General features: G+C 39.1%; 2 protein-coding genes and 1 pseudogene across 2 annotated transcripts; 1 reads left to right on the top strand and 2 right to left on the bottom strand.

Moving 5' to 3' along the window:
* The first annotated feature begins 26,506 nt into the window (after window positions 1–26,506).
* On the top strand, window positions 26,507–27,942 carry LOC107607317 (uncharacterized). The gene is made up of 2 exons (XM_016309285.1): window positions 26,507–27,127; window positions 27,232–27,942. The coding sequence occupies exons 1-2, from the start codon at window positions 26,507–26,509 to the stop codon at window positions 27,940–27,942; spliced, it is 1,332 nt and encodes a 443-aa protein (XP_016164771.1).
* A 3,942-nt stretch (window positions 27,943–31,884) lies between these two features.
* Window positions 31,885–32,523, bottom strand: LOC148552828 (uncharacterized; annotated as a pseudogene).
* A 1,527-nt stretch (window positions 32,524–34,050) lies between these two features.
* Window positions 34,051–47,297, bottom strand: LOC107609231 (putative glucan 1,3-beta-glucosidase A). Its single transcript, XM_021105906.2, has 8 exons — window positions 46,986–47,297; window positions 46,758–46,877; window positions 46,239–46,424; window positions 44,097–44,255; window positions 37,604–37,773; window positions 36,559–36,714; window positions 36,116–36,468; window positions 34,051–34,590 (listed from the first exon to the last, which is right to left on the bottom strand). Exons 1-8 carry the CDS (start codon window positions 47,175–47,177, stop codon window positions 34,409–34,411), a joined length of 1,518 nt encoding a protein of 505 aa, XP_020961565.2. The 5' UTR covers window positions 47,178–47,297; the 3' UTR covers window positions 34,051–34,408.
* Between the last annotated feature and the right edge of the window lie 24,792 nt (window positions 47,298–72,089).

Raw genomic sequence — 72,089 nt, 5'->3', positions numbered from 1 at the left:
TCTCCCATGTAATTCACCTCTTCTATTGCTGGGTTCTCAGAATCATAAGCTTCTTCTTCAGAGGAAGCTTCCTTAGTACTGCCTGTTGCTGCTTACATTCCAGACAGACTCTGAGAAATCATATTAACTTGTTGGGTTAATATTTTATTCTGAGCCAATATGGCATTCAGAGTATCAATCTCAAGAATTCCTTTCTTCTGATTTGTCCCATTATTCACAGGATTCCTTTCAGAAGTATACATGAATTGGTTATTTGCAACCATTTCAATGAGTTCCTGAGCTTCTGCAGGTGTCTTCTTCAGATGAAGAGATCCTCCAGCAGAGCTATCCAATGACATCTTGGATAGTTCAGACAGACCATCATAGAAGATTCCTATGATGCTCCATTCTGAAAGCATGTCAGAAGGGCACCTTCTGATCAATTGCTTGTATCTTCCCCAAGCTTCATAGAGGGATTCTCCTTCCTTTTGTCTGAAGGTTTGGACTTCCACTCTAAGCTTGCTCAATTTTTGAGGTGGAAAAAACTTTGCCAAGAAGGCATTAACTAGCTTTTCCCAAGAGTTCAGGCTTTCTTTAGGTTGTGAATCCAACCATGTCCTAGCTCTGTCTCTTACAGCAAAAGGAAAAAGCATAAGTCTGTAGACTTCAGGGTCAACCCCATTGGTCTTGACAGTGTCACAGATTTGCAAGAATTCAGCTAAGAACTGATGAGGATCTTCCAATGGAAGTCCATGAAACTTGCAATTCTGTTGCATTAAAGAAACTAATTGAGGCTTAAGCTCAAAGTTGTTTGCTCCAATGGCAGGGATTGAGATGCTTCTCCCATAGAAGTCGGGAGTAGGTGCAGTAAAGTCACCAAGCACCTTCCTTGCATTGTTGGCATTATTGTTGTTTTCGGCTGCCATGGTTTCTTCTTCTTTGAAGAGCTCTGTTAGGCCCTCTAGAGAGAGTTGTGTTTTGGTTTCTCTTAGCTTTCTCTTCAAGGTCCTTTCAGGTTCAGGATCAGCTTCAACAAGAATGCTTTTATCTTTGCTCCTGCTCATATGAAAGAGAAGAGTACAAGAAAGTATGGAATCCTCTATGTCACAGTATAGAGATTCCTTGAAGTGTCAGAAGAAAATAAGAATAGAAGGAAGAGGTGGAGAAGAGGGAATTCGAACTTATCAAGAGGGATAGAGTTCAAATTGCACCTTGAGGAGGAGTGTTAGTCCCTTAAATAGAAAGATGTGAGAAGAGGGGAAGAATTTTCAAAAATAAATAAAAAAGATTTTGAAATAATAAAAAAGAAATTTTGAAAATTTGATTGATATTTTCGAAAATTAAGATTGGGAAAGAAATAAAGTGATTTTTGAAAAAGATTTTGAAATTAGAAATTAAAAAGATATGATTGAAAATTAATTTTGAAAAAGATGTGATTGAAAAGATATGACTGAAAATCAATTTAGAAAAAGAAAGTTTTTAAAATTAAAGTTGATTACTTGACTAACAAGAAATTAAAAGATATGATTCTAAAATTTAAAGTTTGATCCTTTCTTAATAGGCAAGTAACAACTTGAAAATTTTGAAGTAAATCTTTAATTATAGCAAGGATTTTTGAAAATAGTAAAATTAAATATAAAATGGAAAGAAATGGATTTTGAAAGAGATATGATTGAAAAGATATGATTTGAAAAAGATTTGATTTTGAAAAATTATGAAAACTTGAAAAAAATGTGAATTAAAAACAAAATCTTCCCTCTAGTGTCATCCTAGCGTTAAACACCCAGAATGGTGCCCATTCTGGTGTTTAACGCCCAAATCTCTACCTTTTTGGGCGTTAAACGCCCAAATCTCTTCACTGGGCGTTTTGAACGCCCAGCTTTTTTTCTATTTGATTCCTCTGCTGAATGTTCTGAATCTTCAATTCTCTGTATTATTGACTTGAAAAGACATAGTTTTAAAAAATATTTTTGAATTTTTGATGATGGGAATCAATAAAAAATGCAACTAAGATCAAATAAACAATGCATGCAAGACACCAAACTTAAAAGTTTGTATACTAAGGACTATAACAATGTAAAAATGCATGTAAGAAACAACAAAACATACAAAACAAGAGAATTTGAAGATCAAAAAGCAATGAAATCATCAAGAACAACTTGAAGATCAATAAAGAACAATATGTATAAATTTTTGAAAATTAGAAGGATAAAGACATGAAATTGACACCAAACTTAAAATTAGACAATAGACTCAAACAAGAAACATAAAATATTTTTGGTTTTATGATTTTAAAATTTTGTTTTTTGTATTTTTTTTTCGAAAATTATATAGAAAAGAAAATAAAGAGAATCAAAACTTTTAATGAGAATTCCAGGAATCATGCAATGTTAGTCTAAAGCTTCAGTCTAAAAAGGATTAGACATGTTTGGCCAAGCTTCAGCAGGACATTACATTCAATAGCTAAATTGATGAGAATCAATCAGCTTTTGTGATGGTGGGAACATCACCTTGAAACTCTAGAATTCATTCTTAAAAATTCTGAAGAAAAGATACCTAATCTAAGCAACAAGATGAACCGTCAGTTGTCCAAACTCGAACAATCCCCGACAACGGCACCAAAAACTTGGTGTTGTTGCCGGACCAAACTTGGCACGGTTGTTGCCGAAAACAAATGTGAAATTGTTGTTCGTTCATTCGTTCAATCCCCGGCAACGGCGCCAAAAACTTGGTGCGCGAAATTGTGATCATCAACAATGGCGCCAAAGACTTGGAGCTCTCAAATGTGAATCACACTTTGTCACAATTCCGCACAACTAACCAGCAAGTGCACTGGGTCGTCCAAGTAATAAACCTTACGTGAGTAAGGGTCGATCCCACGGAGACTGTCGGCTTGAAGCAAGCTATGGTCATCTTGTAAATCTTAGTCAGGCGGATTCAAATGGTTATGGAGTTTAAGGTGATGAAAATAAACATATAATAAAGATAGAGATACTTATGTAATTCATTGGTGGATTTTAGATAAGCGTATGAAGATGCTTTGTTTCCCTTGAACTTCTGCTTTCCTATTGCCTTCTTCCAATCATTCATACTCCTTTCCATGGCAAGCTTTATGTTGGGTATCACCGTTGTCAATGGCTACATCCTGTCCTCTCAGTGAAAATGGTCCTGAAGTTCTGTCACAACATCGGCTAAACAGTTGTCGGTTCTCGATCATGTCGGAATAGGATCCATTGATCCTTTTGCGTCTGTCACACGCCCCACAATCGCGAGTTTGAAGCTCGTCACAGTCATCCCTTCCCAGATCCTACTTGGAATACCACAGACAAGGTTTAAACTTTCCGGATCTCAGGAATGGCCGCCAATAATTCTAGCCTATACCACGAAGGTTCCAATCTTAGATTAGAAACCCAAGAGATACGCATTCAAGCTTGTTTGCATGTAGAACGGAAGTGGTTGTCAGTCACGCGTTCATAGGTGAGAATGATGATGAGTGTCACGGATCATCACATTCATCAAGTTGAAGAACGAATGAATATCTTGGAGAAGAAATAGACTTGAGTTGAATAGAAAAATAATAGTACTTTGTATTAATTCATGAAGAACAGCAGAGCTCCGCACCTTAATCTATGGTGTGTAGAAACTCCACCATTGAGAATACATAAGAACAAGGTCTAGGCATCGCCGTGAGGCCAGCCTCCCAAACGTCATCAATTGTATTAGTCAAAAGATCCAAAGTATGAGTAAAAGATAGATGAAAATACAATAGCAAAAGGTCCTATTTATAGAGAACTAGTAGCCTAGGGTTTACAGAAATAGGTAATTAATGCAGAAATCTTCTTCCGGACCCACTTGGTGTGTGCTTGGGCTGAGCATTGAAGCTTTCATGTGTAGAGACTTTTCTTGGAGTTAAACGCCAGCTTTTGTGCCAGTTTGGGCGTTTAACTCCAGCTTTTGTGCCAGTTTTGGAGTTAAACACCAGAATTCTTGAGCTGACTTAGAATGCCTGTTTGGCCCATCAAATCTCAGGTAAAGTATAGACTATTATATATTTCTGGAAAGCCCATTATTCTACTTTCCAACGCAATTGAGAGCACACTAATTGGGCTTCTGTAGCTCCAGAAAATCTACTTTGAGTGCAGGGAGGTCAGAATCCAACAGCATCTGCAGTCCTTTTTCAGCCTCTGAATCAGATTTTTGCTCAAGTCCCTTAATTTCAGCCAGAAAATACCTGAAATTACAGAAAAACACACAAACTCATAGTAAAATCCAGAAGAGTAATTTTTATTTAAAAACTAATAAAAATATAATAAAAACTAATTAAAATATACTAAAAATATACTAAAAACAATGCCAAAAAGCGTATAAATTATCCGCTCATCAGCTATCCCTTCTGCAGTTGGGAATTTCATGCATAGATGTGGAGTTGAGACTATTGCACCGAGTTGATTTAGTGTTGTCCGACCTATTAGGGCATTGTAGGCTGAACTCACGTCGACCACGATGTAGTCTATCTTGACTGATCTGGATTGGTTTCCTTTTCCGAAGGTTGTGTGTAGTGGAACATATCCCAGTGGTTGCACTGGAAGGTCTCCCAGTCCGAACAGGCTGTTTGGATATGCTCTAAGTTCTTTATCTTCCAAGCCGAGCTTGTCGAAGGCAGTTTTGAATAAGATGTCGGCAGAGCTCCCTTGGTCTATCAGTGTGCGGTGGAGATTTGCATTTGCCAGTATAATGGTGATGACCATGGGATCGTCGTGTCCTAAGATGATACCGGATGCATCTTCTTTGGTAAACGTAATTGTAGGGATGTCGGGTGCTTCCTCCTTTCCTTCGACATGATATACTTCTTTGAGATATCTTTTGTGAGATGATTTGGAGATTCTTCCTCCTGCAAACCCTCCGTGTATCATATGAACATGTCTTTCTGGTGTACGAGGTGATCGCTCGGTTCATCCAACCTCCTCGTCTCTTCTCCTTTTTCTTTGCTCATCGTCCTGGGTGGCCAGAAACCGATCTAGTTTTCCTTCTCTCACTAATTTTTCTATGACATTTTTTAAGTCAAAGCATTCATTGGTGGAATGCCCTCGGACTCAATGGTATTCACAATATTCATTCTGGTTTCCTCCTCCTCTTTTGCTTTTGAGTGGTCGAACTGGGGGTATTTTTTCTGTGTGGCAGACTTCTTTGTAAATATCCACCAGGGACACCCGAAGAGGGGTGTAATGATGATATTTTTTAATTTTTTTCCCTTGCCGATCTTCCTTCTTTTTGGACTCTTTATCTTTGTCTCGATAGGTGAATCCGGATTTTGAGGTTTCTCCTAGTCGAGAATTTTCTTCCATGTTGATGTATTTCTCCGCTCGTTCTTGCACTTCATCCAGAGATGTGCGGTATTTCTTTGATATAGATTGGCTAAAAGGTCCCTCTCGTAGGCCATTGATAAGGCCCATGATGGCGGCCTCTGTTGGTAGGCTTTGTGTGTCTAGGCATGTTTTGTTGAATCTTTCCATGTAGTTGCAAAGACTTTCCCAATCTCCTTGCTTGATTCCTAGTAGACTGGGGGCATGCTTAGCCTTATCTTTTTGGATGGAGAATCTGGCCAGGAACTTTTTGGCTAAGTCATCAAAGCTTGAGATGGACTTCGAAGGTAGGTTGTCGAACCATCTAATTGCTGTTTTTGTGAGAGTTGTTGGAAAAGCTTTGCAGCAAACTGCGTCTGAGGCGTCGGTGAGGTACATTCTACTTCTGAAATTACTGAGGTGATGGTTGGGATCTATAGTGCCATCGTATAAAGTCATATCCGGAAGTTTGAAGTCCTTAGGGATTTTGGTCTTCATGATCTCCCTAGTGAATGGATCTTGATCCTTGCAAGAGTTGTCCTCCGGGGCGGACCGAGTAGCTTTGGCTTTGAGATTGGCTTCGAGTTTTAGAAGTTTATCTTCTAACTCTCGGCGTCTCCTTACCTCTCTTTGTAGATCCTTCCCAACTTCTCGTTGATGCTGGGTTTCTTTTTCAAGTTGCTTTAATCGATCTTGAAGTGCTTCTATCACTCCCGGATTTGATGACTTTTTGTCCCCGTTAGATTCTAAGGCATCTTTCAGTGTAGTGTCCGCATTTTTATGCGGGGTTCTATCTTCTAGATCTGAATCGTGGTCGTTGTCATGATCGTCCGCCATGGTGACGGCATGACTTCCAGGTCCCCGGCAACGGCGCCAATGTTTCGAGGGTTACCTAAAACTGTAGGTCGATCTCGGACGAGATCTTCTGCACTGGCCGGAGCTGTCGTGTCCGACTTGTTGGACTGGCTGCACTGCTGATCCTTCATCACTGGAGGGTGGGGGTACTTGCAAGAGACTCCGATGCTTAAGTTAGCATGGGTATTAAGCAGGTTTTTAGTAGAATCAGAGTATGAGTTATACATGGGTGCTCCAGTGTATTTATAATGGTTGTGGGCTGACCTTCTTAGGTAAGATAAGTTAGTTATTTTATCTTATCTTATCTTATCTTTGGGTGAGGTCAGCTTATCTTCAAGGGAACCGCCCTTATCTCTATAGGCTTGGGCTACCTTTGGATTTGGGTTGTGTTCCTCCATTTGGGCTTCCCTGTCGATTTGGCCGAGCTCTTTGAGAAGAGGTCGGATAGTCGGACCTAAAGAGGTCGGTTGCCTTGTCGCTAAGCATCCCGTGTTGGACAGCTCGACCCAGGGTATGAACACAAGCCTTCCAAGATTTCAAAAGGTTCCTGGGACAACCACCCATCCTAACTCAGCCACGGGAAGGAGAACCGCTTATACTGTACCTCGCAGTAGGAAGTCGGGCAGTAGCCTCAGCACTGATACGAGAAGACGACAGTGGGCAACGACCTGTATACTTCATCAGCAAGGCACTACAAGGATCCGAACTGAACTACCAAAAAATAGAAAAATTTTCTTATGCTCTCATATTAACATCTCGTCGACTTCGTCCGTATTTCCAAGCCCACATTATTAGGGTTCAGACTAACCAGCCAATAAAAGGCATTCTGCAAAAAACAGATCTAGCAGGAAGAAATTTACAATGGGCAGTCAAGTTGTCCGAATTCGACCTTCAATATGAAGCTCGGACAGCCATCAAATCACAATATTTGGCCGACTTCATTGCAGAATTTACAGACACCCTGGAAATCCCTACAAAATGGAATCTCAATGTAGATGGTTCCTCAAACAAAACTGGAAGTGGCGCGGGTGTGATAATTGAAAGTGACCAGGGAACCCAAATCGAACTTTCCCTCAAATTTGGGTTCCCTGCCTCAAACAACCAAGCTGAGTATGAGGCACTACTAGCTGGTTTGAAGCTGGCTAAGGAGGTTGGAGTTCAAAAGCTTATCATCTTCAGCGACTGACAGGTAGTCACTTCACAAATAGTAGGGAGTTACCAAGCCAAGGATCCCACCATGAAAAAGTACTTAGACAAAACTAAGGAACAGCTCGGACAGCTCGGGGAATATGAGATCCGCTATATACCCCGAGAACAGAATGTCCGAGCTGATGCACTCTCAAATCTAGCCAACACCAAAACAGGGGGCAACAATAGAAGGCTCATCCAGGAAATGCTGCAGAACCCCTCAATCTCGGAAGAAGAAAAAGTCCTAGCCATAACAGGTCTGGATCAAGGATGGATGACTCCCATAATTAACTACCTCAAAACAGAAACACTCCCCACAGATAAAAAGGAGGCAAAGATGTTAAAACGGGAGGCACAATACTACACCATTATAAATAATACTCTATACAAAAGAGGGATTTCGACACCACTATTGAAATGCGTGCCGACTTCTAATACAAAAGAAGTTTTAGAAGAAGTACACAGTGGCATCTGTGGTAACCACCTCGGAGCACAGGCACCCACCAAAAAAGTACTCCAAGCTAGATTCTATTGGCCAACCTTACAAAAAGAAGCAACAGAATTCGTGAAGACATGTCTACCATGTCAGAAACATGCCAACTTTCACATCGCCCCGCTAGAGGAGCTCATCAGCGTAACCTTACCCTGGCCATTCACAAAATGGGGACTCGATCTTCTCGGACCCTTCCCCCAAGGATCAGGGCAAGTCAAATCCCTCATTGTGGGGGTAGACTATTTCACAAAATGGATCGAGGCGGAACCCCTAGCTAACGCCACTGCTCAAAGAAGTCAAAAATTCCTATATAGAAACATTGTCACAAGGTTTGGGGTTCCATACTCTATAACCACAGACAATGGCACTCAGTTTACAGATGCAGGCCTTAGAAAATTGGTGGCCGATCTGAACATAAAACACCAATTCACATCCGTAGAACATCCCCAGGCCAATGGACAAGCAGAAGCTGCTAACAAAGTCATATTAGCCGGGCTAAAACGGAGATTATAGGATGCAAAGGGAGCCTGGGCTGAAGAGCTCCCACAATTCCTATGGACATATCGGACGACCCCACACTCCACTACAAAGGAATCACCCTTCCGATTAGCTTACGGAATGGAGGCAATGATCCCAGTAGAGGTCAAAGAAGGGTCTCCAAGAGTGATCTACTACAATGAAGAAGCTAACTCCCAACTTCAAAGGGAATAACTCGACCTACTTCCAGAAATCCGAGAAAGAGCTCGGATCAGGGAAGAGGCATTAAAATGTCGAATGGCTTTAAGATACAATCGAAAGGTAGTGCCGCGAGGTTTTACCGAGAATGACCTCATCCTAATCCAAAATGATATCAAAACAACTCGACCTGGAGAAGGAAAGTTGGCAGAAAATTAGAAAGGACCCTACCGAGTCATAGAAGTACTTAGAAAGGGCTACTACAGACTGTCCGAACTCGAAGGGCGAGAGCTTCCTAGGTCATGGCACGCCTGCAACCTAAGAAGGTACTATAGTTAGGGGTGATAAAGGATCTTAGGATAAGGCGCACTCTTTTTTCTGAAAAAGTTTTTTAATGAGGTGCCAAGCCAAGATCTACAAATTGCCCAACTTAGAGGGATAAAACTCACACATGTATATATCTGCATTTTCTTTTGAATAAAAGTTTTTTAGATTTTCTACAAATTTTCAAGACGTATTAATCTGAAACGCTAAAAATTCATCGCCCAATTATAAAGCTACAGATTGGCAGAAAGTGAAAATCAAATTCACTGCACGATCACGATAAAGACCAACAAAGATGAAAACCAAATTCATCAAAAGGTCGACCAAACGGGGATCAAACTCAATTTCTACAAAATCGACAAAGATGAAAACAGAATAATGCAAGAAGTTATCGAAAGTGATCCATAGAAAAAACCTGACGAGGTCTTAATAAAATGGATTGCTAAAAATAACTTAAAGACCGGCCGACGTAAAGAAGTCGGACCAGTCGACCAAAATAACCAAAGTTATAAAAAGTAGATCCCTGGAAAGAGGTATGGCCAGCCCTAAAAAAGAGAATTACTAAAAATAACCTAGAAGGGCCCGACATGATGAAGTCGGCCCAGAACAACAAGTTACAAAAAGTAATCCCTAAAAGAGACCTGATGTTCCGAGGGTTACCTGAAACTGTAGGTCGATCTCGGACGAGATCTTCTGTACTGGTCGGAGATGACGTGTCTGGCTGGTGGGTGGCGGCCGGAGCTGTTGTGTCTGACTTGTTGGACTGGCTAAGCTGCTGATCCTTTGTCACCGAAGGGTGGTGGTACCTGCAAGGGACTCCGATGCTTAAGTTAGCAAGGGTATTAACAGGTTTTTTGTAGAATCAAAGTATGAGTTATACCTGGGTGCTCCAGTGTATTTATAGTGGTAAGAAGTGACCTTCTTAGATAAGATAAGTTAATTATCTTATCTTATATTATCTTATCTTTAGGTGAGGTCAGCTTATCTTCAACGGAACCGCCCTTCTCTCTGTAGGCTTGAGCCGCCTTTGGATTTGGGCTGTGTTCCTTGAGTTGGGCCCTTTTTTGGGCTTTCCTGTCGATTTGGCCGACCTCTTTTGGAGAGAGGTCAGATAGTCTGACCTGAAGAGGTCCGTCGCTTTATCTCCAATCATCCCAAGTCGGATAGCTCGACTCAGGGTATGAACAGTGCCCCTGCTTGAGCTCGGTCTTTTTGTTGAGGTCGAGTCCTTGACTTCGGTCCTTTTCTAGTGAAACCGAACTCAAGCATTTTGTCGATTCCTTTCTTTGTAGAGCCTTTTAAAATGCGAAACATTTTTCCTTTAAAAGCGCGCGATTTTATATCAACGCTTTGGGAACGTGCGAGGGTTTAATGCCCTCATTAATTGACTTCAAATGCCCCGTTTCCTTTGGTTTGAATTTTGCCATCAGAAACGGTTTCTCTTCTTCGTTTCCCTTCGTAACCTCTCCCTTTGCTCTCTCATTTTCTGTTTTTCCCTAGATTTTCACAGTTTCTTCCTGCGACGCCTACTCTACTAGCGCTTTCTGTGGAAAAAAGGAGTGATTCTGGGTTTCTCCCTTCGTCCTCTTCCGGCGAATTTTTTCCGTTCGAGGGTTGACTCTGTCGCTTCTTGCTCCTCAGCTTCCTTTCGAGGTTTTCTCCTATTTTCCAGGTTCGATTTTTTTTTCTCCTCTGTCATTTTTATGTCTGATTTTGAGAAAGTTTGATTTTTGCTTGGAGAAAGCTTGGATCTTGCTGCTTTTACTGCGCCTGATTGTTGCATATTTTGGAGTTTCTTCGTCTTTTGTATGAATTTCTTCGCCTTTCTTGTTGCTTGATGCTTTTAAGGTTTTTGCATGTTGTCGCCGTTTCTGCTTGTGCTTTGGATGATGGTTTTTGCTTAATTCACAAAAAGGGTTGTGTCTTTGACGATTCTCTGCTTGGCATATTTGATGTTGGATATGCTCTTCGCTAATAGACTGTAGAAAAATTTTAGATGACTTTTGTGTTTCTACTTTCCTTGTCTGCTTATTTGAAACCTTCTTTCTCGTTTGATGAGTGCCGGGACATAAGATGTAGAAATTTCCTGAAACCTTGCTTTGTTACTGCCTCCAAAGGATGCCCCAGGACTTTGGTTTGAGTCTTGGGGTTTTCCTTTTCTGCTTGTTTTCCTGTATCATATTAGTCGAGTCGTTTTGCCCCTTGTCCGAGATGCTTTTTAGTAATCCAATCTTCTTTTCTTATTGTAGGATTAGTCGGCCTCATGTCTTCTCGCAATAACATTGTAGAGATGTCTTCCAAAGTTCCCGAGGGGATGTCCGATTGGCTGGACTCCCTTGTCCTAATATGTGTCTCTGTCGTGGATGCTGAATTTTGTGTAGAGCTGAGGAAACGTCATAGGATCTGTGGTAACAGTGCTCGGGAGAGGGATTATGAGCTTGTAGCTCCTGACTCTGATGAGAGGGCTTGTTTTCCTACTTTCGTCGAGGGGGAGCGTCCCTTCTTCTACGCCTATGAATATTTCTTCAGCCAGTTGGACGTTATTTTTCCTTTTACTGCTTTCGAGACCGACTTGTTGTGGTCATGTAACATTGATCCATCCCAGCTTCATCCGAATTCATGGGGTTTTATCAAGATATTTCAACTTCTTTGCCAAGATTTAGGCATAACACCTTCTCAAACTCTTTTCCTCTATCTTTTTGTCTCGGCCAAGCCCGGGGGTTCTTCCAAAAAGAAAGCTTCCTGGGTTTCTTTCAGATCGGCCCAGGGGCATAAAGTTTTTGCCATGTATGATGAGTCTTTTAAAGATTTTAAGAATTATTTCTTCCGAGTCCGTGCTGTTGAGGGGGTCCGCCCCTTTTTTTCTTGATGAGAATGACGAGCCTGCTTTTCCTCTAGAGTGGAAAAAGAATGTGAGAGTGCCACGTTATACATGGGAGATGCTTAATGAGGTTGAGCGGGCTTTTGTGGTTGTTCTTGAAGATTTGTAGGGGGAACCACCCCATCTGGATACAAAAAGATTCTTGAGTGATCCATCTTTGGTTCGAACTGCTTTGGGTACTGTCTGACTTGTTTCTATATTTGTTTCTGAGTTTTTCTTCTCCTATGTTATAACTCGTCATTGTGGTTGATTCTGTATTTTCAGAGATTTCGAAAAATAATGATTCCATGAAGGCCTACAAGAAGGCGAAGAAGGTTGCTGCTGCTCAAAACATCTCGGCCAAGGCGGCCGGGGAGGGATCTTCTCAGGTTCAAGTGAAGCCGCCTGTGCCGGGTTCTCCTGGGCCGAGGAAGGTGATCCCCACTCCTCGGGTTCGTCTGGCTGAGCCTCTTCAATCTTCTGCCGCTGCTTCTGGTGCTCCTCCTAACAAGAAGCAAAAAATAATTGAGCCTTTCAACCTTGATGCCCCTAATTTTGATGCGATCGACTTCGTAGATCAGCAAACTGGTCCCTTTGGTGCCCTTCCTATGGATGATGTGTCGCTCCTTCGCCATCTGGACTTTATAACTCGAAGCAGTGTTAGGATGGCATATATGGGGGCTGCCCTATACCGAACTGCTCAAAATCTTCCTCTCCATGCCACCAAAGCCTTTATGGAGGAGGCTAAACAGGAGTTTGATCGGATGAAGGGCCTGAAGGAGGAGCTTGAAGCAAAGGTAGCCAAGCTGGAGAAGGATCTGGAGAACGAGAAGGCGAGTTCCCTTTCTCTGGCGGCTTCTGTGAGGCTGGCCGAGGACACGGCACTGAGGCATAAGGACAACTATGTGACATCTTATCGGGAGGTAGTGCGCCTGAGAGAGGAGTTGGAGAATGCCCGAGCTGATTACTCTGAGCTCCAAGGTCATCTTGTTGGTAGCGTAACTGCTGCCTATGAGAACTTGAGGGAGCAGGTTCGGATTAGTGCTCCCGAGGCCGACCTTACTCTCTTCAGCCTGGATAATGTTGTGAGGGATGGTAAGATTGTCCCTGATGACCAGGATGATGATGATGTTGAACCTCCCCCTGTGTCTTCTGCCAAAGTGTTGACCTCTTCAGTTCCTCTGGTTGTGTCTGATCCGGATTGCCAGATTCTGAACCGGGATGATGGAACCGTGGATGCTGTGCCTATTCAGACTCGCCCTCCCTCTCCTCGTATTGATGCTGCCGAGAGGGCTCCCGATCTTTGCTGATTTCTCTTTGGGTATTTGTGTAGTTGGCCCGGCTTGTGGGCTTTTAAACTCTTTATGTGTAATTTGAATGTTTTGCTCGACTGTGGATACTCCTTTGGGTTGCTTGCCTAACAACTTTTGTTTTGAAAAACAACAAGTAGTTTTCAAGCTTTTGGGCCTGACCCTGAAGCTCGTTATAATATTGTATTTTATCATGCTTGTTTGCGCTTGTCTTAGCACTTGTTGCTTGTTGGTTGGATCTTTTGAGATTGTGGATGTGGGGGTCCAACTTGTTTCTCGGTTTTCTCACTCTTGCTTTGTATTTCTAGCAATCCGTAACCGATTTCTTTACGTTGGTCCTCTTTCCCATTACTTTTGCAGTCCTCTTTCTTGGACCCTTGCTAGGTCTCTTTCAGGGACATCTTTTATAACTTGTTTGTAGGAGGTCGACTTCTTTATGTCATCTTCTTTTAAGTTATTTTGGTAATTCTCTTTCTTGGACCTTTGTCAGGTCTCTTTCAGGGATTACTTTTATAACTTGTTCGTTGTAGGAGACCGACTTCTTTATGTTGATTTCTTCTAAGTTGTTTCGTAATCCTCTTTCTTGGACCTTTGTCAGGTCTCTTTCAGGGATTACTTTTATAACTTATTTTGTTGTAGGGGACCGACTTCTTTATGTCGATCTCTTCTAAGTTATTTCATAATCCTCTTTCTTGGACCTTCGTTAGGTCTCTTTCAGGGATTACTTTTATAACTTGCTTTGTAGGGGACCGACTTCTTTATGTCGATTTCTTCTAAGTTATTTCGTAATTCTCTTTCTTGGACCTTTGTCAGGTCTCTTTCAGGGATTACTTTTATAACTTGTTTTGTAGGAAACCGACTTCGTTAGGTCGATCTCTTCTAAGTTATAGCAATTCCTCTTTTATAAGGTTGGCCAGACCTCTTTCCAGGGATTTGCTGATAACTTGGGTTGACTTGGTCCGACTTTTCAATGTCGGCCAGTCTTTAAGTTATTATTTAGCAGTCCATAAGACCTCGTCAGGTTCTTTTTTGGATTACTTTCGATAACTTCTTGCATTATTCTGTGTTTATCTTTGCCAATTTGTAGAAGGTGATTTCTGTCTTTGTTTGGTCGACCTTTAGATGAATCGCGTTTTCATCTTTATTGGTCTTCCATCATGATCGTGCAGTGAATCTATTTTTCACTTTCTGCCGATCTGTTGCTTTATAATCGGGCGATGAATGCTTCAGATTAATGCGTCTTGAGAATTTGTAGAATATCTAAAATATATTTCATTCAAAAGAAAATGCAAATATATACATGCGGGAGTTTTTCATTCCTTTAAGTCGAATAATTTCTAGATCTCAACTTGGTGCCTCATTAAAAAACCTTTTCAGGAAAAAGAGTGCATCCTATGACGAGATCTTCTAGCTATAGTACCTTCTTAGGTTGCAAGCATGCCATGATCTGGGGAGCTCTCGTCCCTCGAGTTCGGACAGTCTGTAGTAGCCCTTTCCCAGTACTTCTGTAACTCAGTAGGGTCCTTTCCAATTTGCTGCCAGCTTTCCTTCTCCAGGTCGAGTTGTTCCAATATCATTTCGGATTAGGATGAGATCATTCTCAACGAAACTTCTTGGCACTACCCTCTGATTATACCTCAAAGCCATTCGGTGCTTTAGCGCTTCTTCCTTGATCTGAGCTCTTTCTTGGATTTCTGGAAGTAGGTCAAGCTCTTCTCTTTGAAGCTGAGAGTTGGCTTGTTCATTGTAGTGGACCACTCTAGGGGACCCTTCCTCGACCTCTACTGGGATCATTGCCTCCACTCCGTACGCTAATCGGAACGGTAATTCGTTTGTGGTGGAATATGGCGTGGTTCGATATGCCTATAGGACCTGTGGAAGTTCTTCAGCCCAAGCTCCCTTCGCATCTTGCAGTCTCCATTTCAACCCAGCCAATATGACTTTGTTGGCAGCTTCAGCTTGCCCATTGGCTTGAGGATGTTCGACGGATGTGAACTGGTGCTTTATGTTTAAGTCGGCTACTAATTTCCTGAAGCCTGCATCTGTGAATTGAGTGCCATTGTTTGTGGTGATGGAGTATGGAACCCCGAACCTTGTGACAATGTTCCTATATAGGAATCTCCGGCTTTTTTGAGCAGTGGCGTTGTCTAGGGGCTCTGCCTCAATCCACTTTGTGAAATAGTCTACTCCGACTATGAGGAATTTGACTTGTCCTGATCCCTGGAAAAAGGGTCCGAGAAGATAGAGTCCCCATTTTGCAAATGGCCAAGGCGAAGTTACGCTGATGAGTTCTTCTGGCGGGGCGATGTGAAAGTTGGCATGTTTCTGGCATGGAGGACATGTCTTTACGAATTCTGTAGCTTCCTTTTGTAGAGTTGGCCAGTAAAATCCCGCCCGAAGTACCTTTTTGGTGAGAGCTTGTGCCCCGAGATGTTTGCCATAAATACCGCTGTGTACTTCCTCTAAAACTTCCCTTGTGTTAAAGGTCGGCACACATTTTAACAATGGTATTGAAATCCCTCTTTTGTATAGGGTGTTGTTTATGATGGTGTAGTACTGAACCTCCCATTTTAACCTTTTTGCTTCCTTCTCATTTGTGGGGAGTGTTTCTTCTTGGAGGTAATTAATTATGGGGGTCATCCATCCTTGATCCTGACTTGTTATAGCTAGGACTTTTTCTGCTTCCGAGATTGACGGGTTCTGTAGAATTTCCTGGATGAGGCTTCTATTGTTACCCCCTGGTTTGGTGCTGGCTAGCTTTGAGAGTGCATCAGCTCGGGCATTTTGTTTGCGGGGTATGTGGCAAATCTTATATTTCCCGAGTTGTTCGAGCTGTTTATATCCAAATACTTTTTCATGGTGGGATCTTTGGCTTGGTAACTCCCTATTATCTGTGAGGTGACTACTTGTGAGTCGCTGAAGATGTTGAGTTTTTGAGCTCCAACCTCCTTAGCCAGCTTCAAACCAGTTAGTAACGCCTCATATTCTGCCTGATTGTTTGAGGCCGGGAACCCAAATTTGAGGGAAAGCTCAACTTGGGTTCCTTGGTTGCTTTCTATTATCACACCTGCGCCGCTTTCAGTCTTATTTGAAGACCCGTCCACGTAGAGATTCCATTCTGTGGGGGTTTCCCGGGTATCTGTAAATTCTGCAATGAAGTCAGCCAAGTATTATGATTTGATGGCTGTCCGAGCTTCGTATTGGAGGTCGAACTCGGATAACTCGACTGCCCATTGTAAAATTCTGCCTGCTAGATCAATTTTCTGCAGTATCCCCTTTATGGGCTGGTCGGTCCGAACCTTAATGGTGTGGGCCTGGAAGTATGGGCAAAGTCATCGAGATGTCAGTATGAGAGTGTAGGCAAATTTTTCTATTTTTTGGTAGTTCAGCTCGGATCCCTGCAGCGCTTTACTGATGAAATATACAGGCTGTTGCTCTTTGTCGTCCTCTCGAACCAATGCTAAAGCTACTGCCTGACTTCCTACTGCAAGATATAATACGAGTGGTTCTTCCTCTCGTGGTCGAGTTAGGATAGGCGATTGTCCCAGGAAGTTTTTGAAAATCCTGGAAGGCTTGCTCGCATTCTGTTGTCCATTCAAACTTCTTTCCTTTCTTTAAAGTGGCATAGAAGGGGAGAGATCTTATTGCTGATCCTGCTAAGAATCTGGATAAGGCTGCCAATCTCCCGTTGAGTTGTTGTACCTCTCTGACACAAGTCGGGCTCTTCATGTTGAGTATAGCCTGGTATTTGTCTGGATTTGCTTCAATTCCTCTTTGTGTGAGCACGAAACCTAAGAATTTGCCCACTTCTACTGCAAAGGTACACTTTGTGGGATTGAGTCGTATGTCATGCTTCCTTATAGTGTTGAACACTTGGGCCAGGTCGGACAATAATGTTTCTTCGCTTTGTGTCTTTATTAACATGTCGTCCACATATACTTCCATGATTTTTCCGATATGATCTGAAAAGATTTTATTCATCAGCCTTTAATAAGTAGCTCCCGCATTCTTGAAGCCGAAAGGCATCACAATGTAGCAGTAATTTGCTTTTGGCGTTAAAAACGAGGTCTTTTCTTGATCTGGTGGATACATGGGAATTTGGTTGTATCCGGAATATGCATCCATAAACGAGAGGTATCTATATCTAGAGGAAGCATCTACCAGGGCATCGATACTTGGGAGTGGGTAAGGATCTTTTGGGCAGGCTTTGTTGAGGTCGGTGTAGTCGGTGCACATTCGCCACTTTCCGTTTGATTTTTTCACTAAGACGACGTTAGCTAGTCATAGTGGGTACTTGACTTCTCTTATGAATCCTGCCTCCAATAGTGCTTGTACCTGTTCTTCCACAGCTTGGGATCGTTCTGGTCCAAGTTTTCTTCATCTCTACTGTACCGGCGAGATCTTGGATAGACCGCCAACTTGTGGCACATTAGCTTAGGGTCTATGCCTGGCATGTCTGCAGCTCCATGCAAAAAGATCGACATTATCTCGCAAGAACTGTACTAGTGATTCCTTTGCCTCTCCTTTCAGGATCGTGCCAATGTTAGTCGTTTTGTCTGAGGTGTCTCCGATCTGAACTTTCTCTATTCCACCTTCGGGCTGTGGGCGGAGTTCTTCTCGTCTCTGAATTCCACCAAGCTCAATTGTATGGAACTCTTCTCCTCTGCCTCTGAGGTTTAAACTTTCATTATAACAGCGGTGTGCCATCTTTTGATCTGCTTTTATTGTAGCTATCCCTTCTGGAGTTGGGAATTTCATGCATAGATGTGGAGTTGAGACTATTACGCCGAGTTGGTTTAGTGTTGTCCGGCCTATTAAGGCATTGTAGGCTGAACTCACGTCGACCACGATATAGTCTATCTTGAGCATTCTGGACTGATTCCCTTTTTCGAAGGTTGTGTGTAGTGACACGTATCCCAGTGGTTGTACTGGGGTATCTCCCAGTCCGAACAGGCTGTTCGGGTATGCTCTAAGCTCTTTTTCTTCTAGGCCGAGTTTGTCGAAAGCAGTTTTGAATAAGATGTCGGCAGAACTCCCTTGGTCTATTAATGTGTGGTGGAGATTGGTGTTTGTCAGTATGATGGTAATGACCATGGGATCGTCGTGTCCTGAGATGATACCGGATGCATCTTCTTTGGTGAACGTGATTGAAGGGATGTCGGGTGCTTCCTCCTTCCCTTCGACATGATATACTTCTTTGAGGTATCTTTTGCAGGATGATTTGGAGGTTCCACCTCCTGCAAATCCTCCGTGTATCATATGGACATGTCTTTCTAGCGTGCGAGGTGATCGCTCAGCTCGTCCGACGTCTTCATCTCTTCGTCTTTTTCTTTGTTCATCATCTCGGGTGGCTAGATACCGATTTAGTTTTCCTTCCCTTACTAATTTTTCTATGATGTTTTTTAAGTCAAAGCACTCGTTGGTGGAATGTCCTCAGACCCGATGATATTCACAGTACTCGTTCCGATTTCCTCCTCCTTTTTTTGCCATTGAGTGGTCGAGCTGGGGGTATCTTTTCTGTGTTACAGACTTCTTTGTAGATATCCATAAGGGACACTCGAAGAGGGGTGTAATTATGATACTTTTTTATTTTTTCGCCCGTTCGATCTTCCTTCTTCTTGGATTCTTTATCTTTATCTCGATAGGTGAAACCGGATTTCAAGGCTTCTCCAAGTCGAGAACTCTCTTCCATGTTGATGTACTTCTCTGCCCGCTCTTGTACCTCGTCTAGGGATGTGGGATATTTCTTTGATATAGATTGGCTGAAGGGTCCTTCTCGTAGGCCATTGATGAGGTCCATGACGGCAGCCTCTGTTGGTAAGCTTTGTATGTCTAGGCACGTTTTGTTGAATCTTTTCATGTAGTTGCGGAGACTTTCCCGCTCTCCTTGCTTGATACCTAGTAGACTGGGGGCGTGCTTAGCCTTATCTTTTTGGATGGAGAATCTGGCCAGGAATTTTTTGGCTAGGTCGTCAAAATTGGAGATGGAATTTGGAGGTAGGTTGTCGAACCATCTAATTGCTGTCTTCGTGAGAGTCGTTGGAAAAGCTTTGTAGCGAACGGTGTCTGGGGCGTCGGTGAGGTACATTCTGCTTTTGAAGTTGCTGAGGTGATGGTTGGGATCTGTAGTGCCATCATACAAAGTCATATCCGGAAGTTTGAAGTCCTTAGGGATTTTAGTCTTCATGATTTTCCTAGTGAATGGATCCTGATCTTTACGAGAGTTATCTTCAGGGGTGGTCCGGGTAGTCTTTTCTTTGAGATCGACTTCAAGTTGTAGAAGTTTATCTTCTAATTCTCGGCGTCGCCTTACCTCTCTCTGTAGATCCTTGCCGACTTCTTGCTGGTACTGGCTTTCTTTTTCGAGTTGCTTTAGGCAATCTTGAAGGGCTTCTATTACTCCCGGATGTGATGAGTTTTTGTCTCCGTTAGATTTCGGAGTGTCCTTTGGTGTGGCACCCGTGTTTTTGTGCGGCGTTCTGTCCTCTAAATCTAAGTTGTGGTCGTTATCCTGTTCGTCCGCCATGGTGATGGGATGACTTCCAGGTTCCCCGGCAACGGCGCCAATGTTCCGAGGGTTACCTGAAACTGTAGGTCGATCTCGGACGAGATCTTCTGTATTGGTCGGAGATGACGTGTCCGGCTGGTGGGTGGCGTCCGGAGCTGTTGTGTCTGACTTGTTGGACTGGCTAAGCTGCTGATCCTTTGTCACCGGAGGGTGGTGGTACCTGCAAGGGACTCCGATGCTTAAGTTAGCAAGGGTATTAACAGGTTTTTTGTGGAATCAGAGTATGAGTTATACCTGGGTGCTCCAGTGTATTTATAGTGGTAAGAAGTGACCTTCTTAGATAAGATAAGTTAGTTATCTTATCTTATCTTATCTTATCTTTGGGTGAGGTTAGCTTATCTTCAACGGAACCGCCCTTCTCTCTGTAGGCTTGAGCCGCCTTTGGATTTGGGCTGTGTTCCTTGAGTTGGGCCCTTTTTTGGGCTTTCCTATCGATTTGGCCGACCTCTTTTGGAGAGAGGTCGGATAGTCTGACCTGAAGAGGTCGGTCGCTTTATCTTCAATCATCCCAAGTCGGATAGCTCGACTCAGGGTATGAACACCTGACAAAGGTCCAAAAAGAGGATTACTAGAAATAACTTAGAAGAGACCGACATGATGAAGTCGGTCTCCCACAAACAAGTTATAAAAAGTAATCCCTAAAAGAAACTTGACAAAGGTACAAAAAGAGGATTACTAGAAATAACTTAGAAGAGACCGACATGATGAAGTCGGCCTCCCACAAACAATATAAAAAGTAATCCCTAAAAGAGACCTGACAAAGGTCCAAAAAGAGGATACTAGAAATAACTTAGCAGAGACTGACGTGATGAAGTTGGACTCCCACAAACGTTATAAAAATTAATCCTTAAAAGAGACCTAACAAAGGTCCAAACAAAACGGATTAATAGAAACAACTTCAGGCCGAAGTGAGGAAGTCGGCATACAAGCTGGATCCAAACATCCACAACCTCAAAAGAATCAAGCCACAAATACGAAAATACAAAGGCAATCAAAAGAGTTCGGACAACAAGGCTCCAACATTCCCCAAAAACCTAAAATAATAACATGTCATGAAAGGAACAACCTATAATAATAACGAGAACTCAAGAGGCCACCAAAAGTCAGCCCCAAAAGTTTGAGAAACTACTTTGTTTTTCAAAATAAAGTTGTTAAACAAGCAACTAAAAAAGAGTATCAAAAAGTCAGAACCACCAATTACAAAATATAAAAAGTTCAAAGCCCACAAGCTAAGCTATATACACAAACATCCAGAATAATCATTGAGGGTCTGAAGACTTCTCAGCTGCATCAGCACGGGGTGAAGGAGGGCGAGTTTGAAGAGGCACCGCACCCATCGTCCCATCATCCCGGTTCAAGATTTGACAATCAGGATCTGACTCGGGACGGATAACTGCAGGGGTTGAAAAAGTCGGTGCAACAGATGCTTTGGCGGCGGGCACAGAAGGAGAATCGACATCATCATCATTAGGGTCATCTGGAACAATTTTACCGTCCTTCACAATGTTGTTCAAGCTAAAGAGAGTAAGGTCGAGCTTGGGTGCAAGAACACTAACCTACTCCTTCAGGTACTCATAAGCAGCATTTACGCTGCCTACAAGGTGACCCTGGAGCTCGGCATAATCAGCTCGAGTAGACTCCAAATCCTCCCTGAGACGCATTATTTCCCTATAGGTCGTGACATAAGCTCTCCTTGTGCTTCAACGCCGTGTCTTCAGCCAACTTTGCAGAAGCTGCCAAGGCAATAGAACTAGTCTTTTCACCCTCCAACTCCTTCTCCAGCTTGGTCACCTTCACCTCAAGCTCCTCCTTCAAACCCTTCATCCGGTCGAACTCCAACTTAGCCTCCTCCATAAAGGCCTTCGTAGCATGAAAAGGAAGATCCTGGGCAGTCCGATATAAAGCCACCCCCATGTGTGCCATCTTGATGTTGCTCCGAGTAATAAAGTTCAGATGACGAAGAAGAGAAACATCGTCAGTAGGGATGGTACCATAAGGACCAATTTGATGGTCCACAAACTCGACAGCATCAAAATCAGGGGCATCAAGGTTAAAGGGTTCAACTGTTTTTTGCTTTTTCAGAGGAGGAGCGCCGATAGGAGAAGAGGTAGCAGCAGAAGCCTGTGGAGGATCAACCAAACGAACCCGAGGAGTAGGGATCATCCTCCTCGGTCCAGGAGAGCTCGGTATGGATGACTTCGACAGAACCTGAGAGGACCCTTCTCCAGCCACTTTGGCCGAGATGTTCTGAGCTGCGGTAGCCTTCCTTGCCTTCTTAAAGGCCTTCATAGAGTCATTGTTTTTGGCCATCTTTGAAAAACAAAATCAACCACAGAAGTAGATTATAAATCGGAAAACGAAGAAAGCAAAATAAAGTAGAGCAAAATATAATGAATACCCAGCACAGTTCGGACAAGGGATGAATTCCCCAAAAATTTCTTGGTATCAAGATGGGGAGGTTCCCCCCAAATATCCTCCAAGACAGTGACAAAATCCTGCTCGACCTCGTCCAACATTTCCCAAGTATACCTAGACACCACTACGTTCTTCTGCCATTCTAAGGGAAAACGGGGCTCACCATTCTCATCCAAAAAGAAAGGACGAGCTCCCTCAACAGCTCGGATCTTAAAAAAGTAATTCTTAAAATCCCTGAATGATTCATCATACATGGAAAAAACTTTATGTCCTTGGGCAGACCTAAAAGAAATCCAAGAAGCTTTCTTTTTGGTAGTTCCAGGCTTGGTCAACACAAAGAGATACAAAAAAAGAGTTTGAGAAGGTTTAACATCAAATTCTTGACAAATCAACTGAAAAATCTTAATGAAACCCTAAGAATTCGGGTGAAGTTGAGAGGGGGCCACATTACACGACCATAACAAGTCGTTTCAAAAAGAGTGAAGGGAAGGGTGATGTTCATCTGGCTAAAAAAGAAGTCGTATGCGTAGAAAAAGGGGAAGCTCCCCTTGGGTCAGAACGGGGAAGCAAACCCTTTCATCAGCATCAGGTGCTACCAGCTCTTAGTTGTTTTCCTGATCCCTACTACTACAGATTCGGTGATGTTTCCTAAGCTCCACATAAAATTCAGAGTTGGTTAGAGAAACACACAGCAACACAAGGGAGACCAACCAGTCGAACATCCCCTCAGGAACCTTAGAAGACGCCTCGACAATATTTTTGCGAGAAGACATGGCCAACTAGTCCTACAAACAAGAAAAGAAAATGGATTACTAACCAAATACAGCTCGGGCAATATCAAAACAACTTGGACAATATGACTCAGAAAAAAAACAAACAGTAAAAGGAAAGCCCCAAGACACACACCAAGGTCCAGGGGCATCATTTGGAGGCAATGATACAGAGCAAAAGACTCAGAAAAGGCGACAGAGGCTAAAACATCCCAGCAAAAAGATTCTAGGCAACACGAAAGATGAAAATAAAAGCAAGATTATCAAAAGCCCATCGTTCTCTACAAAGCTATCCCAACAAAGAAGAACCCCCTCACAACCAACACTCCGCGAATAAAAAACCAAATAAAGCTATCTCTCAACTACAGTTTCGGTCTATCAGTAAAAAAAACTGACAAGCAAACAGAACACATCAAGGAAGACGCAACCTTTTTTCAGAAATCAAACAAGCCATTTATCCCAAAACGCCACAAAATCTACAGAAGCAGTAAAACCAACATGCAAAGCCCTAACGAAGCTTCAACTATTAGAAGAAACACCAAAATATACACAAGGTCGAAAGAAAGCCAGAAAGGTACATCACAATGACAGGCAGGCACAAAAACGTGAGAAGGTCCAAGCTTTCCAACAATGCACTCAAACAAAAATCCAAACTTTACCAAGAAATAAAGGGAGTAAAGAAATGAAAGCCAACCTGAAGAAAAAGGAGAAAGCTCTGAAGAAGTTAAAAGACGGAGCAACAAAATTCAGAATCACCTTTTGAGCAAAAGCACCCCCAATCACAGCGTTGCAGAAGAAAAATGCGAAACAGAAAGACAGAGAGAAAAGGGGAGAAGTTACAAAGAAGAGAAAACCGTTTTTTTTTTTTTTGTATAAAGTTCAAAATAAAAGAGCCAAGAGAAACGGGGCATTAAAAATCAATTAATGAGGGTATTAAACCCTCGCACATTCCCAAGACCAGGACGCTAATACAAAGCGCACGCTTTTAGAAGAAGCGAAAGGAAAAACGTTCCGCATTCAAAAAAGAAAAATCTACAAAGAGGAAGTCAACAGATGCTCGAGTTCGGCTTCAACAAAAGAAGGCTCGAAGTCCTAAAACTAAGACTCGACCTCAAAAAGAAAGACCGAACTCGAGCAGGGGCACTGTTCATACCATAGGTCGAGCTGTCCGACTCGGGATGTTTAGTGACAAGGCGACCGACCTCTTCAGGTCAGACAATCCGACCTCTTCTCAAAGAGCTCGGCCAAATTGCCAAGAAAGCCCAATAAAGGGCCCTGATAGAGGAACACGACCCAAATCCAAAGGCAGCCCAAGCCTATAGAGATAAGGGCGGTTCCCTTGAAGATAAGATGACTTCACTCAAAGATAAGATAAGATAAGATAACTACCTTATTCCCAGAAAGGTCATCCTCTACTATTATAAATACACTGGAACACCCAGGTATAACTCATACTCTGATTCTAGTAAAAATCTGCTTAATACCCTTGCTAACTTAAACATTGGAGTCCCTTGCAGGTACCACCACCCTCCGGTGACAAAGGATCAGTAGCCAGCCAGTCAAACAAATTGGACACGACAGCCCCAACCATCATCCACAAGCCGGACACATCGCCTCCAATCAGCACAGAAGATCTCATCCGAGATCGACCTACAGTTTCAGGTAACCCTCGGAACAGTTACCGATTCTTCGTGACTTTTAATTTAATCTCTTGGTCATCACACCCCACCAATTTATAATTTATTGTCAACGATATTTCGACCCCAAAAATCACTAAAACAATTCAGTTCCTAGGGATTTCATCACATCTAAGCCATGAACTTCACAAATACATCAATATATCACATAAATTCAACATAAACTCAATCAAACTCAAACAATAATCAATCCAATCAACATTCACTTATCAAATTTATATTTAACTATTATAAAGTTATTAAACCCTATCTCCATACGAAATCAAACTAACGGGATCTCCAGAAAAAATTTTTGACCGATCTACTGAAGAAGAAAACGTCATGAATCGTCTGTGCCTTCTAAAATTTTAATTGGCCAAATTCAAGGAAGAGGAATTACATTATCGTCAATTTCTACCGGATAAAAGGAACGCCAACGTGTAGAGAAAAAAGATACGAACACTTTTATCAAATTAAATTTTTTATTAAAGTTACGAATAGCAAGAAATCGAAGTCGGAATTTCAACGGTGGCATGGAAACCTCTCTCCCATCCACGATCCTTTTCTCTCTTTTTCCCCGTAAGTGAGAAATGAACCCAATTGCAAATGTATTGATGATGATGATTAGGGAAGCTATTTGTTTAATGGAAGGGTGATTTGTCAGGACAAAGGATTAAGTGTCATTGTTATATTAATCACAAATCTTTATTTTCCTTGCTTCGGCTCCTTCTTTCCTTTATTTTCCAAATTCCATTCGATGAAAATAAATGCATAAAACCTTTATAATGATAAGTAAATTATATATATATATATAGCTTACGTTGTTTCATTTCTTTCCTTTTGTTCCTTTATAGCTTCGGCCAAGGAAAGAAATAATAATAATAATAATAATAATAATAATAATAATAATTTTATTTTTTTAAATATTTTATTATAACAAAAATTATTTAAAAATTTTAATAAATTTTAGATTTAAAATATTATAAAATTTAATTTAATTATTTTTAAAAAAATATTTTTTTAAATAAAATTTTTAATAAATATAATAAATCATGAATAACGTATTATTTAATTTTTAAAAACTCAGATTATTATATATTGAACCAAATATATTTATTTTTAAGTAGTGTCTAATTCGTATATATTGTCGTTATATATCTTTTTAATTCTTTAGAATATATTATTCTAAAAAGTTATTCGTTTATGATGTGTTTACATATTGTTACGGCCTTACCCAAACATTGTGCGGGCCAACCCGACCCATAGACCACACGACCCGAACAGTCGGGTGCGAGGCGCTCGACCACCGACCCGGACACGCGTCCTTGACAGCTCTCTACTACAGCTGTATGGGAAAGCTTCGAGGAAGGTGGGTCTGCCCTTGCGGGACCCACTTCTGACATGGTATATATAGGAAGAGTCCTACCCCTCCCCCGAGGTACGTCACATACCATTTTTTCACTTTTCGCCTGCGTACTTGACTGACTAGAGTATCGGAGTGTCTTTACAGGTGACACCCCCCTTCTCCACACGAAGAGCTCGGGACGTCGGCTACTCCACCTCCAACCTAGCAACCCGAAACCAGGCGATACCCCATCTCACCAACCGAAATATCACCCTGATCCGTCCGGTACCCGAGCAACCGTACATTGGCGCCGTCTGTGGGAACTGCCTGAATGGATGTCGTACTGGGTCCCGGAGAACCAGGCTGCGGGGCCGAGCACAGAGGGGATGCCTCGGTGGCTTCCTTCCGGGAGCGCACGAGGTCCCCTCCACGACGAACCGAGTCGTCTTCACGATCTCAAGAAAGACACCCTTTTGGGGGGGAACAGGCAGCAACAGTGCTAGAATCATGCAGGAACTGCGTCACAGGATGCAAAACCTGGAGCGCCAGCTGACAGATCAGGAACATCACCAACGAACTCCTAAACCAAGCTACTCCCGTTCTCCTCCGAGAAGTCACTCCAGGCGAACGCCTAGCCCGCGATCTGAATCCGAGAGACCGGGAAGACGGCGGGGGAAGGCCAAGGAGAACGCGGTGACCCGTGATAATGGGCGCAACCCCGTTTCATTGTTCCATCCTCGAGGTCCGGCTACCAAAGCACTTTGATAAGCCAACGAACATGAAGTACGACGGAACCCAAGACCCGCAGGAGCACCTTATGGCCTTCGAGGCCAGGATGAACCTGGAGGGAGTGGGAGACGAAGTGAGGTGCCGCGTTTTCCCGGTCACTCTGGCGGGACCTGCAATACGGTGGTTTAACAGCCCCCTGCAGGGCTCAGTGGCCAGTTTTTCGGACATTAGCCGCGCTTTCCTAGCCCAATTTACTACCAGAATCGCAAAGGCAAAGCACCCGATCAATTTTCTCGGGGTGACTCAGAGGTCCGGCGAGCCAACCAGAAAATATCTAGACCGGTTCAACGATGAGTGCTTGGAGATCGACGGGCTAACTGATTCGGTAGCTAGTCTATGTTTGACGAATGGACTTCTGAACGAGGACTTCAGGAAGCATCTCACCACGAAGCCGGTGTGGACGATGCAAGAGATCCAAATCGTAGCCAGGGAATATATCAACGATGAAGAAGTCAGTCAAGTCGTGGCTGCCAACAAGCGGCAGCCCTCCTACAATCAACCTCGGCAGCACGGTGGCAGAGAAAGGCAGAAGGAGCACGTCTGAGATGGCGATCCGGGCAAGACATTCAGGCCGTTTCCTCAAGTCGAAAAGTTCACCAATTACACCCCCTCACCGTCCCCATCATAGAAGTTTATCAGCAGATAGCCGAGAAGGGAATTTTGTCGAAGCCCCGACCTCTAAAGGACCAAACCGGGGGGAACAAGAGCCTCTATTGTGATTATCATAAGGGCTATGGACATAAGACGCAAGATTGCTTCGACCTGAAGGACGCGCTAGAACAAGCGATCCGGGACGAAAAACTAGCCGAATTCTCCCACCTCATCAAGGAACCAAGGAGACGAGATCGCGACCGCGAGGGAGAGGACAAGACCCGTGCAGTGAAGCAACGTCATGAGCCGGAGGACAACGAACACGGCCTTACCATAGTGAACGTGGTAACAGCAAGAGACGCTGCTCCAAGGTCAAAGTCGGCACACAAGAAAGACGCCAAAGTCTTGGCGGTTTCATCATCTTCCGCGCGAGGCTGCAAGAGGTTTCCACCCATCTCGTTTGGTCCGAAGGACCAATGGTTTGATGAGGTCGTGGAAAACCCTCCCATGGTCATCACGGCCAGAGTGGGAACCGGCCTCATCAAGCAGATCCTCGTAGACACCGGGGCTGACTCGAATATCATGTTCCGCAACGTGTTCGATGCCTTGGGTCTACGGGATGCCGACCTAAAGACTCACCAGCACGGCGTTGTAGGCTTAGGCGACCACTTCATCAAGCCAGACGGGATAATCTCCCTACCGGTATCCGTAGGACAAGGACAGGGAAGAAGATCGGCAATGGCTGAGTTCGTGGTCCTATGAGACTCCATGGCCTACAACGTCATCCTAGGAAGGAAGACTATCAACGATCTCGGGGCAGTAATCAGTACAAAGATGTTGGTAATGAAGTTTATCGCTGATGACGGATCCGTGGGATCCATGAAAGGAGACTTGGAAACGGCAGTCGCTTGAGACAATACCAGTCTCTCCTTAAGGAAGAAATCTAAAGAGGCATCAGGAGTGTTCCTCGCTGACTTGGACGCTAGAGTTAACGACAAGCCAAGACCCGAAGCGGAAGGGAACTTAGAGGGGTTCAGAGTTGGCGACACGAAGGAGAAGTTCACATTCGTGAACAGAAACCTCCCACACGACCTGAAGGAACCCCTAATGGAAATGATCAGGGCTAACGGTGACCTATTTGCTTGGACGCCGGCCGACATGCCGGGGATAGACCCCTAACTCATGTCGCACCACTTGGCCGTCAAGCCGGAGGCCAGACCGGTGGCTCGGAGCAGAAGGAAAATGTCACAAGAAAGAGCAGAGGAGGTGGCCAGGCAGACGGCCAACCTCCTTGAAGCCGGATTTATTCAGGAACTCGACTACTCGACATGGCTGTCGAATGTAGTTCTAGTAAGAAAGCACAATGGAAAATGGAGGATGTGTGTGGATTACTCCGATCTCAATAAAGCATGCCCCAAGGACTGTTACCCCCTACCCAACATTGATGCGCTCGTCGACGCGGCGGCGAGATACCGGTATCTGAGCTTTATGGATGCTTATTCTGACTACAATCAGATACTGATGCACCGGCCAGACGAAGAGAAAACAGCATTCATAAAACCGGGAGGAATCTATTGCTACAAGGTAATGCCATTTGGCCTGAAGAACGCCGGGGCCACGTACCAAAGGTTAATGAACAAGATATTCAGCGACCTCATAGGCAAAACGGTGGAAGTATATGTGGATGATATCCTAGCAAAGACCACCCGGCCTGAGGACCTCTTAAGCAACCAAGGAAATGTGTCCGCTTCCTTCCGACAGCACGGCATGAGGCTCAACCCACTCAAGTGTTCCTTTGACATGGAAGCAGGAAAGTTTTTAGGGTTTATGATAACCCAAAGAGGGGTGGAGACCAACCCTGAAAAGTGTCAAGTAATACTCCAAATGAAGAGTCCGGGCTGTGTCAAGGATGTTCAGAGGTTGTCAGGAAGGCTTACCGCACTATCCCTCTTCCTCGGGGTGTCGGCTACGAAGGCCCTGCCATTTTTCAACCTGATGAGAAAGGGGATAGAATTTGAATGGACCCCGGCATGCGAGGAATCATTCAATCATTTCAAAGAGATTCTTGAAACACCACCTGTACTCGGGAAGCCCAAAGTCGGAGAACCGCTCTACCTGTACTTGGCCATAACAGAGGAAGCGATGGCGGTGGTTCTGGTGTGGGAGGAAGGGAAGGTTCAGCAACCAATTTACTTCGTGAGCAAAGCACTGCAAGGAGCAGAATTGAGATACAGCAAATTAGAGAAGTTGGCACTTGCACTCCTAACCTCTTCCCGTCGATTACGACAGTACCTCCAAGGTCATCAGGTAGTCGTGAGGACAGACCAGGAAATCCGCCAGATACTCTAGAAACCCGACCTAACGGGAAGAATGATGACTTGGGCCATCGAATTGTCCTAGTACGACTTGCAATATAAACCCAGGCATGTGATTAAGGCATAGGCCATGGCCAACTTCTTGGTAGAAGTAACAGGAGACTCGGCCGAGACAACGAGCATACGGTGGAGGCTCCACGTAGATAGGGCCTCCAACCAGATGTTCGAAGGTGCCGGGATAATCCTGGAGAGCCCCGCGGTTGACATATATGAACAGTCGATCAAGTTTGAGTTCCTGATATCAAACAATCAAGCAGAGTATGAGGCCCTCCTGGGCGGCTTAATCTTAGCACGGGAAGTCGGAGCCACCAGGCTAGAAGTATACAGTGACTCACAAGTCGTCACTTCTCAGGTCAATGGGACCTACCAAGCCAGAGACTCCCTATTACAGAAGTATCTGGAGAAGGTCAAAGAGTTGAGCAAACAATTCGAGGAGGTCACGATCCAACACGTTCCGAGAGAAAGGAACACACGGGCGGACCTCCTGTCCAAGCTAGCAAGCACAAAACCAGGGGCCGGCAACCGGTCTCTTATTTAGGGTTTGGTAAAGGAGCCAGCAGTCACCCTCCACTTGACAAAGATAGATTCCTCCTAGATGGACCCGATCACTGGCTTTTTAGAAAGCGGCAAGCTCCCTGAAGACGAGAAGGCGGCCAAAGCATTGAGAAGGGAGGCGGCCAAATATGCGACCATACAGGGACAGTTGTTTAAAAAGGGACTCAACCAGCCCTTGTTGAAGTGCCTACACCCTGACCAAACGGACTATGTGCTCAGAGAGTTCCATAAGGGGTGCTGCGGTCATCACATTGGGGGCAAAGTCCTAGCAAGAAAGCTCATCAGAGCTGGTTATTACTGGCCATCGATGATGAAGGAATCCAAAGAATTTGTAAGGAAATGCGTCAAGTGCCAGGAGAACACCAATTTCCATAAGGCGCTGGCGGTCGAGCTAAGTCTATTGACGTCTTCCCGACCTTTCTCACAGTGGGGAGTCGACCTCTTAGGACCTTTCTCGGTCGGTCCGAGACAAGTCAAATATCTCGTAGTTGCTATCGACTACTACACCAAGTGGATAGAGGCTGAGCCACTAGCCAGTATATCCTCATCCAATTGTCGAAAGTTTATGTGGAGACAGGTGATAACTCGATTCGGCATCCCGGAAGTCGTTATATCTAATAACGGGACACAGTTCACTGATAAGAAGTTCGTGGAGTTCCTCACCGGTTTGGGCATAAAGCAAAAGTTTTCATCTGTAGAACATCCCCAAACCAACGGCCAAGTTGAGGCTGCAAATAAGGTCATCTTGCTAGGCCTCAAGAAGCGGCTTGATAAGAAAAAGGGTGCATGGGCTGACGAACTCGCCTCAGTTCTCTGGTCTTACCGAACGACCGAGCAATCATCCACGGGAGAAACCCCTTTCCACCTGACATACGGGGTGGATGCTATGATACCCGTGGAGATCGGCGAGCCGAGCCCATGACTACTTCTGGAGGGAGTAGAGGAAGCTGTAGAGAAGGATCTAGTAGATGAGGCTAGAGAGATCGCCCATTTGTCAGAAGTAGCACTGAAGCAAAGAATGGCCCTGTGCTACAACACCAACGTACTCAGGAGAGAATTTGAACAAAATGACCTGGTCCTGCGGCGCAACGACATCGGGCTGCCGGCTCAAGGGGAAGGTAAGCTAGCGGAAAACTGGGAAGGTCCCTACAGGGTCAAAGAGGTGATTGGTAAGGGCGCCTACAAATTGGAGAGGCTCGATGGCAAGGAAGTCCCAAGAACCTGGAATGCGGGTAACTTAAGAAGATTTTATTCTTAGTTCAAACACGCCGAGTAGGCGACTTGACCAGCTCAGTAATACCCGGGTTTCCCTTTACCGTCAGATAATTTACTTTCGTTAAATACTTATCATTGCAATAGACTTGTTCAACTGTCGATTAATGTTCACTTGTTAAATTTACTTTTTCCCATTTATATACCCCACGACAACAAATTTCTTATAATACACGTTAAACGAGACAACAACACGGTACCCCGGGACTGATCACCCCGGAAACCGACTAAGTTAACACCATAACAAACGGCTGCAGTGATAGTGAAGCCACGACTTAGCTTCATCAAATTACCAACACAACGGTAAACAAACGCGAGCGACAAGCTAATACCAACAAAACTGTAATAGAATAGAACGAAAATGCACTGCCGAATAAGCAGAAAAAGACGGTAATCATAAGCCGACCAAGCGACTATCAAAGTACTTTAAAAATCACAAGTTCTACAAACCGCGCGGCAAGTTCTACAACAAAATTACAAATTCCATGCAAGCGTACAGAGATCATTTCTTCGGCATATCGACAATCTTGCCATCTTTGATTGTTTTTAAAACCCCAATTGCCGATGTGTCGAAGTCAGGAGCCAGAATTTTCACTTGAGCTTTAAGGGCCTCTTCAGTCATCAGGATCGTGCTCTTCCCCTGCTTCACGGTCTCTTTGTACTTCTTCTTAAACTCTTCAGCTTCGGCTTGAGCAGTCTTAGCTGACGAGACGGCCACATCGCGTTCTTTCTCCAAAGCAGCCACCCGACCCTACGCAGCATTGAGCTGGCTCTCCAAAGACATCTCACGCTCGGTTAGCCAGGAGACGGTGGCATCAGAGGTCTTCAATTTCTCCTCACCGGATGTGGCCTTCTCCTCGGCAGCTTTGAGCTTCTCCTCCGCTTTGGACAGCTGCTCCCGAAGTGTTTCAACTTGAGTCTTAAATTGATTGTTGGCCTTAACAGAAGATTCGAGCTTCCTATGCATCGACTGCATTTTCGACAGCTCAAACTCGGCCTTCCGAGCTATGGCGGCACCACGGAGGAGAGTACGGTTCATCCACCTCGCCTGCCCCGCAAGGTCTGAGCCATGGAAATGTTCCTCCGTGCCGGGAAGCAGCTGGGAGTCTATAAAGTTTCCGGCATCGAAGTTCCTCTCCATCACGGTGAGGGCTCCTTCAGGACTGGAGGACGACTTCTGCCTCTTTGGGTTGTGGATAACCTTCAAGTCATCATCCTCGACTTGTGAATTAGAGGTCGAGCCCCCAGTACCGACCACCTCCTCATGAACAGGAGAGTCACGCGCCTCGTCAGCATTGCGGTCCGGCATCTCGACATCATGGGGTGGAGACACCCCCTGTTATCCTTATTTTCAGGTGGGGCCTCCGGCTTCCCGTCGATCGTCTCTTCATCACTGTCATCAGCCAAGAAGGTATTATACAAATTCTCAAGACCTGTCATCTCGGCAGACATTCCCACTACAACAAAATAGTAAACCAGGTTAGTCGTGAAATTGGCGTAACAAATCGAAGCAACAGTAACGCAAGAAATTCAAGTTAAAGCTACTCACAAATATAATTTCTAGCGACCTCCCGGTCACCCATAAGGAGGTGGAAATTCACGTGGTTTCTCCCAAAGACGGCCAACAACACGTCGGCAATCTTTTTGTCTACAGCGGACATCCCTTGTAGGTCACCTTAATAAAGGTGTTGGACCCTGCCCCGAAACTCCAATACGTCGGGATGAGGCGTTGCCCTTCTAACGACAGCCAGAAGGGATGGCGACCTTTGACTGGGCACACCTTGAAATACTTGTCCTTGAACCCATGATAAGAGTCCTCGAACAAGGCAAAAATCCTCCGACAACACACAAGAGAGGACATAACATGCCACCAACGACCCTCACGATCATTGCTGGCGCGTTGGGGGCACTGTTACGGCCTGGCCCAAACATCGTGCGGGCCGACCCGACCCATAGGCCACACGACCCGAACAGTCGGGCGCGAGGCGCTCAACCACCGACCCGGACACGCGTCCTTGATAGCTCTCTACTACAACTGTATGTGGAAGCTTCGAGGAAGGTGGGTATGCCCTTGCGGGACCCACTTCTGACACGGTATATATAGGGAGGGTCCTACTCTCCCCCAAGGTACGTCACATACCATTTTCCCACTTTTCGCCTGTGCACCTGACTGACTAGAGCGTCGGAGTGTCTTTGCAGGTAACACCCCCCTTCTCCAGCAACCCGGAACCAGGCGATACCCCATCTCACCAACCGAAATATCACCCCGATCCGTCTGGTACCCGAGCAACCGTACACATATATAATAATATAACTATATTATATGTATGTCAAAAATTAATTATTAAATTAATTATTTATATAAAATATATTAAAATATAAAATATATATTATAAATAAATTAAACTACACATATACATATATATACACAAATAAATAATAGTTGATTTAGTAGTTGATTTTTTTTTTATGTATATACAGTATTTATGTGCATAATTTCCAGATTTTTTCACAATTCTTTCGTCTTTCAAAATCATTGATCGATGAGTCACACACACCAGGTTTTATTATTTATAAGTTTCTTTATATATGAAACGATTATATCTTTTTTGCTCTATAGGGATTGAAAGACACATAAACCGTAGCTTGATATAATTATTTTCATATATAGTCACCAAAAAAAAATTATGTTCATATATAATTATCAAGGATCACAAGAGATCAGTGGCTGAATACAAGAGAAAACTCTGATTGAAAATCTAAAACTAAAACCTCACTATCATCAGAATATGTTTTCAAAGGAAATTTTTTAAAATGTGAAAATTTTTTGGAGATCACACGCCTTTTTTATATTTTTCCCACCTTTTTCATGCGTCAATCTATATTTTTTTTTTTTATTCATACAACTCACACACATTCATACTCATACAGCAGATCCCACCATGTCTAGGGAGATTCGAACCCAGATGAAATATATTAAGATACATCATGATAGACTAGTGAGCAACTAATGCCTCAGCTGCTGTTTATAGCTTAATGTAACCATTGTTGATCATCCATTCCAAACTCCAATGGTTGTTGACGTTCTTTAAGGTCCAGTAAGACCATCCAAACGTTGCTCTTCCATAAACATCTAATTGGGCTTTTGCAAATCTTTGGTAATCCTCTTTCGTAGCTTCATTAACTTTCCATTCAGAAACCCATTCACCTAGAATTCCAATTAATATTAGGCCAATTGTAATTAAATAAGTTCTTAGATTAAATAATATGACAAATTAATTAATGATTTGGCAAGATAAAATAAATTTGAAGCCTCTCATATAAATTTTTAGGGGAGAGAAATAACCATAGGAATAAAAACCAAATGTTTTAAATTGAAAAAAAAATAAAAAATTATGTTGTTTGTAAGACCCATAAACTTATTTAGCTTAACATCAAATTATTTAAGAAAAAAATCCCCAACACGGTGATGTTTTTTCTATATTTTTATGGCCAACATAATTTGTATGCTTTGAACTATTTTTATGCCTTATAATAGTTTCTAACTATCATGTATCTTAACATAAACAAAGTAAAATGATCAATGGTTTAGCATATGCGTGCTCCTATATCTTAATACATGTATGAATCGAGATATATATCTGGTTGAACTTATAATTCTAATCAATGAAATTATCTTGGCCAAAAACAAAAACAAAAGCTACGTAATCAATAGTAGCGAATATTCAAAACATTGTGCATTCGATTTTTTTCCCCTCTTGTATTATCAATAGAATTTATAAAAGAGGTCTTCCAATCACTAAAAGAGGCAATCCGCGCGTGCATATGCATCTCAAATTAATGCACGATCTGAGCTAGCATCGCCCTGATCAAAAAGTGTAATATGGCCCATTTTTTTTTTACTAAAAATAAGGAAATTAGAGCCCGCAACTTTTTAGATGAATATAAAAAAATTATGTCATTTGAGTTATAGTTCTTTAGTGTAATATAGGCAATTTAAACTAATATTTATATTGAATTAAATCTAAAATACCATCAAAATAACATCATATTTTAGATGAAATAAATACTTATAACATATTTAACATGCATTTTAAGATTAATTGTAATTATTTATTCTTAATTTATATCGTAACTCTCATTATTTTAACAATTATGAATAAAGCCAAGAGATTTTGTTTGTGTTTATTGACGAAATAGGATGTTTTGTATTTGTTGGATTTATTTTATTTAAATTAGTTATTTTTCACTTGAAATTCACTTCACATTATTGTATTGAATTTTTTTTTAAATAAACAAAAAAAAAAATAACTAAATGATTGTTAGATGTTAACTACTCACAAACTTTATTTGTCTATCAATATTTTTTTATATTTTTTGCCATATTTATAAAGATCGTGGATAATTTTTAAAGATATTAAAAAAATACAATTAAAAAGAATGTCAATATGAATTTGAAAATGGCTTATCATCTTGCTAAGAGCAATAATAGCATAGAAAACTGTTTTGCTTGAAAAATGGTCTAGTAAATAAAAAAAAAAAAAAAAAAAGGTGAGGGAAAGGAATCATTCAATATTCAATAATGTTATATCTACCTAGACATAAACACGTGTGATCCACGAAAAATGTTAGTCCCACATGATTATGTGAATGAGGCCGGTGTTGGTTGTATAGCAGTAATAACTAGAATATTTTAAAATAAAAAAAAAAAAAAGTGTGATTAGAAGACTGACCGACAAAGGTAAGAGGGCCATTTGAGGTTGTAACAAAAGTCAAGTCCGAAGAGCGGTTTGTTTGGATGAAATCAATGTTCTGTTGGACGGTTAAGTTGTCAAATTTGGATTCAAAGAGGCTGTAGTAGTGGACATCAATCACTGTTTTCATAAGGCCAGTGGCAACAGGGAAGAATTCCCTTGGGTCTGAGGACCCTAACCGATTTGACAAAACAACATAAGCTGTCTTTGAGTGTTTGCGCACTGCTTCATACCCAGCTTTGTAGTACTTGTTCAAAGCCTCTAAGGTGGCACCTGGTGATAGAGGCTCGTTTATCAGCTCAACCGCATACAGGCTTGTGCTTTTTGCGTACCTGTAACCATATTTCATGCTTTCCTTGCGAATAAATATGTATGTTCACTTAATAACATTTATTTGTAAGAAATAGAAATACACAACTAACCTTGCAGCTAAGAACTCTATAACATTAACGGTTTGTTGGATGTTCTCATCTGTTTTCCCCCATTCTTGAGAAGTGTCTCTGGAGGAGCTATGCTCATACCCATTTTGGGAACCAGGTGCAGCGTGAAGATCAATGATAATTTTCAACCCATATTTCCTACAGTTAGGTCGTTAGTCTTAGTAATAGTTTAAGTATATACTTATGACTATAGTAGCTATATAATTTTAGCAACATTTAAAATAATATGTTTTTTATTTATTCAATTTTCTTCTTAACGTTTTTTATTTATTTTAAAATTATCCATTAACATTTTTAATTTTATCACCAATATTTCAGATAGAATTAACATGTAGGAATAATTTTGATACAAAATAAAATGACCAAGGATAAAATTAAATATAATTTAAAAATATTTTTTAAAAAAATCACAAACATTAAAGATAAAAAAAACATTCTTTATCCAAAAATAAAATATAACTACTGTAACCAATATAACAGTCTTTTTACAATATAAAATATAATAATTTCTTATTATATTATTTATCGTATAATCAGACTTACCTAAAGCCATAAGAGAGTTGATCTATATATATTGAGTTTCAAAACAAGAAAAAAAGGTGTGTATTTAAAATAACTGTTCGCTCTTAGAATTTAAATGAGTAGAGGAGAGTAGTGGATTTTTTTTAAATAAATAAACTAAATATAATATTTAAATATATCCGCATAAACTAAAAAAATTATGTTTCTTTTTTTTTCAATTTTACTTATCTTGTTTGCAAGTGGGAGACACTTACGAATGTATTTTGATCCTCAATAAACACGAAATGCATGAGAAATATCAAATAAGATATGATGCGATATGTTTGTAGTTGTAGATACTAAAGACAAGAGATATATATTGATAACTATCTCAATGGTTTCCACTGCAAGCAAGATAAGTAATGTAGGAAAAAACATAATTTATTGTTTTGGGTCTATATCCATAAATATTACATTTATTTAAACAAAGATAAAGAGTAGAATTTTAAGTAGATATGGAACTTACTGAGCCCAGAAGAAGGCATTGTCTAGAGCATGCAAGGAACCAGCAACATAAGGAGAGGGTGGAGTTGGATCACTTGCTATCCACCATCCAACCGGAATTCTAAGTGCATTTATTCCCTTACTCGCTATCATCTTCAAATCATTTTCAACAATGAAACTGTTCCAGTGGTCCTAACAAGCAAATAAATTAACAAAATTAAACACTCCCACCGTCATTCATCATTATTAATTCCAATAAATAACTTGCTACATATCACACAAGACCATAAATGATTTCCGGGAAAATTTTGCAAATAGACATCGAGACAGTGAAGCCCATATATAGCTAATCTAATAATTCCTTCATGCAATAATGCTTCGTTTCTGACTTTCTGCACATCCTCACAGGCTCACACAACTAGCAAGTTTGGCAAGGAACGATAAAAATTACAAAAAAAAATAGAACAATTTTTCCAGTAAATAATTAGTCAACAAATTTTTTTTTTAATTAATTGTATACACACATTTTTCTTTTCCTTTTCTGTTACAAACAAGACTCGGTCGATGACTTAAATGGAGGGGAAAATTAAACTACATATCAATTTTTAAATTTGAAATCTCATTCATATTATTTAAACCTTTTACTGCTAGCAGACCAATTCTAATAACTTTAAAACCGCATGCTAATGTTAATAAGGAACTGGAAAAAAGATAAAAAAGAAAAAAAAGTATTATCTTAAGTTTAAATATAATAATATATATAGTCTGACATTTTGAAACACATAATAATGTTTTATGAGTCTTTGTTATAATGATAAATATATAAAAAATAAATAAAAAGAACAAGTAGATTTTAAAAAAAAAAATTGAGATGGATTTATAAATTATATACATTATATGTTTTTTAAACAATCTTATGGATCTATTCTAGAATTTTTCAAGACTTAATTATATATTTTATTACTAAAAATATGTAGCTTTTTCAAATGAAGAGACCCGTGTTTAATCTTTTTATTTTCCTTATTTCTTTATTTTCTCCTCACCTAATCTTCCATGGTCCACTTTGGTGGTCCAATTAAAATAAAATCAATTTCATTATCTTCAAAATATCAAAAATAAGAATTTAGATATTTAAAAGTGAAAATATTTGTAAGATAATAAATTAATTATTATTAATTTTATAATTTATATAAAATATATGTTTTTATATAGTGGGTGTAAGTATGGTATTATTTTCTTTGTCATTCTATAAGTTTATTGGCAGACTAAGGCTTAGTTTGGTAAATCTTTTATTTTTTAAAAGTAGTTCATAAAAGCTAATTTTTAAAAGATGACTTTTTAAAAGTTGTAATATTTATGTTTGATAAATCAAATTAAAAATAGTTTTAAATAAATACAAACAATAATAATTACGTTTGGTAAAATAGCTTTTAAGATTTAAATAAAAATACTATAATAGACATAAATATAAGTATTAAATTTAAAAATTAGTTAACATATAAGGTTATATTAGACTTTTAAATTTTAAAAAGCACAAGCCAATTTTAAAAAAACTCTATCTTAGATGCTTTCAAAAGTATCCTAATCTTTTAAAAGTTACAAGTACAAACACATTATTTTTGTTATTTACTAAACACAAAATGAGAAACTTAAACTTTTAAAAAGTACAAATACCTTTTCAAAAAACTTTACTAAATCAAGCTTAAGAGTGCTTAAGACATTTCCTTCTCATATTTTTTACGTTTCTTTTATACCAAAAAAAAAAAAGAAAAAAAATTAGTTTAAGACATTTGAAATTTTGTAGATTAATTAAATTTATATCTAGTTTTTCGAGATTATTTTAAACTAATAATCTAAAAAAATTATTCACCCATTATTATTACATGTAAAAAGAGAAAGTTAACATGTACACATTTTGCGTGTGTCGTTTTTGTTAAAAGAGCCATTTAGATAAATACATTTAAAATATTTTTTTAAGATATATTTTAGTTGATATTATTTTTTTTAGTTCATATAATCAATTAAACTATATTATTTTTATTAAAATTAGACTAAATAAATTAATTTGATAAAAAAATGATAAATCAAATTTTAAACTGGTCTAAATTAATATTATTTTTTATAAAAAGTGACAATAATATTCTTATTATAGAAAATGACTAAAATATTCCTATTATATATATTAATTTTAAAAATCCTAAATTCTAGCCGTTTACTTCTCTGCCGTTATAAGATTAGAATTTAGAGTTTTTAATATATATATATATATATATATATATTAGTAGGAGTATTTTAGTCATTTTCTATAATAAGGGTATTTTAGTTATTTTTTATAAAAATAATATTAATTTAGATCGGTTTAAGATTTGATTTTCCATTTTTCGGTCAAATTAATTTGTCTGGCCTAATTTTGATAAAAATAAAATTATTTAAATTTTAGTTACTAAAAAAATCTTTAAAAAAAGATGTTTTAGACGTCTTTATTGAAGTAGCTCCCTTTTGTTAATTAAAAAAAAAAACTTTAACTTAGAGTAAAAATTATGAAATTTTTTATGAGTTATAGAAATTATGAGATTTTTTATGAGTTAAATATTAAAGTGGTCTCTGACAAACCCCATTTGTAAGGTTTATCTTGTATTGATTTTTGGGGATTTTATCACCTTTTACCCATATTTATTCAAGAAATAGCATGGTTTTATATATTCTCCTTTAATTGTGCTTGAATGTGAAAACATACTTTTTAGGACTCAAAATAGCTAAATTTAATTCACCTTGATTCTATTAGATGCCTTGATATGTTTGTTAAGTGATTTAAGGTTTAGGAGGCAAAGATTGGATCAAGGGAATGAAGAAAGAAAGCATGAAAAGTTGGAGAACTCATGAAGAAATGAAAGAACCGGAAAGCTGTCAAGCCGACCTCTTTGCACTTAAACGACCATAACTTGAGCTACAGAGGTCCAATTGATGCAGTTCCAGTTGGGTTGGAAAGCTAACATCCGGGGCTTCGAAACGATATAAGATTTGCCATTGTTGCATCGCGTATAGGGGCGCGCACGCGCACGGTACGCGGACGCGCCGATGGTGGCACATGACCCACTTAATGCAAACGTGGCCAGCAATTTTAGAAGCCTTGTGGGCTCAATCCAACTCATTTCTGATGCTATTTAAGCAAAGGATTGAAGGGGAATCAACATACTTTTCATACTTAGAAGTTAGTTACCATTAGTTTAGTTTTAGCTTAGTTTTAGTAGTGAGAGTTAGTTTCTAGAGAGAGAAGCTCTCTCTTCTCTCTAGAATTAGGATTAGAATTAGGTTTAGTTTTTAGATCTAGGTTTTAATCTTTGCTTTCTTCCACTTCTATCTCTCAATTCTTTGTTGCTACATTCAATCTTCTTCTATTCCTTTGTTGTAATTTCCTTTATGTTGTTCTTATACTTTGTTGTAGATCTAGTATTGTTCCTTCTACATTCTTCCAATTCAATAAGAGGTAATTCATAATAAATGTGTCTTCTTTACTTTTCTATTGTTGATCTCTTGTTTTTGTAGTTGTAGATTCCTTTAATTCTTGCATTTAATAATGTTTACTCCTCTTGCACTTTATGTGTTTGTTGAAATGTCTCTTTTAGTTTTAGTGTAGATTTTGTTCCTCTTGGCCTAGGTAGAGTAATTAGTGACACTTGAGTTATCTAATTCCTTTGTTGATTGATAATTGGAGAGATTGCTAATTGGTTTGGAGTGCACTAAAGCTAGTCTTTCCTTGGGAGTTGGCTAGGACTTGTGGCTCAAGTCAATTCATCTACTTGACTTTCCTTTAATTAGTAAGGGTTAACTAAGTGGTAGCAATGAACAATTCTCATCACAATTGAGAAGGATAACTAGGATAGGACTTCTAGTTCTCACACCTTACCAAGAGCCTTTTATAGTTGTTAGTTTATTTTCATTGCCATTTACTTTTCATGCTTCTTATCCAAAACCCCAAAATAACTCATAACCAATAACAAGACACTTTATTGTAATTCCTAGGGAGAACGACCCGAGGTCCAATACTTCGGTTTATAAATTTTAGGGGTTTGTACTAGTGACAAACAACTTTTTGTATGAAAGGATTAGTGATTGGTTTAGAAACTATACTTGTAACGAGAATTCATTTGTGAAATTCTATACCATCAAAAATCCAATCGTCAGTCTCTAAACTTGCAATCGAATTTTAAACTAGTCCTTTAATTTAAAATTATTTTAAATTTATTCCTGAATTTACCAACAATCATTCTTGAGATATTTTTCGATAACAAATTAATAACGTAGTTGGATAGAGACCACGCTGAAGTTGTAAACATCGTCGTTTCCTTTCTAGCCTCCAAATACAACGAAAACAACGTTGTTTTGAGTATTGAGAGAGGTTTAATGCGTTGGAGTTACTATACCTCTATCTCTCATGAAGTTTTTTTTTTCTTCTCTTAATCCCTGCAGCTACCTTATAGCTGTCAATGCCTCCACTGCAGGAGCAACAACAATTTCTCAACATAGAATCCCTGACTTGAATCGACATGATAACTCTCTCACAGTCGGAGTTTCATGCCTTGTCTTTCTCCTTCTTCTCCGTCTTCGATTTTCACTCCACTCGTTGCCACCTTATCACTCCCAAAATTGACCCCTTCAATGAGAGCTCTGGACCTCACTGCCAGACATATACTTTCGTTTTCGCTGCCCCAAGTCCTCTTCCATCGGCTGCCGATGTCATGTTATTGGCCTTTTCTTCGCTGCTAAGCTACCTTCTTTCCCTTTCAATGACCTGAGAAATGCCGAAAACTGTGTAATCATCGATTATCTGAAACGGTTTATCAGAAAAGATTCAAAATTCGACAGTTTGCTCTACCTTCTTCTGCTTCTACACTGGTCGTTTACTACGGAAGTGGTGCTGTCGAGGGGAGAGGAGAACTTGCTATGGTGAAATTCGAGGAGAGGAAGAGGAAGAGAGAGAGGAAACTTAAGCTGAAGGTGAATTTGGAAAAATCCTATAGTAGGATGGAGATTATGAACAAAGAGTGGTGATCAATCTAATGGAGCTAGCAAAGATAAAGGATCACACTTTCTAGACCTTAAATTGGAACTAGAATTATGAACCAATAATAAAAACGGAATTGAGTCAAAATCTTATAATTATCATGTAATATAGTCATTGGTTATCTATCGTAACTTCTCTCCGAATATTTCATCACTTACTTTACGAATATTCATCGAAAAATATTTTAAGAATGACTATTGTTAATTTCTGAAATAAATTTAGAGAATTTTAAATTTACAAAAAAATTTTAAATTTAATTGTAAATTCAAGAATTATTTTGAGATTTAATTTATTTTTTATTGTTCAATAAATTGTAAAAGAATATAGATAGTCATCATATTGCTTTGAAAGTATACAACTAACTCTTGGGTGAATGAATTCATAAAACTATTTATTCTATTTTATAAATTGACACCACATACACATGCATTATTATAGGGTGAAAAATTTATATATGAAAATATTTTTGTTGTAATATTTCAAAATGAAAATTGTAGTAAGATTTGAAATTATGGATATTGTTTTTTGCATTCTGAAAGCAATTTTATTATTTTTTTTAAGCATCTCATAATTTGTGAAATGATATTTTATTTTATTATTTAATTTTATAATTTTGCAAGAAGTCTGTTTTTTTTAATCTTTTGTTTTTTCGTATGCAAAAAATATTAAAGTGACAAATTCAATATTTTTTTGTGAATACATAATGTCTCCACCATCTTAAGGGTGTCAAGTGTCAACACACCTCATATACACGTATATCGCTTCTAGTACGCATATTCATGCATGTGGATTAAGTTTTTTTAAAATAAAAAATTTAATAAAAAAAATAATAATCTAATTTTTCTTAAATAAAAATAATAAGACCTATCCACGATGAAAATTACATATTTAATAATAATTAATTCTTTATTTTATGACTTTATAATTCTCCTGGTTTGAAAGGATTTTTCCCATGCATTACGACCACCCAAATGTGACTTGAAAATTAAATTTTGGTTGTTTGTAATTATAATCACACATATCAAAATATATTTCCGTACAAAAAAGAATACATAAATGAATATATTTTATATCTTTTAATTAATATAATTTTGAGAATTGGATTATTAAACTGATCTGACTCAATTAAAAAATTAATTGATAACGAATCGAATAAAAAATTATAAAAGTTAATAAAAAATGAGTTAATTAGTTGAACTCGTATGAATTTTTAGAAATTTATTATTTTAAAATAATAAAATACAAAAAATTATTTTATTTAAAAAAATATATTTTATATATAAAAATATCATTTTAATATATTTCATTTAATTTTAATTAAATCTTTATTAAATTTTTAACCCAATTAATTCAATGAGAGGTTCGAAACTTGCTAAGCAATGAATTTAAGTAGTTGTTTCTGGGACAAGTTTGGGGTAAATATAGTTATTGAAATTATAGTTATAGATACCTTCATGACTTGGGGAGCCTTGAGTGGGCCATAACCATTGGTGACCTGGAACTCACCTTGCATCCTTCCACCAATTGTCAGTTGGAATACTGTTGGGTCATCGTCTCTCCATCCGCTTACCTTTGAAATGTCTGCAGTCACCATCACCTCCGACTTTGCCTGCAAATTCACACTTGTGTCATTCCTAGGACTATTCAAACTACCATTCCATCAACCTCATTAATTCATTCTTTCATACTTCTTTTTACTTCTTTTGATACTTCTTGTTAATTTTATTTTTAATTTTTTATTATTAATGTTAACAGTCATGTTATATATTTAATTTTTTTTTAAATTCAATAAAAATTATTTTCATTACACGCCGTGTATACACATATGCGCTTCACTAATGTAAATATATCTTTTTTTTTGTCTCCGTGTTCCTTCTTCTTTTTGGCATTCTTCCTTTTTTTTCATCACGTTCCTTCTTCTTTTTCGTGTGTTTTCTCTCTATCGTTGTTCTTTTATTGTTGTTGTTGTTATTACATTTTTTCTTTTTCTCATTTTCTTTTTAGTAATTTTACAGCATTAATTTTTTTATTTTATTCAATTTTAAGAAAATAAAACAATAAGAATTATGAAAAAATGAAAGAAGATGAAGAAGAAACAGTAGAATATAAAGAGGAGAAAGAGAAAAAATTTTGAATTATACCAAACTTATCAAAATAAAAATATACTGAAATTTTGATATAAAAGCACAAAAATATCTTTTTTAATATTGTATTTTTTTTTCTTTATTTCTTTCTTTCTTTTAGTTGAATAAATATAGTTTCATAATCTTTCTAATAATTTTGTAGTATTATATATTTTTTTTGTTTGATTTTTTTTATTTTTATACTTATTAAGAAAGTAAAACAAAAAAAATTAAAAAGGTAAAACAAAAAAAATAAATAAATAAATAAATGATTATAAAAAAGAAGAAGAAAAAACAATAGAAGAAAAAGATGAGAAAAATTTTTTTTTTAATACAAATACTCTTTATGATAGATAATTTTAAATTAATTGTTAGATCGATAAATTAATTTTAAAGAGCAATATAAAATGTGTAATACAAAGTTAAACTTATATGTGTCATGAAATTCTAGATCTATATATAAAAGAAAATAAGTTTCTTATTCTTATAAAAATAATACTAGGTTTTTTTTTCTTTTGTCTTTATAAAATATTTATTTTTATTTTAATCCAATAAGATTTGCAAATAATTTATTTTAATCTCATCTATCAGTTTATTTTATTAAGTGTTGACTTGATACATTTAAATATTGACATGAAAAAAATGTATAATATGAACATTTAGCCTATTTTCCAACGCTTAACAAAAAAGTTCAATTGTACCGAAACAAACTATTCAGTCTAACATTATAAATACGGTCTCATTATATTATCAACAATATTTCTACTAATTTCTACCAACTTTTATTTATAATTATATTTAATAAAAATATTTTTATAAATATATTTTTTAAATATATCTCTTTATATATATATTTAAAATATAATAATTAATTATTATTAATAATAAATTAGCAGGTAATATGTTGGTACCTCTACTTTTCCTTATAAATATCAATCAATAAACTCCAACAGCGCAGCACATGCCCAAATCATTTAACGTAATCCAACATTCTCCTATTATTTTAATGTCAACTTGTTAAGAATCTGCACTACTCCAAACACCCAAGTGGGGACAAACAAACAAACAAAACATTTTGAATTTCTTTGGTTATTTTATCATTTTTGTTTCCACAGTTTAATTTAGCTAAAACAAAGTAAATATAAAAGGTAATAACTACCATGTTACCTAATAAGTTAGTAAAGGGTGAAGTATATTTTTTTTTGCTAACGTCTAGTTATATTTAATTTGTTTTTAATGTTTTTAATTTATGTCTAAGTTATCTCTAAAAATTAATTCTATATAAAATATTAGAAATAAAATTAAAACTTTTGAAAGATAATTTTAACATAAACTAAAAATTTTGAGTACAAAACAAATAAATAAAAAATATTAAAAATAAAATTAAATAAAAATAAACATTAAAAATATTTTTTAAAAAAATTATAAATATTAAAAATAAAAATATACTTTATCTATTAGTAAATTACCTGCAAATAGCTACCACTAGTTGTTTTGATTCGAACGCGGTTAGATTTATTACTTTCCTTAACAATATTGAAAGTTAAAGAATCAGTTGAAATATTGGTAATAGCTACAACGTTGATCCCATCTAATCCCACAAACTGCTTGTTGAACACCCTGAATCTGAAAGTGGTCTCGTTCAGCCTCCATAACTACAGAAACAAACAAAATTATAAGATAGCTTAGTTATACTTATGGAAAGAAGATTAATTAAACTTTCAAATTTCTCATAGAATTTTAAATTAGACATTTTGATCTTTAATAAATTTTTATTTATCAAACGTCTATAAAAATTACTTTTGTGAAATATATTCGTCTTTCTGTCGTTTTTAATTAAATTTTTAATATAGGTATTAAACAAATAAGTTCTTTAACAAATTTCATTTTCCAAAAAATATACCCATAAAATTTTATAGAGAATAATATTTTATTGGAAACTTAAGGACCAATTTGAGTGTTTATTTTTTTAGACATGGCTAACTCACCCTGAATGTTTCCCAGCCCGAAGCGGCAGTGCGGTTTGCAACTAGGATCGTTCCTCCTCCGGACTCTGCACACAGATACTTCCCTGTTGTCACAGACTTGAACTGAAGACCAGTTCCATCCTAACCAAAATTGAAGATCAACAATTATATAAACTTGTACTAATATTAATAACAACATGAATAAATATGATGACTTTTACGAATGTTATATAAATAATATTTTCTAACCAAGAAATCCTTGTTTGGAATTCCATCGAAGAGAGAAGGTTTGATCCAACCTTCAGTAACGAGCCAACCACCAAGACTAACTGCTCTCACAGGGGAATCGAGATTTTGTCTTGCTTCATGAGATAGAGAAAGCATTGTGAAGGTAATAACAAAGTTAAGAAGCAATGTTCTGAGGTTGAGACAGATACTCATCTTTAGATGTGTTTGTTATTTGTCTTAACCTCTTCTTCTCTCTGCTTTGAAGTGAGTCCGACCAACTATATATAGGAGACCAAAGATATGCATGTACAAAATGGAGTAATTAAAATACATAGTAAATAGATCAACAAAAATAATATTTATACACCAAAAATAAATCACTAAATCACTCGTTAATGTATTTATATATAAATAAATATATTATTTAATTTATTTTTAATATATATTTATATTCTAACATATATTTTATTCTGATAGTTAATTTTGATGAATAATTTTAATATACACATATCATAATCAATAAATTAACTTAAATTAATCGAATAATTAACTCCTTCCTATCTGCTTAAACACATGCCAAGATAAAAGTTAAAAACACGTGATGACACATTAAACAAAAGAGATATTGAAATTAATCACACATTGTAAGAGATTGCAATATGTAAAAAAATATAGGTAAAAATATATGTATTTGATAGCAAACACTATATCTAAAATGTTTATATCTTTTAAAAGTAAATAGTTTGTAATGTACCACTACTTTTGGGGGGAAATAATTTCCATCGAACCCCATTATATCCAACACCCCAAAAAGCATCTTCGTTAGAACTTTAAAATTAAACTGAAATATAAAATGTTAATTGCTGATTATAAAATGAACAAAATTAATTGACTGGATTTGATACTTGATAGGCTGCTAAAGAAGGAAGTCTCAATTGTCCAATCTTTAAAAAGAATACACAAATAGGGGTCCTTAATGTATAAACCTGCAGCAATATTGGACTTGTGGAAAGCTGACTAGATTGGTTAGGCCGATAAAAACTTAAAGGGTACACTATTTTTTTTTTATTTATCAAAAATTTTAAAAATATCTTAATTTTGTTTTAATTTAATTTTGTCTAAAAAATTTTTGAATGGTTCAAATATAATTTTATCAGTTAAATTTTTAAAAAATTTAAAATAGATGCAATAATAATAATACATGACAATTAATCAATTATTTTTTATTTATTTGTGTTGATAGTTATTCTCGTAAAATTATTGTTGAATTAATCTAAAATTTTTAAAAAAATTATTGTTAGAAATATATTTGATACAAATAAAAAATTTTTAAGATAAAATTAAAACAAAATAAAATTAAGAGATATTTTTAAAATTTTTAATATAGTTCAAAGACCAAAAATATAATTTACTCAAAACTTAAATTTACTGTGATAGTCCAAAAATTCAAATTAAATAGATCGTTCGTCAAGATCAGAAAGGCACATTGGTAGGAGGAATTATTTTATACTTATATTTATTTTTTTGTTTTTTTTTAATTGATTGTAATATTTTTGGCCTTGAAGGCCATTAGATATTCTTGGAGTCTTTGGTACCGTCATACTTTATACGGGCTGGTTTGTCGAAATCTTTTCGTAACCCGACTTTCAGGATCTTTTTAGTGAACGGGATAGTTCCCATTATCACGTGTTCGCTCCTTGTCCTCTTGGGATTTCGCCGGTGTCTTTTGTCGTCGTCGTCATGTCGGTACTCCAATCCATGAAAAATATTTCGATCTCATCGTTTTCCGTGTTATCGTTCGGGTGACCTTTTGTTCTTGGTTTTTCGCCGCAATAAGCTCTTGGAGGTCACTTGACTTGCATGTTCCGGCTGGTATCGCTCTTTGGATGTGACCCATTCCTCAAGAGTTTGTACGCTTTGATAGAGTTCTTGGATTGCTTTCTCTCCTAGGCCACAAGTGCGAGGGCCTTTTCAAGGTAGTAGTTGTCTTCTTTCGGTGGTTGTCTGTCAAGGGTTAGCTGACAGTGCATGGTGCTGTTTATCCTTCCGAGGGTCAGAGGGACATTGCTCCATGGTTCGGGCGTTAGGTCGTTTCGCTCTGACTCATGACGATGGCTTGAGGATTTCTCTTTGAAATTTTTTATCATGCCGCCAAAACTTGACAAGTCTCTATAGATGGCGCCAATGTACAAAATTACTCTTCAAAATATTACAATCAATTTTATATTTATATTTATATTTTCTATTGGCGTGCTGTCATTTATTGGCTACCACAACTTGGCTTATCTCCTCATCGTTTACATATTCTCTTGTGATGTTTTGGATTTTGTGCATAGTCCAGACTGGTTTTGTGGTGAGGTATTTTTGGAAGTCTTCATTCATGAGACCCTTGGTCAACTAAAGGCTGGCCATGGAGTCCCATGAGCCCGCCGACCGTTAGGCATTCGACGTTGAATCTATCGAGGTATTTTCTCGTGGGCTCGTCTTATCATTGGGTGACTCTGATTAGGCTGATCGGGTGTTTGGCTGGTGATAGTGGTGAATTGCGCCATGAACTTTCTGTAGATATCGTCAAAACTGGAGATCGAACCATCTGGGAGAGCATTGAACCACTTGATGGTTGGGCCGGCTAGCGTTAACGGGAAAACCCTGCATCGAACTACATCGCAGCTCCTTCCAGGTTCAACGTGGCCTCGAAGGCCGTTAGGTGTTCTTGAGGGTCTTTGATGCCGTCATACTTCATATCGGTTGGTTTGTCGAAACCTTTTGGTAACCTGGATTTCAAGATCTTTTCGGTTAACAGAGTAGTTCTCATTATCACATGTTTGCTACTTGTCCTCTTGGGATCTCACCAGTGTCTTCTGTTGTCGTCGTCGTCATGTCGGCGCTCCGGTCCATGGGAAAAGGTGCGATCTCGTCGTTTCCCGTGTCATTGTTCAGGTGACCTTTTTTCTTGGTTTCTCGCTGTGATAAACTCCTGGAGGTCACTTGACTTGCGTGTTCCAGCTGGTGTCGCTCTTTGGATGCGACCCGGCCCTCAAGAGTTTGTACTCTTTAGTAGAGTTCTTGGATTATCTAGAATGCTTTCTCTCCAAGGCTGTCGGGTGCTCGAGCCTTTTCAAGGTGGTAGTTATCTTCTTTCAGTGGTTGCCTGTCAGAGGTTAGCTGACGCTGCACGGTTCTAGTTATCCTCCAGAGAGTTAGGGGGACGTTGCTCCGTGGTTTGGGTGTTGGGTCGTTTGGCTCTGACTCATGGTGGTGGCTTGGGAATCGCTCCTTGAAATTCTCTTCATGTCGCCAAGACTTGGCAAGTCCCCACAGACAGAGCCGATGTACAAGATGTCGCTGGTAAGGGTTATGAGATGGATCGGAGACTCGCTGGCCAAGGGGGTAACGGGATCGAACTAAGCTAGAATGCAATAAAAGTCTAATAGTTATCATGCAAAATCTTAAATAGAAAATAGGAAATAAGATAGAAATATTGAAGAACAAAAAATAAGGAAAGTAGAAGATAAAGAAACTCAACCACCTCAGTCACGGTGGTTGCTGCTCCCTCCTGAGAATCCTCTCTGGCGCTTCAGGTCATCTATGTCGCGCCTCTGCTTCAACTGCTCCTCCACCAGCTGATGGAGGAAGGCTGAATAGTTGAACAGGGGAGAATTGACAATTAAGAATTTATAATAAGAAAAGCGTTGCAAGTACAGCTCTTAACTAACAAAAATTCCGCTTATCAATTTAAAAGGGTTGTCACAAATTTAGAATAAAAATACTGGGAATAGAAATCCCAGGTCGTCTCCCAATGAGTTGACAAAAGAGTGCTATTTTATTAGTCGGGAATTTTTCGAGAAATTTTAAAAGTTGGAGAACAGAAAAATAAATGATTGTAAATTAAGGCAATGTAAATTAAAAGAGATTTATGTATTCAAAGTAAAAAGCCTTGGCCGGGAGAATATTAATCGGAAGTTCTATCCTTGTTGGAATTCTCCCAAGTGTAATAGTAAGAGGTTGTTGTTTTCACTTAGTTAACCCTTACCGAATAAAGGAAAGTTAAGTGATTGAGCTAACTCTTATTCACAAGTCCTAATCTTCTCATATGGAAGGATTAGCGTTAGTGACTAGAGAGCCAGCCAACAACATCTAATTAAAACCAACACTTGAGTATTCCAACTCAAGAGTCTCCTTTCAATCAATTCCCAAGTCAAGTTGGGAGTCTACTCCATTGACATGAATACAACGTTTACAGACATATAAGAAGAGTAAAAAGAAGACATGATAAATTAAATAAAATAGGAACTGAAAATTAATTAAAGATAAAAGTAGTTCTTCGCATTAATAAATCCCAAAATCATAAACATAAGTATCTGAACAGGGTTACTGGGCAATAAAAGAGTAAAGGAATAAGGAAACAAACTAGAATAATGGAAACTTCAACGGAGGTAGTGACTCTTCTCAATATCCAAATCAAAAGCATAAAAACTCTAAAACTATGAATGTGAAGAAAACTTAGAGGAAGGAGTAGTATTCTCTCTAAGATTCAAAACTAAAAACTAAAAACTATGCGAATGAGAATGTGTCTTGAGTCTCTGTATTTCGGTCCAAAAATTTAGACATGGCTAAATAGCCAGCTAAGCTTTATGTGAAAGCTTCGGTCTAAAAGACTAGACATGGCCAATGGCCAGCCAAGCTTCAGCAGAACATTACATACAACAGCAAGATTGATAGAAATCAACAAGCTCTTGTGATGATGAGTTGAAACCTCGGTCCAAAAGATTAGACATGGCTTCACAGCCAGCCAGATTTCAACAGATCATCATGAAACTCTAGAATTCGTTCTTAAAAATTTTGAAGACATATAATAATTTATATATATATATATATATATATTTTAATTTTCAAAAATAAAAATAATAAAAACAAAAAGCTTAAAATTAAAATAAAATTACCTAATTTGAGCAACAAGATGAACCGTCAGTTGTCCAAACTCGAACAATCCCCAGCAACGGCGCCAAAAACTTGGTGCACGAAATTGTGATCTCAACGGTGCCAAAAACTTGGTACGCACGTTCATAATATCAATTCCTTTTCACAACTCCGCACAACTAACCAGCAAGTGCACTGGGTCGTCCAAGTAATAAACCTTAAGTGAGTAAGAGTCGATCCCACGGAAATTGTCGGCTTGAAGCAAGCTATGGTCATCTTGTAAATCTCAGTCAGGCATATTCAAATGGTTATGAGGTTTTGATAATTAAAAGATAAATAAAATATAAAATAAGATAGAAATACTTATGTAATTCATTGGTGAGAATTTCAGATAAGCGTATGGAGATGCTTTGCTCCTTCTGAATCTCTGCTTTCCTACTGTCTTCATTCAATCATTCATACTCCTTTCCATGGCAAGCTCTAGGTTGGGGGATCACCGTTGTCAATGGCTACCGTCCATGCTCTCAATGAAAATGGTCCAAGTGCGTTGTCACCGCATGGCTAATCATCTGTCGGTTATCACTCATGTTAGAATAGGATCCATTGATCTTTTTGCGTCTGTCACTACGCCCAACACTTGCAAGTTTGAAGCTCGTCACAGTCATTCCTTCCCAGATCCTACTCGGAATATCACAGACAAGGTTTAGACTTTCCGAATCTCAGGAATGGCTGCCAATTGATTCTAACTTATACCACGAAGACTCTGATCTTTTGGAATGGAGGCTAAGAGATACACACTCAAGCTAGTATAGATAGAACGGAAGTGGTTGTCAGGCACGCATTCATAGGTGAGAATGGTGATGAGTGTCACGGATCATCACATTCATCAGGTTGAAGTGCGAGTGAATATCTTGGAATAAGAATAAGCTTGAATTGAATAGAAAAATAATAGTACTTTGTATTAATTCGTGAGGAACAACTAAGCTCCACACCTTAATCTATGGGGTGTAGAAACTCCACTGTTGAAAATACATAAGTGATGAAGGTCCAGGCTTGACCGTGAGGCCAGCCTCCAAACGTGTACAATGGTCTCCGTTTCGAAATATGAAAACTGGATGTAAAATAAATCACTAAAAGTAGTTTTTATACTAAACTAGTAGCTAGGGTTACAGAAAAGAAGTAACTAAGTGCAGATAGTGCATAAATCCACTTCCGGGGCCCACTTGGTGTGTGCTTGGGCTGAGTGTTGAAGCTTTCACGTGTAGAGACTCTTCTTGGAGTTAAACGCCAGCTTTGGTGCCAGTTTCGGTGTTTAACTCCAGCTTGTAACTCAGTTTTGGCATTTAACGCCAGAATAGGGCAGGAAGTTGGCATTTAAACGCCAGTTTACATCGTCAAAACTCGGGCAAAGTATGGACTATTATATATTGCTGTAAATCTCTGGATGTCTACTTTCCAACAAAATTGAGAGCGCGCCTGATGAGCGGATATTTTATACGCTTTTTGGGGATAATTTCATATAGTTTTGAGTATGTTTTAGTTAGTTTTTAGTTTATTTCCAGTAGTTTTTAGGAAAAATTCATGTTTCTGGACTTTACTATGAGTGGTGTGTTTTTCTGTAATTTCAGGTATTTTTCTGGCTGAAATTGAAGGAGCTGAGCAAAAATCTGATTCAGGCTGAAAAAGGACTGCTGATGCTGTTGGATTCTGACCTCCTTGCACTCAAAGTGGATTTTCTGGAGCTACAGAACTCGAAATGGCGTGCTTTCAATTGCGTTGGAAAGAAGACATCCAGGTCTTTCCAGCAATATATAATAGTCCATACTTTGCACAAGAATTGACGACGTAAACTGGCGTTCAACGCCAGCCTTCTGCCCAAATCTGGCGTCCAGCGCCAGAAAAGGATAAAAAACTGGAGTTGAACGCCCAAACTGGCACAAAAACTGGCGTTCAACTCCACAAATGGCCTCTGCACGTGAATTGCTTAAAGTCTCAACCCCAGCACACACCAAGTGGGCCCCAGCACACCAAGTGGGCCCCAGAAGTGGATCTCTGCATCATCCATCATAGTCCACTCATATTTTGTAACCCTAGGCTACTGGTTTAGTATTTAAACAACTTTTAGAGACTTATTTTGTATCTCATGACATTCTCAAATCTAAACTTTGTATTCTCTGACGGCATGAGTCTCTAAACCCCATTGTTGGGGGTGAGGAGCTCTGCTGTGTCTCAATGAATTAATGCAAGTATTTCTGTTTTCCATTCAAACACGCTTGTTCCTATCTAAGATGTTCATTCGCGCTTAACTGTGATGAAGGTGATGATCCGTGACATTCATCACCTTCTTCAAACCATGAACGTGTGCCTGACAACCACCTCCGTTCTATATCCGATTGAATGAGTATCTCTTAGATTCCTTAATCAGAATCTCCGTGGTATAAGCTAGAACTGATGGCGGCATTCATGAGAATCCAGAAAGTCTAAACCTTGTCTGTGGTATTCCGAGTAGGATTTAGTGATTGAATGACTGTGACGAGCTTCAAACTCCTGAAGGCTGGGCGTTAGTGACAGACGCAAAAGGATAGTAAATCCTATTCCAACCGGATCGAGAACCAACCGGTGATTAGCCGTGCTGTGACAGAGCGCGTGAGCGTAGTTTTCACTGGAAGGATGGAAGGTAGCCATTGACAACGGTGATCCACCAACACACAGCTTGCCATAGGAGGACGTGCGTGCGTGAATCAGAAGACAGAGGAAAGCAGAGATTCAGAGGACAAAGCATCTCCAAAACTCCAACATATTCTCCATTACTGCACAACAAGTAACTTTTAATTTATGCTCTACTGGTTATTCACAATTCAACTGATAAATATAATTGAATTCCTGACTAAGATTTACAAGATAACCATAGATTGCTTCAAACCAACAATCTCTGTGGGATTCGACCCTTACTCACGTAAGGTATTACTTGGACGACCCAGTGCACTTGCTGGTTAGTGGTACGCGTTGTGAAAAGTGTGATTCACAATTCGTGCACCAAGTTTTTGGCGCCGTTGCCGGGGATTGTTCGTGTTTGAACAACTGACGGATTATTTTGTTGCTTAGATTCGGAAAAATCTTCTCTTTTTTTTGGTTTAGAGTCTTTTATTATTTATCCCTTGTTAAAACACTTTAAATTTATAGCTCAGTTAATTAGAACGTGGTGTTTATGTTCATGGTAATTGGCTATCATATTTTTAAAAAAACCTTTTTCAAAAATAATTTTTCTATTAAATCCTGTGCCAAACTTTAATAAGGTCCCATAACTCATTTGGCTAGAACATTAATTTGATTGGGTTAGAATCTTTTATACTCTTTTCAAAACCTTCTTTTTCAAAAATATTTTTCTATTAAATCCTGTGCCAAACTTTAAGTTTGGTGTTTTCAAAAATAATCTTTCTTAAAATTTTTGAAGGTCCCATAACTCATTTGGCTAGAACATTAATTTGATTGGGTTAGAATCTTTTATACTCTTTTCAAAACCTTCTTTTTCAAAAATATTTTTTCTATTAAATCTTGTGCCAAACTTTAAGTTTGGTGTTTTCTTGTTGATTCCCCTTTGATTTTCGAAAATTTTGGTTTGGTTTTCTAAAAATTTTAAGTTTGGTGTTCTTCCTTCATGTTCTTGTGTTCTTGTGAGTCTTCAAAGTGTTCTTGAGTTTTCCTTGTGTCTTGATCTTAAAATTTTTAAGTTTGGTGTTCCTTGGTGTTTTCCCTCCAAATTTTTCGAAAACAAGGAGCATTAGATCTAAAAATTTTAAATCTTGTACTATCTTATTGTTTTTCTCTCTCCTCACTAAATTCAAAAATATCTTTTCAAAATATCTCTTCTAACTTCCTAACTTCTTATCTTTTCAAATTTGTTTCAACTAACTAACTAACTTTTTGTTTGTTTCTTAACTTTTTCAAAACTACCTAACTAACTCTCTCTCTCTAATTTTCGAAAATATCTTCCCTCTTTTTCAAAAAAAATTTCGTTTTTTTTAACTAATTATTTTTAATTTTTTTTACGAAAAAAAAAATAATTTTCAAAATTCAAATTCTTTTTAGTTATTTTATTTTATTTAAGTATTTACTTCTTATAAAATAAAATAAATAAAAAAATAAATCAGTCCAAGTTATATCCATAGAAATCCATCATGGACATAAGTGGAAATGAACAGTCCAGGAGGACTCTGGGGTCATATTCCAACCCCTCTACTGCTTCATATGGGAGTAGCATATGCATACCCTCCATTGGAGTTAGTAGCTTTGAGTTGAATCCTCAGCTCATTATCATGGTGCAGCAAAGTTGCCAGTATTTCGGTCTTCCACAGGAAGAACCTACAGAGTTTCTGGCACAGTTTCTACAGATTGCTGACACAGTACATGATAAGGAAATAGATCAGGATGTCTACAGACTATTACTGTTTCCATTTGCTGTAAAAGATCAAGCTAAGAGGTGGTTAAATAACCAACCTAAGGCCAGCATAAGAACATGGAAACAGCTGACAGAAAAATTCCTGAATCAATATTTCCCTCCAAAAAGGATGACACAGCTAAGGCTGGACATCCAAGGCTTTAAACAAGGAGATAATGAATCTCTTTATGATGCCTGGGAGAGATACAGAGAGATGCTACGAAAATGCCCCTCTGAAATGTTTTCAGAGTGGGTTCAGTTAGACATCTTCTACTATGGGCTTGCAGAAGGAGCTCAGATGTCTTTAGATTACTCAGCTGGTGGATCTATCCATATGAGAAAGACAATCGAAGAGGCTCAAGAGCTCATTGATACAGTTGCCAGGAATCAACATCTGTATCTAAGCAGCAACCCTTCCATGAATGAAGAGGTTAAAACAGTAACTGCTGAATTCAGTACTGTAAAACAAGCTGCTGAATTCAATCAGCAATTAGATTTTCTAACAAAGCAGCTAGCTGAATTCAAAGACAGGTTACAGGAGAGAAGGATAGCTAATATACATATGGAAGAACAGTTTAAGCAAACAAAGCAGCAGCTATCAAAGCAAATAGCAGAAGAATGCCAAGCAGTTCAATTAAGAAGTGGGAAAACATTAAATACCCCACCTCAAGGCATCAAAAATTCAAGAAATAAGCAACCCACCAAAGATTCTCCTGAGGACAGTAAGAGCCCAGGGAAAAATAATTCTGGCACTAAAACGCCAGAAAATGGGTGGAAGGCTGGCGCTGAACGCCCAGACCATGCCCAAAACTGGCGTTCAGCGCCAGAAACAAGGCAGGATTGGCGTTCAACGCCAGAAATGGGCAAGAATCTGGCGTTGAACGCCCAACAGGGGCACATTTCTGGCGTTCAGGCGCCAGGAACAGACAGTGAGCTGGCGTCTAACGTCACTCCAGCTTCTGACTCTGGCATTCAATTGCCAGTGAGGGATCAGACACACACAAGTGCTGACAACAACCCCTCTAAAAAGGCTTCTTTAACCACTAAGGTTGAGGAATATAAAGCCAAGATACCTTATCCTCAAAAACTCCGGAAAGAGGAGCAGGATAAGCAATTTGCTCGCTTTGCAGATTATCTAAGGACTCTTGAAATAAAAATTCCATTTGCAGAGGCACTTGAGCAAATACCTTCTTATGCCAAGTTCATGAAAGAGATCTTGAGTCATAAAAAGGAGTGGAGAGAAACAGAAAGAGTTCTCCTCACTGAAGAATGCAGTGCAGTCATTCTGAAAAGCTTTCCTGAAAAGCTTAAAGACCCTGGGAGTTTTCTGATACCATGCATATTAGAAGGTGATTGCACCAAGACAGCTTTATGCGATCTTGGGGCAAGCATCAACCTGATACCTGCATCCACTATCAGGAAGCTTGGCTTAACTGAAGAAGTTAAACCAACCCGGATATGTCTCCAACTTGCTGATGGTTCCACTAAATACCCATCAGGCGTGATTGAGGACATGATTGTCAGAGTTGGGCCATTCGCCTTTCCCACTGACTTTGTTGTGCTGGAAATGGAGGAGCACAAGAGTGCTACTCTCATTCTAGGAAGACCCTTCCTAGCAACTGGACGATCCCTCATTGACGTCCAGCAGGGGGAAATAACCCTGAGAGTCAACGATGATGAGTTCAAATTGAACGCTGTCAAAGCCATGCAACATCTAGACACATCAACAGACTGCATGAAAGTTGACCTTATTGACTCTTTGGTAGAAGAGATCAACATGGCTGAGAGTCTCGAATCAGAGTTGGAAAACATCTTTAAAGATGTTCAGCCTGATTTGGAGGATTCAGGGGACATGAAAGAGCCTCTGAACTTTCTTCTGAAAGAGGAAAAACCTCCTAAACCAGAGCTCAAGCCACTGCCACCATCCTTGAAATATGCATTTCTAGGAGAAGGTGACACTTTTCCAGTGATCATAAGCTCTGCTTTAAATTCACAGGAAGAGGAAGCACTTATTCAAGTGCTAAGGACACACAAGACAGCTCTTGGGTGGTCCATAGGTGATCTTAAGGGCATAAGCCCAGCTAGATGCATGCACAAAATCCTATTGGAGGATAATGCCAAACCAGTGGTTCAACCACAGAGGCGGCTAAATCCAGCCATGAAGGAAGTGGTGCAGAAAGAGGTCACCAAATTACTGGAGGCTGGGATTATTTATCCTATTTCTGACAGCCCCTGGGTGAGCCCTGTTCAAGTCGTCCCAAAAAAGGGAGGCATGACAGTGATTCATAATGAAAAAAATGAACTGGTTCCTACAAGAACAGTTACAGGGTGGCGCATGTGTATTGACTACAGAAGGCTCAATACAGCCACCAGAAAGGATCATTTTCCTTTACCATTCATAGACCAGATGCTAGAAAGACTAGCAGGTCATGATTATTACTGCTTTTTGGATGGCTACTCAGGCTATAACCAGATTACAGTAGATCCCCAGGATCAAGAGAAAACAGCATTCACATGTCCATCCGGAGTGTTTGCTTATAGAAGGATGCCCTTTGGGCTATGCAATGCACCTGCAACCTTCCAGAGATGCATGCTCTCTATTTTCTCTGACATGGTGGAAAAATTTCTGGAAGTATTCATGGATGACTTCTCAGTATATGGAGACTCATTCAGCTCCTGTCTTGATCACCTGAAACTTGTTCTGAAAAGATGCCAAGAAACCAACCTAGTTTTAAACTGGGAAAAGTGTCACTTCATGGTGACTGAAGGAATTGTTCTTGGGCATAAAATCTCAAACAAGGGAATAGAGGTGGATCAAGCAAAAATAGAGGTAATTGAAAAATTACCACCACCTGCCAATGTTAAGGCAATCAGAAGCTTTTTGGGGCATGCAGGATTCTATAGGAGGTTTATAAAGGATTTTTCAAAAATCGCAAAACCTCTAAGCAATCTGCTAGCTGCTGACACACCATTTGTGTTTGACACAGCATGCCTGCAGGCATTTGAAACGCTGAAAGCTAAGCTGGTCACAGCACCAGTCATTTCTGCACCAGACTGGACATTGCCATTTGAGTTAATGTGTGATGCCAGTGATCATGCCATTGGTGCAGTATTGGGACAGAGGCATGACAAGCTTCTGCATGTCATTTATTATGCTAGTCGCGTTCTAAATGATGCCCAGAAAAATTACACAACCACAGAAAAAGAACTACTTGCAGTGGTTTACGCCATTGACAAGTTCAGATCATACTTAGTAGGATCAAAAGTGATTGTGTATACTGACCATGCTGCTCTTAAATATCTACTCACAAAGCAGGATTCAAAACCCAGGCTCATCAGATGGGTATTGCTTCTGCAAGAGTTTGATATAGAAATAAGAGACAGAAAAGGGACAGAGAACCAAGTGGCTGATCATCTGTCTCGGATAGAGCCAGTGAAAGGGACGTCCCTCCCCTTTCTTGAGATCTCTGAGACGTTCCCTGATGAGCATCTATTTGCCATTCAGGAAGCACCATGGTTTGCCGATATTGCAAACTATAAAGCTGCAAGGTTCATACCCAAGGAGTACAATAGAATATAAAAGAAGAAATTAGTTACTGATGCAAAGTACTACTTGTGGGATGAACCTTATCTCTTTAAGAGATGTGCAGACGGAATTATCCGTAGGTGTGTCCCCAGAGAGGAAGCACAGAGAATCCTATGGCATTGCCACGGATCTCAATATGGAGGCCATTTCGGAGGTGAGCGAACAACCACCAAGGTCCTCCAATGTGGCTTCTATTGGCCCACACTCTATAAAGATTCCCGAGAGTTTGTACGTAATTGTGACAGTTGCCAAAGAGCTGGTAATCTGCCTCATGGTTACGCCATGCCTCAATAAGGAATCTTGGAAATAGAGTTGTTTGATGTATTGGGAATTGACTTCATGGGACCTTTCCCACCATCATACTCAAACACTTATATTCTGGTGGCAGTTGACTATGTATCAAAATGGGTTGAGGCTATTGCCACACCCACCAATGATACTAAAACAGTGCTGAAGTTCCTCCAGAAACATATCTTTAGCAGGTTTGGTGTCCCTAGAGTGTTAATCAGTGATGGGGGCACTCACTTCTGCAATAAACAGCTTTACTCTGCCATGGTTCGGTATGGAAATCGCCACAAAGTGGCCACACCATATCATCCACAAACCAATGGACAAGCTGAAGTCTCTAATAGAGAATTAAAGAGAATCCTGGAACGGACAGTAAGTACCCGTAGAAAGGATTGGGCAAGGAGCTTGGATGATGCTCTGTGGGCTTATAGAACAGCATTCAAGACCCCTATAGGGACCTCTCCATACCAACTCGTGTATGGTAAGGCATGCCACTTGCCCGTGGAACTGGAACATAAGGCCTACTGGGCAACCAGATTCCTAAACTTAGATTCCAAATTAGCAGGAGAAAAACGATTGCTCCAGCTAAATGAGCTAGAGGAATTCAGATTCACAGCTTTCGAAAATGCCAAGCTTTATAAAGAAAAATAAAAAAAGTGGCATGACAGAAAGCTGTCATCTAGAATCTTTGAACCAGGACAGAAGGTTCTGTTGTTTAACTCTAGACTCAGGCTATTCCCCGGGAAACTGAAATCCCGGTGGAGGGGACCATACGTGATTACAAGTGTATCACCATATGGTTATGTGGAGCTTCAAGATATTGATTCTGATAAGAAGTTCATTGTCAATGGACAGAGAATCAAGCATTATCTTGAGGGCAACATTGAGCAAGAATGCTCAAGGCTGAAGCTAGATTAAAAGCTCAGCAAGGTCCAGCTAAAGACAATAAAGAAGCGCTTGCTGGGAGGCAACCCAGCCATGGGGCAACAATCCTCTAAGCATTTTGCCCTATTTTTATTTTTATTTGTTTATATAAAGTTCACTGACACTAAGGTAAAGAATCATTTGCATAAGTTTACAGGGTTACAGAAGGAATCTACACACAAAACAGAGATAGGGAGCTTACTGGCAAGAAAACGCCAGTGAAGGCCATTTTGGGCGTTCAGCGCCCAAAATGGGCATTCAGTGGGCGCTGAACGCCAGTAAGGATAGCTATCTGGCGTTCAACGCCAGAAAAGGGCAACAACTGGGCGTTGAACGCCCAGGATAGCAGTAATTGGGCATTGAACGCCCAAAACAGGCAGTGTTTGGGCGTTCAAACGCCAGGATGGTGGGGAGGAGCTCTCCTTCTACCCATCTCCTTCTTTTTCTTTTGCTTGAGGACAAGCAAAGCTCTAAGTTTGGTGTGCTTATCCGTGATCACTAAGATCATGGCCCCTAAAGGAAAACAACCCACTCCAAGAGGAGTAAGGGCGTGATTTAAAGGAACTGAAGCGCCAGAAATTCTCTCTTGAAGGACCAAGCACCTCACAAACTAGAGGAACATCCACTTCCCAAACCTCAAGGTTGTTGAGTTCTAATCTTAGCCTTAACTCTGTGATAACTGTTCTTATTTTAATTTTACCTTAGGAGTCATATAGTAGTAATTAGTCTATTTTGATTTTATCTCCAATTAAGCTATAGTTTATTTTTCTCATCATCAGCAAACATGAATAAAATAGTAGATCTTTTAAATAAGAAGCAATAAAATTTCGAGTTTTAATAAGAGAAATTCTAATTAGTTAAATGTGGTGGCAATGCTTTCTGTCTTCTGAATGAATGCTTGAACAGTGCATATATCTTTTGAATTTGTTGTTTAAGACTGTTAAATATGTTGGCTCTTGAAAGAATGATGAACATGAGACATGTTATTGAGAATCTGAAAAATGATTCTTGAAGCAAGAAAAAGCAGCAAAGAACAAAGCTTGCAGAAAAAAAAAAAAAAAGCAAGCAGAAAAAGCCAATAACCCTTAAAACCAAAAGGCAAGGGCAATTAAAAAGGATCCCAAGGCTTTGAGCATCAGTGGATAGGAGGGCCTAAAGGACTGAAATCCTGGTCTAAGCGGCTAAACCAAGCTGTCCCTAACCATGTGCTTGTGGCGTGGAGTTGTCAAGTGAAAACTTGAGACTGAGTGGTTAAAGTCAAGGTCCAAGCGAAAAAAAAAAGAGTGTGCTTAAGAACTCTGGACACCTCTAATTGGGGACTTTAGCAAAGCTGAGTCATAATCTGAAAAGGTTCACCCAGTTATGTGTCTGTGGCATTTATGTATCCGGTGGTAATACTGGAAAACAAAGTGCTTAGGGCCACGGCCAAGACTCATAAAGAAGCTGTGTTCAAGAATCATCACACTGAACTAAGAGAATCAATAACACTATCTGAATTCTGAGTTCCTATAGATGCCAATCACTCTGAGCTTCAATGGATAAAGTGAGATGCCAAAACTGTTCAGAAGCAAAAAGCTACTAGTCCCGCTCATCTAATTAGAATCTGAGCTTCATTCAAAAACTCTGAGATATTATTGCTTCTCAACCTATTAGTCTTCTATTTTATTTGTCTAGTTGCTTGAGGACAAGCAACAGTTTAAGTTTGGTGTTGTGATGAGCGGATATTTTATACGCTTTTTGGGGATAATTTCATATAGTTTTGAGTATGTTTTAGTTAGTTTTTAGTTTATTTCCAGTAGTTTTTAGGAAAAATTCATGTTTCTGGACTTTACTATGAGTGGTGTGTTTTTCTGTAATTTCAGGTATTTTTCTGGCTGAAATTGAAGGAGCTGAGCAAAAATCTGATTCAGGCTGAAAAAGGACTGCTGATGCTGTTGGATTCTGACCTCCTTGCACTCAAAGTGGATTTTCTGGAGCTACAGAACTCAAAATGGCGTGCTTCCAATTGCGTTGGAAAGTAGACATCCAGGTCTTTCCAGCAATATATAATAGTTCATACTTTGCACAAGAATTGACGACGTAAACTGGCGTTCAACGCCAGCCTTCTGCCCAAATCTGGCGTCCAGCGCCAGAAAAGGATAAAAAACTGGAGTTGAACGCCCAAACTGGCACAAAAACTGGCGTTCAACTCCACAAATGGCCTCTGCACGTGAATTGCTTAAAGTCTCAACCCCAGCACACACCAAGTGGGCCCCAGCACACCAAGTGGGCCCCAGAAGTGGATCTCTGCATCATCCATCATAGTCCACTCATATTTTGTAACCCTAGGCTACTGGTTTAGTATTTAAACAACTTTTAGAGACTTATTTTGTATCTCATGACATTCTCAAATCTAAACTTTGTATTCTCTGACGGCATGAGTCTCTAAACCCCATTGTTGGGGGTGAGGAGCTCTGCTGTGTCTCAATGAATTAATGCAAGTATTTCTGTTTTCCATTCAAACACGCTTGTTCCTATCTAAGATGTTCATTCGCGCTTAACTGTGATGAAGGTGATGATCCGTGACATTCATCACCTTCCTCAAACCATGAACGTGTGCCTGACAACCACCTCCGTTCTATATCCGATTGAATGAGTATCTCTTAGATTCCTTAATCAGAATCTCCGTGGTATAAGCTAGAACTGATGGCGGCATTCATGAGAATCCGGAAAGTCTAAACCTTGTCTGTGGTATTCCGAGTAGGATTCAGTGATTGAATGACTGTGACGAGCTTCAAACTCCTGAAGGCTGGGCGTTAGTGACAGACGCAAAAGGATAGTAAATCCTATTCCAGCCGGATCGAGAACCAACCGGTGATTAGCCGTGCTGTGACAGAGCGCGTGAGCGTAGTTTTCACTGGAAGGATGGAAGGTAGCCATTGACAACGGTGATCCACCAACACACAGCTTGCCATAGGAGGACGTGCGTGCGTGAATCAGAAGACAGAGGAAAGCAGAGATTCAGAGGACAAAGCATCTCCAAAACTCCAACATATTCTCCATTACTGCACAACAAGTAACTTTTAATTTATGCTCTACTGGTTATTCACAATTCAACTGATAAATATAATTGAATTCCTGACTAAGATTTACAAGATAACCATAGATTGCTTCAAACCAACAATCTCTGTGGGATTCGACCCTTACTCACGTAAGGTATTACTTGGACGACCCAGTGCACTTGCTGGTTAGTGGTACGCGTTGTGAAAAGTGTGATTCACAATTCGTGCACCAGCGCCAATTGGGTTTTTGTAGCTCCAGAAAATCCATTTCGAGTGCAGGGAGGTCAGAAACCAACAGCATCTGCAGTCCTTTTTCAGCATCTGAATCAGATTTTTGCTCTGGTCCCTCAATTTCAGCCAGAAAATACATGAAATCACAGAAAAACACATAAACTCATAGTAAAGTCTAGAAATGTGAATTTTTCTTAAAAACTAATAAAAATTTAGTAAAAACTAACTAAATTATACTAAAAACTACCTAAAAACAATGCCAAAAAGCGTATAAATTATTCGTTCATCACAACACCAAACTTAAATTGTTTCTTGTTCCCAAGCAATTGAAAATCAAATAGGATAAAAAGAAGAGAATATACTATAAATTCCAAAATATCAATGAGACTTAGCTCCAATTAGATGAGTGGGACTAGTAGCTTTTTGCCTCTGAACAGTTTTGGCATCTCACTTTATCCTTTGAAGTTCAGAATGATTGGCATCTATAGAAACTTAGAATTTAGATAGTGTTATTGATTCTCCTAGTTCAGTATGTTGATTCTTGAACACAGCTACTTTATGAGTCTTGGCCGTGGCCCTAAGCACTTTATTTTCCAGTATTACCACCGGATACATAAATGCCACAGACACATAACTGGGTGAACCTTTTCAGATTGTGACTCAGCTTTGCTAGAGTCCCCAATTATAGGTGTCCAGGGTTCTTAAGCACACTCTTTTTGCTTTGGACCATGACTTTAACCGCTCAGTCTCAAGCTTTTCACTTGACACCTTCACGCCACAAGCACATGGTTAGGGACAGCTTGGTTTAGCCGCTTAGGCCAGGATTTTATTCCTTTGGGCCCTCCTATCCATTAATGCTCAAAGCCTTGGATCCTTTTTACCCTTGCCTTTTAGTTTAAAGGGTTATTGGCTTTTTGCTCTTGCCTTTTGGTTTAAAGAGCTCTTGGCTTTTTCTGCTTGCTTTTTCTTTTTCTTTCTTCTCTTTTTTTTTGCAAGCCTTGTTTTTCGCTGCTTTTTCTTGCTTCAAGAATCAATTTTATGATTTTGTGGAGGAAAGTGCATCCCTTGAGGCATCTTAGGGATTTCATGATGAGGAATTTCCTCATGCTCTTGTTGAGGTCCATGAGTGGGCTTTCTCGTTTGCTCTATCCTCTTTTTAGTGATGGGCTTGTCCTCTTCAATGAGGATGTCTCCCTCTATGACAATCCCAGCCAAATTGCAGAGGTGACAAATGAGGTGAGGAAAGGCTAACCTTGCCAAAATGGAGGACTTGTCAGCCACCTTGTAAAGTTCTTGAGGTATAATCTCATGAACTTCCACTTCCTCCCCAATCATGATACTATGGATCATGATGGCCCGATCCACAGTTACTTCGGATCGGTTGCTAGTAGGAATGATAGAGCGTTGGATGAACTCCGACCATCCTCTAGCCACAGGCTTAAGGTCCGGTCTTCTCAATTGAACCGGGTTGCCTCTTGAGTCTCTTTTCCATTGAGCTCCTTCTACACATATGTCCATGAGGACTTGGTCCAACCTTTGATCAAAGTTGACCCTTCTAGTGTAGGGGCATGCATTTTCTTGCATCATTGGCAAGTTGAATGCCAACCTTACATTTTTTGGACTAAAATCTAAGTATTTCCCCCGAACCATTGTAAGCCAATTCTTTGGATTCGGATTCATACTTTGATCATGGTTCTTAGTGATCCATGCGTTTGCATAGAACTCTTGAACCATTAAGATTCTGACTTGTTGAATAGGATTAGAGAGAATTTTCCATCCTTTTCTTCTAATCTCATGTCAGATCTCTGGATACTCACTCCTTTTGAGCTTGAAAGGGACCTCAGGGATCACCTTCTTCTTGGCCACAACTTCATAGAAGTGGTCTTGATGGACCTTTGAGATGAATCTCTCCATTTCCCATGACTCGGAGGTGGAAGCTTTTGCCTTCTCTTTCCTCTTTCTAGAGGTTTCTCCGGCCTTAGGTGCCATAAATGGTTATGGAAAAACAAAAAGCAATGCTTTTACCACACTAAACTTAAAGTGTTTGCTCGTCCTTGAGCAAAGAAGAAAGAATGAAGGAGAAGAAGAAGAAAATAGAGGAGATGGAGGGTGAGGGTGAGTTCGGCCAAGGGGTATAAGGTGTTGGTGATGTGTGAAATTGAAGGAGTGATGAGGGGTATATATAGGAGTGGGGGGAGGGTTAGGTTCGTGTATTTGGGTTTGGGTTTGGGGGGGAAAGAGTTTTGAATTTGAAGGTAGGTGGTGTTTTAGGGAAAAGTGAATGAGGTGATTGGTGAAGGGTATTTGGGAAGAGATATGGAGGTGATTGGTGAAGGGTATTTGGGGAAGAGTGTTATGAAAAGGTGTGAAGAAGAGAGAAGAAGAGGTGGGGTAGGTGGGAATCCTGTGGGGTCCACAGATCCTGAGGGGTCAAGAACTTTAACATCCCTGCTCTATTTAGGCGTGCAAGACGCCCTTAGAGTGCATTTCTGGCGTTAAACGCCAGGTTGGTGCTTGTTTCTGGCGTTTAACGCCAGCTTTTCTCCCTTTCTTGGTGTTTATCGCCAACTTGATGCTCTGTTCTGGCGTTAAACGCCAGTCTGGTGCCTGTTTCTGGTATTTAACGCCCAGAATGGTGCCAGACTAGGCGTTTAACGCCCATTCTGCTATTTTTACTGGCGTTTAAACGCCAGTAAGCTCTTCCTCCAGGGTGAGCTATTTTTAATGTTGTTTTTCATTCTGTTTTTGATTTTTCAGTTGTTTTTGTGACTTCACATGATCATCAACCTAAAGAAAACATAAAATAACAATGGAAAATAAATAGATATAATTAAATAACATTGGGTTGCCTCCCAATAAGCGCTTCTTTAATGTCAATAGCTTGACAGTGAGCTCTCATGTAGCCTCACAGATAATTAGAGCAGGGTTGGGGCCCCTCAACACCAAACTTAGAGTTTGGTTGTGGCCTCTCAACACCAAACTTAGAGTTTGGTTGTGGCCTTGTTTGACTCTGTATTGAGAGAAGCTTTTTATGCTTCCTCTCCATGGTTACAGAAGGAGAACCTTGAGTTTTGAATACAAGGTAGCCCTCATTCAACTTAAGGACCAACTCTCCTCTGTCAACATCAATCACAGCTTTTGCTGTGGCTAGGAAGGGTCTACCAAGGATGATGGATTCATCCTCATCCTTCCCAGTGTCTAGGATTATGAAATCAGCAGGGATGTAAAGGCTTTCAACCTTTACTAGCACGTCCTCTACTAGTCCATAAGCCTGTTTCATTGATTTGTCTGCCATCTCTAGTGAGATTCTTGTAGCTTGTACCTCAAAGATTTCCAATTTCTCCATTATAGAGAGTGGCATGAGGTTTATCCCTGACCCCAGGTCACACAAAGCCTTCTCAAAGGTCATGGTGCCTATGGTACAATGTATGAAGAATTTTCCGAGATCCAGTTTCTTCTGAGGTAATGTCTGCCTCATTAATGCATTCAGTTCATTGGTGAACAAGGGGGGGGGGGGTTCATCCTCCTAAGTCTCATTACCAAATAACTTGGCATTCAACTTCATGATTGCTCCTAGATATTTAGCAACTTGCTCTTTAGTGATGTCTTCATCCTCTTTAGAGGAAGAATATTCATCAGAGCTCATGAATGGCAGAAGGAAGTTCAATAGAATCTCTATGGTCTCTGTATGAGCCTCAGCTTCCTTTGGTTCCTCAAAGGAAAACTCCTTTCTGTCCAAAGGATGTCCCATGAGGCTTTTCTCATTGGGAGTCACGTCCTCCTCACTCTCTCCAGGTTCGGCCATGTTGGTCATAGTTATGGCCTTACACTCTCTCTTGGGATTTTCTTCTGTATTGCTTGGGAGAGTACTGGGAGGAGTTTCAGTAATCTTCTTACTCAGCTGACCCACCTGTGCCTCCAAATTTCTAAGGGAGGACTTTGTTTCATTCATAAAATTTAGTGTGATTTTGGATAGATCAGAGACTATAGTTGCCAGGCCAGAATGGCTCTGTTCAGAATTCTCTGTCTGTTGCTGAGAAGATGATGGAAAAGGCTTGCTATTGCTAAACCTATTTCTTCCACCATTATTATTGAAGCCTTGTTGAGGCTTCTGTTGGTCCTTCCATGATAAATTTGGATGATTTCTCCATGAAGGATTATAGGTGTTTCCATAAGGTTCTCCCATGTAATTCACCTCTGCCATTGCAGGGTTCTCAGGATCATAAGCTTCTTCTTCAGAAGATGCTTCTTTAGTACTGTTGGATGTAGCTTGCAATCCATTTAGACTCTGAGAAATCGTATTGACTTGCTGAGTCAATATTTTGTTCTGAGCTAATATGGCATTCAGAGTATCAATTTCAAGAACTCCCTTCTTCTGAGGCATCCCATTGTTCACAGGACTCCTCTCAGAGGTGTACATGAACTGGTTATTTGCAACCATTTTAATGAGTTCCTGAGCTTCTGCAGGGGTTTTCATATGAAGAGATCATCTTGCAGAATGGTCCAATGACATTTTTGACAACTCAGACAGACCATCATAGAATATACATATGATGCTCCATTCTGGAAGCATGTCAGTAGGACACCTTTTGATCAATTGCTTATATCTTTTCCAAGCTTCATAGAGGGACTCACCTTCCTTTTGTCTGAAGGTTTGAATTTCCACTCTAAGCTTGCTCATCTTTTGAGGTGGAAAGAATTTGGCCAGGAAAGCACTGATCAGCTTTTCCCAAGAGTTTAGGCTTTCCTTAGGTTGTGAATCCAACCATGTTCTAGCTCTGTCTCTTACAGCAAAAGGAAAAAGCATAATCCTATAGACCTCGGAATCAACTCCATTGGTCTTGACAGTGTCACAGATTTGTAAGAATTCAGCTAAGAACTGATGAGGATCTTCCAATGGAAGTCCATGAAACTTGCAATTCTGCTGCATCAGAGAAACTAATTGAGGCTTAAGCTCAAAGTTGTTTGCTCCAATTACAGGAATTGAGATGCTTCTTCCACAGAAGTCAGAAGAAGGTGCAATGAGGTCACCAAGCATCTTCCTTGTATTGTTGGCATTGTTGTTATTTGGTTCAGCCATGTCTCCTTCTTTTTCAAAAATTTCTGTCAGGTCCTCTCCAGAGGGTTGTGCTTTAGCTTCTCTTAGTTTCCTCTTAAGAGTCCTTTCAGGTTCAAGATCAGCTTCAATAAGAATGTCTTTGTCCCTGTTCCTGCTCATATAAAATAGAAGAGAACAGAATAGAAGAGGAATCCTCTATGTCACAGTATAGAGATTCCTTTATGTGAGTAGAAGAAGAGAAGAATAGAAGAAGGAGAAGAGAAAAATTCGAACACAGTGAAGAAGAGGGGGTTCGAATTTTGAGTGGAAGAGGAGAGTTAGCAGATAAATAAATAAATAGAGAGATGAGAGAGGGAGATTGAATTCGAATTTAAATTAAAATAAAAGGAAAATAATTTTTTTTGTTTTTATTTTAATTATTAGTTAGAATTCAAAAATTAAAAAGAGAAATAAAATTAAATTAAAATTTAAAACAATTAGTTAATTAAAATGAATTTTGAAAAAGTGGGGAGGAGTTTTCAAAAATTAGAGAGAGAAAATTAGTTAGGTGGTTTTGAAAGAGATATGATTGAAATAGAAAACTTTTAAAATCAAACAAAAAGTTAAGTAGTTAATTGAAAAAGATTTAAAAATCAAATCTGAAAAGATAAGAGGTTAGAAAAGATTTTGAAAATTGATTTTTGAAAAAGATATGATTGAAAATCATTTTGAAAAAGATTTGAAAAAGAAATTTAAAAAGATTTGATTTTTAAAATTAAAGTTAATTACTTGACTAACAAAAAACAAAAAGATATGATTCTAAAATTTAAAGATTGAACCTTTCTTACTAGGCAAGTAACAAACTTAAAATTTTTGAATCAATCACATTAATTGTTAGCATTAATTTCAAAAATATGAAATAAAAATAAGAAAAAGATTTTGAAAATCAATTTTTAAAAGTTTTCGAAAATAAAGTAAAAATGAAAAAGATTTGATTTTTGAAAAAGTTTTAAAAAGATAGGATTTTTAAATTGAAAATTTGACTTGACTCATAAGAAACAACTAAGTTTTTTTTTTAAATTTTTTTGACTAAGTCAACTCAAATATTCGAAATTTATGAGAAAAATAAGGGAAAGATATTTTTTTGATTTTTGAATTTTTAATGAGGAGAGAGAAAAACATAAAAATGATGCAAAATATGAAAATTCAAGATCAAAACACATGATGCATGCAAGAACACTTTGAATGTCAAGATGAACACCAAGAACACTTTGAATGTCAAGATGAACACCAAGAACTTATTTTTGAAAATTTTTAAGAAAAGAAAAACATGCAAGACACCAAACTTAGAAATTTTCAAACTTTAGACACTAACAAATTGAAAATGCATATGAAAAACAAGAAAAGACACAAAACATGAAAATGCAAGGATCAAACAAAGAAAATCATCAAGAACAACTTGAAGATTATGAAGAACAAGAAAGAAACTCAATGCATGTGTTCTTCGAAAATTTAAAGAAAAATTAAAAGCATGCAATTGACACCAAACTTAAAATTTGACACTAAACTCAAACAAGAAATACAAAATATTTTTGGTTTTATGATTTTATTAAATTTTTTTTGTATTTTTCAAAAATTATTTGGAAAAAGGAAATAAATAAATTCAAAATTTTTAATAAGAATTCCAGGAATCATGCAATGTTAGTCTAAAGTTTCGGTCCAAAAATTTAGACATGGCTAAATAGCCAGCCAAGCTTTATGTGAAAGCTTCGATCCAAAAGACTAGACATGGCCAATGGCCAGGCAAGCTTCAGCAGAACATTACATACAATAGCAAGATTGATAGAAATCAACAAGCTCTTGTGATGATGAGTTGAAACCTCGGTCCAAAAGATTAGACATGGCTTCACAGCCAGCCAGATTTTAACAGATCATCATGAAACTCTAGAATTCGTTCTTAAAAATTTTGAAGACATAGAATAATTTATATATATATATATTTTAATTTTTGAAAATAAAAATAATAAAAACAAAAAGCTTAAAATTAAAATAAAATTACCTAATCTGAGCAACAAGATGAACCATCAGTTGTCCAAACTCGAACAATCCCCGGCAACGGCGCCAAAAACTTGGTGCACGAAATTGTGATCTCAACGGCGCCAAAAACTTGGTACGCACGTTCATAATCTCAATTCCTTTTCACAACTTTGCACAACAAACCAGCAAGTGCACTGGGTCGTCCAAGTAATAAACCTTACGTGAGTAAGGGTCGATCCCACGGAGATTGTCGGCTTGAAGCAAGCTATGGTCATCTGGTAAATCTCAGTCAGGCAGATTCAAATGGTTATGACGTTTTGATAATTAAAAGATAAATAAAATATAAAATAAGATAGAAATTGTTCCGAGGGTTACCTGAAACTGTAGGTCGATCTCGGACGAGATCTTCTGTATGGGTCGGAGATGACATGTCCGGCTGATGGGTGGCGGCCGGAGCTGTCGTGTCTGACTTGTTGGACTGGCTGCACTGCTGATCCTTGATCACCAGAAGGTGGGGGGTACCTGCAAGAGACTCTGATGCTTAAGTTAGCATGGGTATTAAACATGTTTTTAGTAGAATCAGAGTATGAGTTATACCTGGGTGCTCCAGAGTATTTATAAT

Source organism: Arachis ipaensis, chromosome B7, assembly GCF_059453495.1.
Source record: "Arachis ipaensis isolate K30076 ecotype BB chromosome B7, ASM5945349v1, whole genome shotgun sequence".
Lineage (NCBI taxonomy): Eukaryota > Viridiplantae > Streptophyta > Magnoliopsida > Fabales > Fabaceae > Arachis > Arachis ipaensis.
The sequence above is the reverse complement of the archived record's forward strand: the minus strand, read 5'-3'. Positions and strand labels throughout refer to the sequence as shown.

Bases quoted from the DNA above. Each gene is read 5' to 3' on its own strand.
- LOC107607317 (XM_016309285.1), top strand. From the start codon at position 26,507: ATGGGCGCAACCCCGTTTCATTGTTCCATCCTCGAGGTCCGGCTACCA. The intron at 27,128-27,231 runs GTCTGAGATGGC...GTTTATCAGCAG, and splicing joins GAGAAAGGCAGAAGGAGCAC to ATAGCCGAGAAGGGAATTTT.
- LOC107609231 (XM_021105906.2), bottom strand. From the start codon at position 47,177: ATGAGTATCTGTCTCAACCTCAGAACATTGCTTCTTAACTTTGTTATT. The intron at 46,878-46,985 runs GTTAGAAAATAT...AATTTTGGTTAG, and splicing joins TTCCAAACAAGGATTTCTTG to GATGGAACTGGTCTTCAGTT. The intron at 36,469-36,558 runs GTTAGTTGTGTA...ATATGGTTACAG, and splicing joins ATAGAGTTCTTAGCTGCAAG to GTACGCAAAAAGCACAAGCC.